Genomic DNA, 72089 nt, shown 5'->3' on the forward strand with positions numbered 1-72089 from the left:
TCAACACATTTAACCTTTGTTTTGTCCTCTGGCATTCCAATGGGACGCCCTCCAAAAACTGTAGGCCGTACCTGCAGTCAGAAGCAGGTAGATTACAGGCCAATACTCCAGACTTCAGCTAGCAAACATGGAAGGCTAACTGGGTGGCCCATGTCTACGCCAGAAGAGGTTGTAGGCCTGCTTTCTTCTTGAGACGAGCCAGAAAGTTTGAGAGGCAGGTAAAAATGTGGCTGAGAATAAAGAAAAAAAGGATACAATACTAAGCACAATTTAGAATTCTAGAGGTATTATCACAAATTAATATTTATAAGACACTGAGTTCTGGATTCAATAAATCTGATAAAACCCAGAAACATACACTTTGAGAATGGCAAAAATGCTTTTTATACCCTCTAGTTTTGAGAAACATCTGATATTTGTTGAAGACAGGGCCTGAAGAGTATAAAGATTTTAGATATTGTTGAAATTACAATTATTCCACAAAGAAGAAAGCGCCATTGTTGTTCACCAGGTCAGATGTCTCTCCTAAGTTATTGAAGCCCTCAGCCATTTCACCACATGGCTACAGTGTGGCTTGGTGCAGTCAGCAGCTGCACAGCTAAGTCTGTCCTATAAAAGGGTTAGAGTCCCACAGTTTACAGAGAGAGGTGGCAGTTCCTCTAAACCAAGCAGCCAGTGTTCTTAGTAAGGAAAGTATTGCAAGTTTACAACATAAACTCCACAGACAGTTTTAATACTGTGTTTTAATGCTGCTCTTTAATCTGCCAGTGATGATGTTTGCCAGGGCTGCTGAGCATGGAAGCTGGAGTCACGGCACTAAAGCTCCTCACTAGTAAAATAGGCACACTTGTGACAAGCTTTCAAATAAGTAGTGTATGTGTGTACATGTGTGTGTGTGTGTGCGTGTGTCTGTGAGTGTGTGTATGTATACGTGTGCATGTGTGTGCACGTGTGCATGTGTTTGTGAGTGAGTGTGTATGTGTGTGTGCATGTGTGCACACACGCAGGCAGGCATGTGTATTTGTGGATATTCAAGGCTGTGAGTGTATACATAAGTCAGCGGAAGCCTGCAGACAACCTTGGGTGTTGCAACTTGGGAGATGTTAAGTGTTACAGCTCTGAGGGGAGAGGCTTCCCCAATGGAAGCTTGCAGCTATAAGAGGAAGTGTTACAGATCTGAAGGGAAAGGTTTCCCCAATGGAGGATTGCAGCTCTCAGGAGGGAGGTTTCCCCAGTGGAAGTGTTATAGCTCTAAAGGGAAGAGTACCCTGGCAAAGTACCTTTGAGAGCCAAAAAGTACTACAAAGCCATAATGCACAAGAAACTTCACACAAGAGATTTATTGAGAAAGATATGTGAGTGTGGTTTCTCTGCTCAGCAGGGAACTGAGCAGGAGACAGGCTTACACAAGGTTTCTTGGAGGAGGAGTTTTCAAAGGTGGAGATTTCCAGGGTTGGGATTTCCAGCCAAGCTCAGGGATCGGTGGGTTTTCATGCTCAGGATGGGTGGGGTTTAGTATGATTTCAAACCTGGAACTGGGCTTTGACCTTTTGCTTTACATTCCACTCTGGATTTCTGTTTTGATACAGGGTGTTATATACAGTGAGAGAGACCTTTGCGGTGGGTGGATCCAAACCATGTCATGTGACAAATACACCATACAGGGAGAGCTTGAGTGTGGAGTTTATTGAGAAGGGGGTAGAGGAGAGGGAAAGGAGAGAGCAAGATGGGGGTGGGGGGAGAGGAGAGAGACAGAAGCAGAGGGAGAGAGACAGGAAAGAGAGAGACAGAAAGTTGCCTCTTCAGAGAAAAGGGCAGAAAGGAAGAGAGTGGGAGTAGACAGAGTTTTTCTCTTAAAGAGACCATTTGCATCCACATACAGACTAAGACTCAATTGACCAGGATACTGCCTGGGTGCATCCTACCAGATGACAAGACAGGCCAGTATGCAGCTTAAATTCAACTGCACATATATGTAAATGCACTTATTGTTAAAAAAATATTTTGAAAGTTTTAATGAACTCTATTCATTGCATCTTCTTCTAGACAAGAAAAGCCTCAAATATTTAAAATTGGTATGTACTTTTAAGTGATGATAAAAATATGCTTAGGTATGTACAACATTCTGTATATGTGATTCAATTCTGCTTTAAAACTATATTCTACATAGTGATAAAAATTTAAGGTTATACAGATCTATTTCACAATAACAAAAGCTAACTTAGAGATTTCCTGTAAGTTGTTCTTCACCATTGTCAGTTTTTATTGTTAAGCTTCTGTTACAATTGTTTTTTTTTACGCCTTGTCCTTTACAACTATAAATCCAACCTGCTAAGTCAAGAGGGAGGATTCTGGGTAAAACATTACTCCATAACCTCTCAACTTGGATTCAGCTCTCCAGACAGATCCTATACCATAGTCATAACTCATATATACCCAATAGACAGCCCTCAAAAGCTCAGAATGGGGAATATGACACTTAAATGTTTAATTAAAAAGGTTTTCCATAACGGAGAGACAGGTTGACTCCTGGCAGCAGCCCCTACTTCCTCCAAAGAAGATAGATGGGCACAAAAGAGCCTCTACCTGAAACCCGCTTCATCAACTGAAAGCGTTAGCCACTGAGCTAGCCTGCCTTTCACCTCAACTGCTGCAAACCTCTTCAGACCATGGGCAACAGGACACTGAGGAAATGACTGCCTCACATTGCCCAGGGCAAGGTAGTCTGGTATTCCTACAAACTCCCAATCCACAGAATCTTCTAAAGCTTGTCAGGTCCTGTGCTGCCTGTCAGAAAATGGATGTTGCACTAAGACCTGCCTTTAACCATCATGAAGGACCCCAGGGTGACTGTCTAGGTAGCCTGCTAAGTAAGTCTCTGTCATTTTTAATCAATAACAGAGCTAAAATTTATCCTTTTCTCAAGCTCTCTGATGCGGTTTGGCAACTGATAGCTCTGCCAGTTTAACAGCAGGAACCAAGGCTAAATCTAGACACAGTTCACCTTGTTACCAAGCTGAGATAAAAAATAAACTCATGAGACAGATTTATCCTGAATGTTAAGGTGGTGTCATAATAATAGGAAAGGAACAGGTACTTTAAGGGTCACATGTAGAACTGCAAAGCTCAAGATGTGAGGATCTAAGATGCTTTAAGGCCTGAGAAGGTGCTTTATGGTGTGTGAATGCACGTTAGGAAGGTCTGAGGGTAAAAACTTAAGCGGTGACAAAGGCAAGTGATTTGAGACGTTTGAAAGAATAAAACATGTTCCAGATCTCGCTCTTCCATGATGTTACTGTTATATTAGGACTCTCAGGGTCCATAGTCTCAACATGAATCTATAAAATTCTAATAAGCTATTAATCTAGCTCAGGCAGAGTACTACCACTATCATAACTCCGAGATCAAGATTTCAAATTCTCTCTGGTCGTTTCCCAACTATAGCCCTAAAAGGTATTTCTTTTTTGTTGTACAAAAATAAGTGTCTCCGTCATTTCTGACATGAGTATACTGTTGCTTCTACAAAACAAATTTCAGTACAGATTATAAACAGTGGAAATGTGAATGTGACTAAGACTTATGTTTTCACGAACTCAAAGAATTCTCATGAGTTCCAGGGAGCCGACTTGGAGGATTCACCTTGAACAGGCCAGATGCACCCCTCTCTCAATTACCAGGCCCTAAGAGTCTAAACCTCCCCACCTTCCCTCTGTCCTGACACCTTTCCTCTCAAGCACAAGGACCTAAAGAAAAAAAATGTTTTCCTAAACTCAACCTTGTCCTCTGCTCTGCCAATACTTCACCCAGTCCAAGAGACATTGGACAGTTTTACAGAGCTTGGACAGCAATAAAACAACCGGCTACCCTAGCCAGCACCCCAGTTTTCTCAGTCCTCCCCGCCCCAATATTTCAATGCTCACAAATTAGTAGAAAACAGTCCTGAGAACCCAGTGCCCCATTCATGTCCCATCTGCTATCCCCATTAACCTCCCCATCTTTTTACAATTAGAAAAAGATGGGAATCTCAGGCTTAAGCTGACCCCTGTCACCTGGAAGGTTGAACCCAGGCAATATTCTAGCCAGCGCAGGGTCCTAGTCTGCACACGTGTGCAAAAGGTCCCCTTAAGCTCCTTCCATTCCCGATCTCTCTCTTTCCCACTGCTCTTCTGAAGAGGTAAGCAGATCTTTGCCCCCTCCTCCCTCCCTCCCCATCTCCCTCTCTCTCTCCCTCTCCTCCTTCCTTCCCTTCTCAATAAACTCCACACTCAAACTCTGTATGGCATATTTGTCACCCGCTGCGATTTGGCCCCATTTGCTCTCTCATGGGATCCTCACCAGCCATGGTACCCACAAAGGTCCCAATTCGGGCAGAAATTATAACACAGGGCTTCTCTGTGTAGCCCTGACTGTCCTGGAACTCACTCTGTAAATCAGGCTGACTTTGAACTCATAGAGCTCTGTCTGCCTCTGCCTTCTCAAGTGCTGTTACTAAGGACATTTGATTCCACCCTGGGCTCCAGTGTTGATCTTTGAAGTAGGGTCTCTGACTGGCCTGGGGCTAGCCAGGGAACTATGGGAATCTGTCTGGCTTCCCCGTCTCCAGAGTGGGATTACAAACACTGTCTCACCTGGCTTTTTCACAAGAGTTCTGGAAATTGAACCCATCCTTCCCTGTTGAGGAGCAAGCATTTCACTGACTAAGAAATCTCACCAGCCCAGAAACAGCAACTTGAACATGACTATATCACATTAAAAATTGACTAATATTGGAGGAAAATTAAACTGGAAGGATGCCTTTCCTCAAGAAATTGATGCTGATGGTTAATATTTATTTAAAAGCCAGACCTTAAAATCGCATCCCTTTGGTGCTCTTAATTCTTGAATAGGTCAAAATGTGAAGAATCTGTGGGCACGTAAAATACATTGAGAATCTAAAATTTATGTCTTAAAATTATCTCTTATAATGTCTCTTGTTCAGCTTCTTGTGTTTTCCCTAAGGAAAATGATGTGCTTTGATAATGGTATTGAAGACATAATGAGCACCTTAAGCAGTTAGAAAATTCAAACAGTACATAAGGCTTAAAGTAAGAGAGTAAAAAATTCACCTCTTAAATGAAATATAGTTATATAATACATATATATGTATACATTCATCACCAAAAGTATAAGATCAATTTAATGCAAAGGAACATACCTTCCTTTTTAAGTTTCTATTCTTACTGTATAGAAGTTTGAGATATATAGACTTTGGGTCTGGTAAATTTAGCGTGTGATATTTTTATTTATTTGCAGGAACTTTTTAATATAAATTTTATAAAATAAAAAACCTCTTTCCATCCAATATTATACTTGCCTTTCATTTAACTAATTTTTTAAAAAAATTTCAAATATCTGCATTGTCAATATATTTTTTTAAAATGATAAACTCTTTTATTATTATTTTGTTCATTCTATGTCAGTGGGGATTTGTGCCAATTGGTGTTCACTGCTATAATAAAATACCCGAGACAAACCAACTTAAAGGAGGAAAAGCTTATTTGGGGCTTACTGTTCCTGTGGCTTTTGTTTACTAGAGCCATGGTCGGCTGACTCTTGCTTTTGGGTCTATTGCTGGGCAGAACTCCATGGCTGGGAGTGTGCCCTAGGACAAAAGTTCTTAAGTGAAGGCAGCTGGGAAGCAAAGAGAGAGAGAAAGAAGCTGGAGTCTAACTTACCCTTCAAAGGCCTTACTCCATTAACCCAACTTCCTTCCACTTCATTCACCTTCTAGAGGTTTCACAGTTTTTCACCACAAACTTCAGGTCACACCGTTAACATTTGAGCCTTTGAGGGAAGCTTAATACCTAAACCTAGCAATATCACTCAATGCCAGGCCATGTTTGATGGAGGAAGGTCATTGGCTAATAAAGGCACTGCCCTGGCCCATTTTATTGGTTAGAGGATAGGTGGGAGGAGTAAACAGAACAGGATGCTGGGAGGAAGTGAAGTGAGCCCAGAGTCGCAACAGCTCTGCTCTCAGGAGCAGATGCCTGAGAGAGACGCCATGCCCTGCTCCCGGGATGAAGCTCCGACCCAGGATGGATATAAGCTAGAATCTTCCCGGTAAGCGCACCTTGGGGTGCTATACACAGATGATTAGAAATGGGCTAAATTAATATGTGAGAATTAGCCTAGAAGAGAATGGGCCAAGCAGTGATTAAAAGGATACAGTGTCCGTGTAATTATTTCGGGGCATAAGCTAGCCGAGCAGGCGGCCGGGGTGCTGGGGGAACGCGGCCCGGCCGCCCCTTATTACTACACATGTTAGCATGTCAATTGTTCTTTATAACCCCATGGAGCCCAAATAAGTATGAATTCTATCAATATTTGTACAATCGTTTCCCATTTGAGGTTATCGACAGTATTCAGTGTTATTAATAATGCTCTCCCAAACCGAACGTTGCTGTGGGATGATTCTTCGATGGGATGTGAATATGTGTTGCTCTCAGAGAGGAGAAGGGCGGAGTCAGAGAGAGATGCTATCCAGCCTCCCTGTGAGCAAGATGTACTAGAGGACAGGTAAAGCCAGGAAGCCACGTAGCAAAATGTAGATTAGTAAAAATGGTTAATTTAAATTGTAAGAACTAGTGAGTAATAAGCCTGAGGTATAGGCCAAATATTTTGTAATCAATATTAAGTCTCTAAGTGATTATTAAGAAACAGCTGTGGGATGGGACGCGATGGAGAAACATCCATTTACAGAAAATGCTGAAACATATATTCTTACCATTTTCCTTTACCCTTAGAAATAAAATTTCTGAGTCAGTTCTTCATATGCACTGAAAGGTCCGACAGACAGACCAAGACCTTGAGAAGGTTGCAGCCATCTTGACTCCCATTCACACTGCCTGTAGAGCTGTGCTTTCTAACTTAGAGTCATGGAAATACAGTCCATTCTTATTTTAATTCTCCCAAATTATTAACAATTTTCAGATATATTCTTCAATGTTCAATCAATGTCTGCGTTATTCATCAGATCTTTCATCCTTTATGCTAGCTGACATTTTATTCCATCTACATTAAGTGTAAACATTTTTCATGGGCAAACTTTCCTGACTATTTATAAGATGCCATAGCTGAGACTGTACTTCACCTTCCTTCCTAGAAAACATTTTCACTGGGCATGGAGTTCTGATTTGACACTTAGAGTGTTTAAAATATAATGCTTTCCCAGCTTCATCTGGGCTTCTTAGTTTTGATAAATGAGACATATTTTTGCTATTATTATTTCATGTGACCAATATAAATTTCTTGAGATATTTTCTTGTTGCTTAGCATCCAGTAGAGATTCGAATTCACTAGATACTAAATAGCTTCTACCCTCTCTTCCTCACTCTCTACCCTCTCTCATAGAAGCATCCACCCATCTCTGTAGAAATACATGAAGACATATTTACATTCATAACAGAAGTTGCCTAAGACATTTTTCTGAAAGTCTGTATTTATGCGGTATAATTGTGAATAATTTTAATGCAATTATCTATTCGTACACTACAAGGGGGATGGCCTATTTATTTTCTCCTAGTGTACAGCACTTTAAAAACATTAGCCCTTCTTGGGGTTTGCTTTTGTTCCGAGTAAACTTGTCCATTCATGTGATCATGATTTCCTCTGCTTTGCTCAGTCAGGGATAAGATTGTCTGCTCATGGATGTTTTCCACCAGCAATGGGAATGCAGAAGCATCCGATGCAACATTCTGCGATTTACTGTCGTGATTTCATACAGTTCCGCCTAGGTTTTCATATGTGTTTACTGCATAATTGGCTTATTTTGCCTGTGAAGTATTTCAACTGTGTAATGCCCTTTCTCTTTTCTCCCACCGTTTCTTTGAACACATGATCTCATCTGCTGTGTTTCCCAGCAACTTCTCACAAAGCTCTACCCACTTGTGACACTTTCTATTCCTGCCCCATTTCTGGAATGCATTGTTCTCTTCCAAACATCTGCTCCTAACATCTGCGGATTTGGCAAATTGGAGTAGTGGTACAGGGTGCTATACAAATGTGTTGTTTATTATCGTTCATTCTCCCTGGCTTTTAAGGAGTTATAAAGTAGTGGAAACATGCTAACACAGTTTATTCTTAAAGGACAACCACAAACTGCAAAGCACATACTCCAAGCAAAATTTTTATGATAAAGGCAAATACTAATGTGAGCATTAATAGAGGCTCATACATTCACTTAACATTTTAAATAAAGGAAATCCATCCATTTCATTCATATATTGGTATGCAGGATTTCTTAGACAACATAAACAGTCAAACTTTCTTTTTGGAGAGCTAGGTTAACAGGTTCAGGGTCATCTGGTTGGACCCTATCCCACTTCTTAATCTTCCTCTATAAGGTCTTCTAATTTAATGGGTTTTCTGTTGTTATTACAAAATGCATGAGGTTGGGTGAGTACTTACACACAAAAAAATGTTTACTTAGCTAACATTTTGAGAGGCTGAAAGTGATCTATAGATCATGTGGCCATATCTGTTTGCCTTCTAGTGAGGACCGCTTAGGCTGTGTGACAACAAAAATAGGCATGCTCAGGAGAAGCCAAGCACAGGAATGAACTGGAGTGCGAGGGAACTAAGTTCTCACTAATCCTTTCCAAGGATGTCCACCCCAAGGACTGAATTTTTTTTCCAGGAGACTGTGCCTTTGAAACATTCTATCGCCTCAACATTGTACACTGGTGTTGTGCAATATTAGCTGAAGAGTGTTACATTCGTTTACCCTGTGGAACATTTGTTTAATGATGCAAAGATATGTTGACTTCTTTTATGTCGCATTTATTTAACTCTGTGAAGCTGTATTACTTTGCCTGTCTGAAACACCTGATTGGTATAATTAGAGCGCTGAACGGCCAACAGTGAGGCAGAAGAAAGGATAGGCGGGGTTGGCAGGCAGAGAGAATAAATGGGAGGAGAAATCTGGGAGGAAAAAAGAAATCAAGGAAGAAGAAAAGACTCCAGAGGCCAGCCACCCAGCTATACAGCAAATCACAGAGAAATCAATTTTTAAAAAAAAAAAACTACAGAAATAGAGAAAGATAAAGTCCAGAGGCAAAAAATAGATGGGATAATTTAAGAAAAGCTGGCCAGAAATAAGCCAAGCTATGGCCAGACATTCATAAGTAAGAGTAAAACTCCTTGTGTGATTTATTTGGGAGCTGGGTGGCAGGTTCCCTAAGAACAAAGAACAAAGAGTGAAAGAGTAGACAGTGAAAAACAACCAGTAACACAAAAACCAAGCGTCCAGCACAGGCAGCTTGGTGATTACACACTCGAACCACAACCAGTCCTTACCACTTTCCTCCGGAAGATACTTTACCTTACTGAGGGATGTTTTGTGGTTCTAGAGTAAAGGTAACATTGGGTCTAAGTGCCCCAGTGTAAGACCAGCACACTGCTCCCCACACTGTCCGTGGTGCCCTGTGTTTCAGGGAACTCCTCACGTTCTTGTTCAGACCGACTGCTCTTTCTGTCTTTGATCTTGGAGGCAATTCCAGAGCTCTGTTCTAGTCCAGCTGTTCTATCTATTACTCTTGTGGTTCCTATGACTCTGTGAAAAGTTGTCGCTAATCTTCTTCCATTTCTACAGCTGCCCAACAATTCTAAGGACATGGATTCACCTGTTTCCCAGCTCCGTCCTTTGATATTTTCACATCTGTTTGTCTCCTTAGTGTGTGTTTAAGAGAAAGGCGATGGGAGTACATGGATGCATGTCAGATTCCTTTTATTGGGGATTACACTTAAAATCAACACAACAAAGACACAAATCACCGTGCTAGAGAGAGGGCCCTGTGGATGAGAACACTGGCTATTTTCCAGAAGACCTGGGGTTCAGTTCCACCCACATGGCAGCTCACAACTATTTAACTCCAGTGCTGAGGAATCTGATGCCCTCTTCGAGGCTCTGTGGGCAGTGGGCACAAACATGGTGCACAGACATACATGCTGGCAAAACACCCCCCCACACACACACAAAATAATAAAAAAGAAACACCCAAATCACGTATTATTAAAGATGATTTTATTGAGTTACAAGATAGAGCCTATAAAAATAGGCTGAGTAAAAATTTTACTGTTCATCGGAAACTAGAATCTTCACATATTAGAACGTATTTTAAGTGGCTAAACTGTTAACTACTTATGTATTATTTAAAATCTTCACTATTAAGGCAAGTATTTAGTTATGCACTGAACCCTCAAATTTAAAAAAAAAACAATCAGCTAAAGTTCATACCAGATAAAGCAAATTTAAGTCTTATTAAACTCAAGGAATGTTTGCCAGTGAAGGAAACACAACTTCCCCATCTCTTCAGAGGAAATCACCACATTTCCTATAGTCTCAGAGTCATGTGCTAATACTATGCCCTGTTTGGTTTTACTTCCTAAATGTACCCAGGAAACACTGTACTTTGAACCGTGATCCCCTCTTGGGCCCATTCTATGCAGTAAGCCACTTTCTGGAGATGCTGGGCAGCAGCTGTGAGCAGCATCTCACCTTAGCCGCATGACCATGGATGGGCTGAATATCGCATCCCTCCTGACTCACGGTGCTGAGAAGGATGGGCCTTGAAAGCGTAGGTATAGCAAATGCATTCTTTACGTACAATCTTTCCAGTTATGGTGTACTTATGGAAGGAACCCTCCCCGACTGTCAATCAAAGAGCTCAATTGTCCTCCTTCTTCTTTCCCAGGAAGGCATCAAAGTCCCATAAAAAAACGGTTTCAAAGTTTAAGCTCCTCTAACATTATCTGATTATAAATTTCTTCCGTCAATGGAACGTAAGCTTTATTCAAGTTATCCATAAAGTAAAGTGGGTCAGAAATCTTCAGCGGATGAAATCCTTCTTCCACCAATTGTATCTTCTGAAGCTTGAATGTCCCTGTTGTTGCCATTTTCTCCTAGGAAACAATTACAGATCTGAGTGGAACAAGTTATTAGTATGGTATGCACGGTAGCTGCTACGTATGAGTACAGTGTTTAACAATGTAGGCCATATCTCCTTATCATAGTTTATATCTTTACATTTAGTATTAATTTAACATTAGAAATAGAAAACTTTAATTCATCTGTAAACTTTATTGAAATACTAGCTTACTGAATGCATAGTAATTATTAGGATAATCAATAAACAAAGTATGTTTGAAAGACATAGACATACCCTAACTCATGACAATACCAAAACAATATTATAAATATACAATGTTGTCATAAGAGAGTTATAAAAGACAAAATTTATGACACACGTATTCTCTAGTAGTTCTAGAGAGTAGGTTCTAGTAGTTTGTGTCTCTGGAGTAGAACGAAACGACGGAGTTAGTTTTATTTAGCCATACTGAGTGCTATCACATTTAGAAGTTCTGTTATGAGCAAAACTACCCTGTTAAGAATGTGAATTAAATTTTTCACAAAGAAGTTGCTTTATGGGAAGTAGATATCTTAATTAAGGGAGTTATTTTAGGGTTGGCAAGAGACTTGACTCTAGAGGGGTTCCCAGGTGTCCAAGGGGATGTCCCCAACTAGTTCTGTGGGCAACAGAGGAGAGGGTGCCTGAACAGGCCTTATCCTATAGCCACACTAATGAATATCTTGCATATCGCCATAGAACCTTCATCTGGTGATGGATGGAGATAGAGACAGAGACCCACATTGGAGCACTGGACTGAGCTCCCAAGGTCCAAATGAGGAGCAGAAGGAGGAAGTCAGGACCACTGACTGAGATGGTGGTGCTGATCTAATGGGAGCTCACCAAGGCCAGCTGGACTGGGACTGATGGAGCATGTAATCAAACCGGACTCTCTGAACATGGATGACAATGAGGGATGACTGAGAAGCCAAGGACAATGGCACTGGGTTTTGATTCTACTGCATGGACTGGCTTTGTGGGAGCCTAGTTTTTTGGATGCTCACCTTCCTAGACTTGGATGAAGTGGGGAGGATCTAGATTTCCCACAGGGCAGGGAACCCTGACTGCTCTTTGGAAAGCGTGAGGGAAGGGGAGTGGGGGGAGGGAGAGAGAAAAGGGAGGAGGTGGAAATTTTTAATAAAAAAGGAAAAAAATTAAAAAAAACAAGTTGCTTTATTCATATGGTCAAAAGTAAGTTTTAGTTCTGTATTTTCTCAGATTACTTATTGCTATAATTAATTTGTTATATATATTTTCTGAGACAGGGTCTCACTATATAGCCTTCCTTGTCTTGAACTCACTATGTAAACCAGATTGACCTCAAACTCAAAGAGATCCACTTGCGTCTGTAGAGTGCTAGGATTAACGTGGGTGCCACCAAGCCCTGCTGCATAAATATTTTGACATCTGTGTATGAAGCTTTAAATGATATGCTTTCTGTTAATTGTAGCAAATTAAATAATAATCATTACTGTAATAGTGAATGTTCTATTTGGAAAATTAACGATATTAAAAGATTTTCTAAATGCTTGTGATGCTGAACTAGTCTAGAATAGTTCAATAATAAAATGTGGCTTCTGCTTCTGTGAGTAAATTTTAAGCTATGCTAGGAATAAAGGCTAAAATATTGCTTTCTAAATCTGTGTTCTGTTTTGTGAAGATATATTTCTTGTGGGACAACAGGGGGGATAAAGGGAAGAGTGGGAGCAGCTATAAAAGGCAAAGGTAGCAATATTGGCTGCTTCCCTCCCTTGGAAGCTTCTATTGCATCTTCTAGTACCATAAAAATTAATCCTCAGTACATGCAGTAGGATCAAAACCCAGTGCCATTGTTCTTGACTTCTCAGCAGTCCTCATTGTCTGCTATGTTCAGCGAGTCCGGTTTTATCCCATGCTTATTCAGACCCAGTCCATCTGGCCTTGGTGAGTTCCTGATAGATCATTTTTATTGTCTCAGTATGTGGGTGCACCCCTCGCGGTCCTGAGTTCCTTGCTCGTGCTCTCTCTCCTTCTGCTCCTGATTTGGACCTTGGGGTTGTAGTCCGGTGCTTCAATGTGAGACTGTGTCACTGTCTCCTTTCATCGCGTGATGAAGGTTAATATCCAGGAGGATGACTATGTGTTTTTCTTTGGGTGGGAGCCTAGGCTGTTTGGATGTTCACCTTACTAGACCTGGAAGGAGGTGGGAGGGCCTTGGACTTCCCACGGGGCAGGGAACCCTCACTGCTCTTTGGGCTGATGAGGGAGGGGGATTTGATTGGGGGAGGGGAAGGGAAATGGGAGGTGGTGGCGGGGAGGAGGCAGAAATCTTTAATAAACAAATAAATTAATAGAAAAAAATTAGTCCTCAGAGAGGAGCCTTTCAGGCCACATGAAGCTCAGATCCTCTGGCCACTGTCTTAATTCATAAGGACTTATATCTTAGTGGTAACCAAAGATTCTCTAACTGGACTTAGGAACTTCTCAATAACGAGAAGATCATGCCTTGTATTAGTAATGTATCCAGCTACCCGAGAGAATACACCTAGCTAGTGGGGTCATGGATCTTGGAGGAGACCCTACAACCTCCATATTACTAAACCAGTGTAATTCCTAGCTGTATTCTAAATATTTAGTTATACCCACAGATAACAAACATTTTGTTTGAAGACTATCACAGAAAACTACAACTTCAACGGACATACCTATAACACAACTCCTGCACATGAGGCTCAGAGAATAGTTTCAAAAGAAGGGACAGAAGATTGAACGAGCCAGAAGAACAGAATTTCCGCTGTGAGATTACATTTCCTAGAAAGGCCAGGAAAGTTAAACTTATGACATCGCAACAACATGGCTGCCTAAGCAAGACTTGAACGTGGATGACACCAGCAGACATGCTAACACAGAGGAAGAAATCTCACAGGGTCTTCAACCTAGACTAGGAACTAGAGACAGCTAAAGAATGCTGGGAGTGAGATGAAATAATCTTCCTCAAGGAAGAACCCCCAAATTGATTAACCCAACACCAAATAGTAAGCCCTGAAAGAATGTATATATAAGTAAAACATTATATGGACTGAGCAGGCTGTATTTATTATATTTAGAATTATATATTAGGGATTTATATATATATAACATATATAAAGAGGGTATATAGAAGGTATACAAAAGATGATGTATAGGAAACACATGCACATGACATGTAAGTACACAAGTAAATATGGGAAAATTGATAGTAAACTTGGATTGGTAGTGCCACATGTGCCTGTGTTAATGTGAGTAAAATATATACAAGATATATATATATATATATATATACAAGATATATATATATACAAGATATATATATATACAAGATATATATATATACATACATGTTAACACTTAAAACTAAATGCTAGTCCTCAACTTCATCAATTCAAGTTCCAACTAATATATGTCACTTCTTTTTCATATTTATTTGCCTTTATAATTTCAGAGAATTTTTCTGAAAATTATCTAATATATATATATATATATATATTAGGCAAATGAAATATAAATAACTTCAGATGATGTGCACCGTGGATAAGAAGTGTTTTGGCTATGAGTATTGATTTTCAAATGCTATAAAAACGAATGTAATTTCTGTTCCACTTATTACTTGATAGTAACATAACACATATATTCTGTAAAAGTCTGTGTGTTATAATGCTAAAATGGAAAACTACTAAGTTTGGGAAATTGCATTTGAGCCGCAGTATTAACTGAGTAACTGAACAGGTAAAGTTATCAGTAGCTGAGTAAGTTATTTTCAAGCCACTCCTTACTAGCAATCCAACAAAACGAGAGCCTTTATCCCAACATAGATGAGCTCAGGATTTCCCACAATGCAAGAGGGAGAGGACCTCACCTAAGGACTGTACAAAGAGGGTGGGAGGAAGATATGTGCAAGGTACAGTTTTGGTTTGCCACCCTCACTGAGAGCATCACTTGGTCCAGAGGTCCTTGCTGAAGAGGAGAAAACTCCACAGGAAGGACAAAGACAAACCCAACACTTCACCTTGCTTCCTTCTCACACAACTCCAAGTACAGCATCAAAGAGCATCAGCAATGTATCTTTCTGCTTTTTATTCTTAAAATTTACTAATATAAATAAAATTCACACATTATCTAAAGGAGACAGCAGCATTTTGCTACTGACTCACCTCTTGGCTCTGGTTCTTATATTTAACAATAAAGTTTGAAGCTGTAAAATTACCTGAATTCTTAAAAACCGTGGGCAGGCATAAGCCGGTAGAGATGTTACAACTTGGTCGTACATTTTCTCTAAGTCTAAAGACTTGTTTGGTTTAAGAATAATAGAAGCCATCCCTGCTTTTCCTTCGTAACCTGGGGGAAGGTTTGGAATAAAATCAGTGTATTACCAGACAAATTTTCAAGATCAGTCTTGTCACACACTCCTTGCTACTGAGACACTTGGTCTATTCCAGAGGTAACAATGCGGCAACTGAGTCTGTGTCTTTCCCTGATATATGATGTAATCACTAGAAATAACTGAACAATAGGGAAGACCACACTTTGTCCTTGGTTGTACTTCAGAAATGAAACTAGTAAGATGGTCAACAAAATAAATTAGGTATAATTTGTATCCCATCGCGACAAATATTAAGAATGAAAATATTTATTTAGAGGTAACTATAGACCAGCAAAAACATACATTTTAATCACTAATGAAAAAAAGAAATAAAGGGACTATTTGAAGAAAAAAAAAAAACAACCCAGAAATGGGTATTTTGACTAAGGCCGCCTTGCTTACCACCTGCTGTGTCATCTGCAGGCCTCAGAGGACTGATGCATTTCTCCCATCCTTGGCGACAGCTTCTGAACCTGTCCCTTCTTCCTCTGCTGCATCCCTGGCCTCCCCGCCACCCACAGCATTAGCAGGAAACACTGTCACTTGCATTAAAGGACACACTTTTATCACACGTAGTATTATTTAACATTTAAACTAGAACGTGTTCCGGTCTAGTGGGATGCACCAACACTTGTCATAACAAGAAAACTGAGACAATAGGAAAGATCACTTTCAATGATTTCCAAGCAGTAAGACCCTGGCCACGTTTTCTAGCTCCTGCCTAAAAAAATACAGAACGTGAAAGTTCGTATGTACCTCTTCTCTAATGTGTCCATCAGGTTTCTTAACTTATCCAAGGACATTGTTTGCCAAGGCAAGATGAGAACTTGTAAACTATTAATTTTAAGATGTAGAATTTTAAATATTGAGTAAGAAAGTAATAGAACCTAAAGTGGACATGCGCTTTTTTTCTACAAATCTCAAAGTTGTCAACATCCACATACCCGGCACAGACACACCATATACATTTGCTTCCTGTATGAAGTCCAGCCTCCCGATCACGTCAGCAACCTCTGTGGTCGCAACATTTTCTCCTTTCCACCTAGAAGACAGACGGATCCGAGTGAGTGTAGGTATTTGAAGAGCCGACTCCCGCTTGCAGTTTTTGTGACTTGAGTTTGGCTCTGTGAAGCACCTAGTGGCCAAAAATAACTAGTTGCCAAGCGAAAGCTATGCATGTCTTCTAAAGCATTTTGTTCAAGGTTCAATAACAGCAGCAGCTGTGGTTTGGTTAAAATAACTTAGAGTTTTATTGGTATAAATTGTTCAGTGTTAAATATTTTTAATAGAGTCATAAAATAAATCATGATAAGGAGGGTATATTAGTACAAAATCACTACTTTGTACAACAGTAAAAATTAAGTTTAAAACTTTATCTTTAGTAGTAGGAATTGAAAGAAATACTACATCTACCTCAGTATCTTAACCCACTTTAATCTCTAGGTATTGACTCCTTCAATTCTGTTATTTTAATGAACACAATTTTATAAGATGAGAATTTGACATACTACTAATTTATTCCGTTTGTCTATTCATCAAGCCCTTGTTAGATACTTACTCTATGCTCTTGACTAGTCTATTGAATAACATTGAATAACAAAGTAAAATAAACTTTTAGGTAGGCTAAGACAAGTTTTAGAAATTAGAAAATAAAATGTTAACTGAGCGAGCAGTCTCAGTTTCAAAATACTTTCATTACATCATAAATAATCTCAGGACTAGTGAGACAGTTCAATGAATGGAGACCCTTGTCATCTAACCAGAGTTCAGTCCCATGAACAGACAAGGTGGGAGAAGAGAAACAACTCCCCAAAGCAACATGCATGTGTGTCATGTACTCTTCCTCCCCAACACTAAATAGAGATATAAGAGATAAGAAATGAATGAATGAATGAATTTATGGCTCTTCTGTTTAATCCTCACTCGCAACTTCACACAGTACTTGTTTTTAACGCTAATACTAGCTTCTCACGTCGCTTCTGCTTTTGTGTCCTACTGATTGGGTACAGACTACTAATTAGTTTTTAAAAACACTTAGAGAGTTTGACATCAGGGCTCATAGTTCATTCTAGAAATGAATCGTGAGTGAATCTTTGAGCAGAGGAATCATCATGGAAATGAAAGGACCCTGTGTGTCTGAAATCACAGCAGCAGCGTCTCTGCTTTCTACAGAAGATGGGTTCACAGGCACAGGACCAGCTGGGCATCCAGCGCCATTCCTACCTGAAAGTGTCTCCAATACGGTCCCAGAAATAAAGGAAGTTCTCGTGATCTTGGACCATGAGGTCTCCTGTATTGAAGTAAACATCTCCCTTCTTAAAAACATCAAAAAGCAGCTTGCTTTTCGTGTGCCTGTAAGAGCCAGCGTAGCCAAAGAAAGGATTCTTCGTATTGACGCGAGAGATGAGAAGTCCAGGTTCTCCTGCAAGAGAAAGGGCCATTTTTGCAGCCATCTGATCTGACAAGTATCTTAGCAGACAGTGCATATGTACCTAGTTATAGCAGACGGGCCCAGCTCCTGTAGGCTCTTATTCCCTTGGTGTTTGTTTCCATCCCACTTAATGGCATTTATTCTTGATGCCTACGTCTAGAATGTTCTTTCACAGACAGCTTTGAAAAAATTAATGGCAGGAATTGTATGCAAAGGAAATGTGAATTTATTTTTTTTAATTAGTTGACAGACTAAAGGTAATGTCTCTTGGAACTGCCCAGATTTTTAATGCAGGTAATACTAAGAACAAGTCACTCAATAGTTCTAATAAGCTGTTAATAGCAGTACATATTAGGGACCATGCCTGCTCTGCAAATATAATTGCATTTAATTTGATTAGCAATTGTTTGAAACAATTAGCAATTCTTATTAACAATTAGCATTAACAATTCTTACTTCACAGAAAGGCAAACAAACAAAAAACGAATGTCCAGAGGAATGAAGCCAACTGTCAAAATCAGAAAAAGAAATGGATGTAGAACTCACAATGAAGCTTTTGCAATTTTGGATGAAAGAATCTGTAATGGAGGCTGACCCAGTTAACAAAGTAGCCGAGTGTTTGGTCCTTTAGGATGTTTTTCTGGAAACACTTGACAGGGAAATGGAGGGCATTAGAGATTCCAATCTCATGACACTTATGAGTGCCACTCACGCTTAGACACTTATCTGAAATCATTATTCTAGTCAAGCCCATTTAATTAAGGTTGTGCTTGACGCTCTGCAAGACAGGATTGCATTTAGAGTAAAGGAAAGCGGCTTTCACAGCAGCTGCCTCCTAGGCCACTGTTTACCTCCTGGATTAGCTGCAGAGGTGGGATGAGTATTCACTGGGTTCTCAGCAAGGGCTGCACCTTACCTCTCTGGACAAAGATGCAGGCTCTGCTCCCGCAGAGCCCCACTGATTCTTTCTCATCCTTTCCATGCCCCACTAGCACCACCCCTATGACATCATCGCCACAGTCCTCTGGCACACTTTATCCTAGCATCACTGTTCATAGAGCACAGCCCATCTATCCGCCCCATTCTCATCACAAATGCAGAAAGGGAGGCAGACAGAGTAATCTGCCCAATGTCATACAACCATAGAAGTCATACACGTAGAAGTTGGGGTATGCATTTTAGGACTAGGTCCACATTCCTCCAAAGCCTCATATATATATTGTGTAGTCTGTCAAGCTACATTTAATATTCCAGAATTAAAAAAAATACTCCTATCTTCCTCTCAATTTGCATAATGAAGGCACAAGGCTGCAATAGAAAGTAAAATGCAATCGCTCGTCATGAGGGTTCTAAAGTGGAGCTGGCAGTAGTTTTAGAAATGCTGAAATTACATAAACATGATCCCAAGGTTCAAGTTTGAGTTTCAGATCTCATGGTGGTTATGAGCAAACATGTTAAAAAAGACCTCAAGTTCTCTACATTTTCCAAAGTTGATCGTTTTCTCTTGAACAGTGCCTGGAGTTGAATTAAAAATTTTGAAAATGTTTATTTTAATTTTAGTGTGTGTGCGTATGTGTGTGTGTGTGTCTGTCTGGGTGTGTGTGTCTGGGTATGTATACTAGTGAATTGAGTGCAGATGCCCTCACAATCCAGAGACTCAGATTTCCAGGAACTAGAGTTACAGACAGTTGTGAGCTGCCTGACATGGGTTCTGAGAATTGAACTCAGGTCCATGTAAGAACAACACCTCTGTCTGTGTTATCTCTTCAGCCACCAAGACACTGATCTGATATGCAGAGGCTTGGAAGATTATTTTTTAAATAAATAATACTTTCTTTTGCAATATCTCCAGTGCCAGTAAGAGAACAACAAGAACAGCAAAGCGGGTTTACAACTTGCTTTATCACACTGAAGTCCAGATCTAGGAAGTTAACTCTCGTGTAGTGAGAGGCAGCATGAGGCCTCATAATGGTATTCAGGTTATATTTACGCGGATAGTATCTCTAGCCAATGCTAAGTGTACATCTAAATAGTCTATTTTCAATATTGATATAGAAGTAATCGAGATCTTTGTTTTCATCCAAATTTTTAAACTGAAACTTCTATATAGTCTACCTTGGGAGAGGAGTAAAATGGAGAAGTGAAGAAGGCAAGAAGCCATGAAGATTTATTCACAATATTTAATTGTCAACACGAGGCTCGTGAAATAATGTCACCTCTGATTTACATAAGAAGGAAGTTAGTCTAGGATCAGCTGATCTGACCAGAGTTTCATGTTTTCTAAGTGTCAAAACTCAAATTTAGATCAAAGGTGGCCTGACTTCTCCTTGTATCTAAGACAACAAATTAATTTAATATTATTGGTAACATGTGATGTAGACATTTGCCATGATTACTGCTGGGGAATACTGATCACACTGTGAACCCCGAGTTTGCATTTGCATTGACTAAATACAGTTAACCTTGGATCAGGAGGCTGAGTTAGCAACTAGTTGACAGAAATCATAGAGTATCAGAAGGCATCTGGGAGACTGAGAGACCCAGGAAGTAGTAGGGAGGGATCTGGAGTGTTACGGCTTGTTCTAGTTTGGTGGAGTCAAAGACAGCAAGGAGAGAGGGTTAGCTAGTTGATACTCCTCCACCTCTCTGAGCTGGCAGGTTTTCACCCCAGCCTTTGAATCTCAAGTCTTATTTATAAATAGAATGATAGAGATTTAGTTAAAGCTGCCTTTAGTGGCAGTGACAGGGCCTATGCCTGTGGGAACAGAATTCCCGCCAGGCTGCAGTCTGAGCAGCTGGGCTGCCACTAGAGATGCAGGTCCATAACTGCAAAGTGGCAATTGCTGGCTGAAATGCCAAAATTAAAACAACAGATTACAAACTAGATAGGTACATGAAGATCAATAAAAGCCAAAGAGATGCCGCTTAACCAGTTAACAATTGGTCACTTAACCTAAAAAGGGCTCATTTAACAGCAGTTAAACCAGTCCACCTGCATTCCAATCCAGGGTATATCGCGTTCGGTACTGTGGTTCTGCCTTTCCTGCACTCAGCACCAGTTACGTGTGGATTCAGGCTCTTTGATTAAAAGGGCATCTTCGTAACCCGTCTTACCTTCTCGCACACGGTGGCACCAGCCTCGTTCGTTCCTCATTGGTTCATCTCTTTGAAAGTCATACTTTATCAACTCAAAAGCAAAAAAGAGCTGCGAACCCAAAACAAAGCAAAAACACATGAATGTTTTTCTATTTGTGCAACCACAGGAACCTCCAGTAGACTCTATGCTCAACTGAAACAAGGAAATTTAACTGACATATATATATATATGAGATTTGAGAACCGAACTGGAAAGCAATGCAGGCCTCCCTCCTTGGCATTCATCTTGCTTCCTTTCTGCCTCGTTTCACCTTAGCATTGCCGGGTATTGCCCACGAGGGAATGAAAGCAAGCGACAGAAGGGACCCCGTCCTGGTTTCCTCATTCCTCTAACCACAGGCAGGAGGACCTGTTTCTGAGTCTTCAAAAACATCTTCTCTAAAGGGAAGTTTTAAACAGAACTAAGATACAAGCTCTGAATTATCGGGATTTTTGTTGGTGGTGTTTTCCTCAAGGCCTACAGAAAAGTAACCAACTGCCTAAATACTATAATAACACGTGTTTGGCTCTCCTCTCTGCCTTTCGAGTTAATTCCTCTAGACTAACATATAGGAGTCTGCCTATTTTTGTGGCATGAGAAGATGTGTCTGGTAGAAGGTCCTACTCATTTAAAAACCAGGCGAACAGGGTGTCCATTTCCTTCATCTTCAGACAGTCCCAGCTGCCCCCCCCCATAATGGCTAAGTCACAATGTCTCGCTGATACATCCTTTCTATTAAAACTGACCTGACAGTGAACTAAAAATTGCTCAGTCCAGCTGCCTCATGTTATTGGTCATTTAAACATGTAACCTTATTAAATGGAACTAGCAAACAAATTTAACATGGAGATGAAGAAATGAAGTAAGATAAAATTCCAAGAGCATACATATGAGGAGGGAGAAAAGGAGGTGAAGATTAAAAAATGCACAACAAGAACAAGTAAATTAAAAAAAAAAATAAAAAGAAGCTGGGCGGTGGTGGCGCACGCCTTTAATCCCAGCACTCAGGAGGCAGAGGCAGGTGGATCTCTGTGAGTTCGAGGCCAGGCTGGTCTACAAGAGTTAGTTCCAGGACAGGCTCCAAAGCTACAGAGAAACCCTGTCTTGAAAAAGAAACAACACCACAAAATGGCATCACTAAGATAAATATGATATTAATATCTAAGTATAAATAAACCATATGTGGTGTTTAATCTTAGTAAAAAACAACATGCAATCAGATCCACAATTCACCATCCAAAAGTTTTTATAAATTATAGTTATTTACTGTGAGTGTATGTGTTTGTATATGTGATTGGGTACATGTGTGCCATTGTGGTGTGGTGTGTCTGTGTGTGTGTGTGTGTGTCAGGGGACAACTTTTGGGTTTTTTTTTCTCTCTTCCTTCTGATGGCCAGTATAGACACTTTTATCTAGTGAGTCATCTCTCCACTCCAAGATTCATCATTTAATTCAGTTTAAATGATAACATCCAAGGTCAATTAAGCACTTATTGTAAGCCAAATACAGGGCTAAAATCTGAGAACTCTTAAGAGCTCTCTTTTAAGTGTGGGGACATTGTGTGTGGGGGTGACTAATGTCATCCCATTTGAAGACTAGGGCCAAATCCAAGCGGTTGCCATGAAAATATACCGTTCTTCTTTACATAAACCAATGTACATTTATATCATGCTGGCAGTTGTTGCTTTGATAACATGGTATTGTTACACTTGCCTAACAGCTGGTGGAAAGATTCCAGACATTCACTCTAGTCTACATGCAACAGGAGAAAAGAGAGCCCTTCCCATCCCTCATCCTTTTCTCCCTTATTTTATATTGTGAAACACTTTGCCCACCACTTCCGATATCAGTTTTGCTGTTATTTCTTTCCAATTAATTTGGTAACAGTGTACACTGGTGAGAATCATTTCAGAATGAGTTATACTCTAAGTGCGTCTGTTATAAAATGAATAGGAATTGGTGGCAGATCTTTGGAAAGTAGGCAGGATCAAAGCGTCAGTGTTCAGCTAGAAGTAGCTCTCTTTTCTATCTTTGAGAGTACAGAAATGCCTGTGCTATAGTAATGCAAATAAAAGTAGTCACCACACTTTAAAGTCTCACATCAAATCATAGGCATGTGCGTACATGTGCAGATCACAGCTGCGTGAGGTCCTGCTCACAACAATATTGCTGTGTTTCTCTTCAAATGATTGCATGATTACATGATTGTATAATGGCTCTGGGAGTCCCTGCTATACCTACATGCCTTCCTAAATATAGACGCACAAATGTCTATATTGTTAAGGAACCCAAAAGTCATTTTCTCAATTAATACATGAGGAACCTTTTATCCAGAGAAAAGTGCCCAGGTTATGAAGTCAAACAGCAGCAGAGCTGGCAATGGAACTTGGTTTTCTCTCTCTGTGTCTGAGAAGTTTGCCTTGAAAATGATGTCTGGTCCCTCCTTCAACTTCTTATTCATTGTCTCCAGGACCTTGCAATGTTGTTCTTGTCACAAATGCATTCATTTGTTTCAGATGTTTAGGTTAACCAGATAGTAGCAATGGGGTGTTTAAGTGGTGTCGCTAAGCCATGCCAACAACAGTGTGGCTGGACTTTGGGTCACACAGCTGCTGTATCCCAAGGGCAGGAGGAAATGGGGTCAGTCTTGTGGACTAGAGAGCTGTTCTGAGTCTAGAAGAGAAGACAGTCTCTGGGTTCCGTCCATGAGCGGTTCCCTTGGTTAGATTTACACTGTCCTTTAGTTGTGATAAACTGTCACCTGGAGTGTATCAGCTCCCAGCCAGCTGATTTCTTGTCACCCAAAGGTGGTCCTGGAGGCTCGTGGAATTGCTGGTGATGTCAGAAATGCAGGAAGTCTTATGGCGAATGAGCTCTGACTTTGCCTTTGGCCAACTTTGCTCATGGTGGAGAGATGATTACATTTAAGATGATTAAACAGCTTGTAAAAACGTTAGGAAACAGACTTTTTAACAACCCCACATTTTATCTTTATTAGTATATCCTTGGGTTTACTGCTGTGGAAGAAAGACCACCTAAACTTCCTCCCTGCTCTCTCCTGTATATGCTCGTAATACATACATTTTATATTTTCAGATTTTGTTTTCATTCCATACAGAGGCCTAAAGTGGATCTGTTTAATTTTCTGTGTTTAAACTGCGTTAATACTGGCCATCAAACTTTTTAAATTGAAGGTGCCATCTTCTAAGTTTTGTTTTATTTTCAGACTTACCAGATATTTCCATTCAATTCATTTTCTCAGAGAAGAACAATATTCTTATAGCACACATATATTTTATTCTCTATTTGTGTGTAAAACTTTTAGAAAATTCCTTTGTTGTTCTTATACTGGGAGAGCAATTTAACTCATACTAAAATCCCTAGATGAAGGTACTTCATTTTTTGGTCTGGCCTTTGGCATTCTGTTTGTGTATTTGAGAGCTTCCTATGCCACGTTGTCAACCAAGCTATGTTTTGTACATCCCGTCCTGTTTTGTTTTTAATGCCTCAGCATCACCTGGTTCTTTGCATTTCGTTCATTCACTTCACTAGTGTGTCTTTTCCTGTCTGTTATTCTGCATCATACTTCATTTCCTGGAACACAGTACCCTCTTTGGCTAAAGATTCAATCTTCACGAGTATTTTCATCTAGTACAGTTAAGAGAATTAATGTTAGTATGGTTATACTTATTTTTAGTATAACTATACTAATTATTAATAATATAGTTGAAAGAATTATTTTTCTCTGTGACCAGTCCTTTTCTGCAAGAACAGTTAAGCACGTGCCAGAACTGTCTACATTTAAGAGTTATCTTTTAACCTGTGTGCACAAATCTTTAATACTGTTCACTTTCTCTCCAACAATGTTTACAATCTGTTTTGTTTTTAAACTTTTAATGTGATATTAATTTCTATTACATGTTTATTTTTCTTCATTTATTTCTTTGAGATGAACTTGTTTCATTTCTAATTTCTTTGTTGATCTATGTTGCCCCTGAGACCTCTTACCAGAGCTTTGATTTTTTTTAAAATATTTATTTATTTATTATGTATACAATATTCTGACTGTGTGTATGCCAGAAGAGGGCACCAGATCTCATTACAGATGGCTGTCAGCCACCATGTGGTTGCTGGCAATTGAACTCAGGACCTCTGGAAGAGCAGGCAATGCCCTTAACCGCTGAGCCATCTCTCCAGCCCAGAGCTCTGATTTTTTAAAGAGAAAACTGTTATGATCTTTTCCTGAATTGATGGGAAAAATATTTGTGTAGGCATTCTTGATCTCTTTGAAGCACTTATTATTTTGATATGATTTGTCATCAGCTCCTTTTGGTCTATACTTATAGCTTCCAAAAAAAAAAAAAAAGACATCTTGAAATTTGCAGGCAAATGGATGGAGCTAGAAAACATTTTGAGTGAGGTAACCCAGACCCAGAAAGACAATTGTCATATGTGCTCACTCATAATTGCTTTTTAAACATAAAGCAAAGAATAGCAGTCTATAAATCACAACCCCAGAGAACCTAGACAACAATGAGGATTCTAAGAGAGACATACATGGATCTAATCTACATGGGAAGTAGAAAAAGACAAGATCTCCTGAGTCAATTGGGAGCCTGGGGAACATGGGAGAGGGTTGAAGGGGGGAAGAAGGGAGGGGTGCTGAGAAAAATGTATAACTCAATAAAATCAATAAAAAAAGAAAAAATTCAAGCCCACTAAAGCTATTGTACTGAGTTATTTTTAGGCTGCATATATAGGGTATATGTGAAGCAGGTAAACTTATATATGCAGACTAGTGTTCCATTCCCCAAATCAAATATTGTGTATATGTAAGAATTCTAAAATCTCAACAACTGTGAAATATGAAATTCTATCACTGAAAGGCATTTTAAATAAAATATACTAGATACACAACAATAACAACAAAATTATTTCTCCAGATTAGCATTGGAAAAAGTGATAGCTGCTCATAACCTTGAGTTTGTTTCACACATATATTATTTACAAACTTTTATTTTGTTTACATTGGGCAAATTTAATGGATGTCATCTCTTCAAAGAGCATGGATTACAGTTATATACATATTGGGGCTACAGAAATTTCTCCTTCACTCTTAACATTATCTCTCTAGTTGGAAGCTGATTCCCCTCAAAACAGTAAGCTCACAAGGTTTTGTTTTTCTTTGTACGTTTGTTTGTTTTGAGAGGACTTTCTATAGGACTCTGACCATCCTGAAACTCCCTATGTAGAGCAGGCTGCCCTCAAAATCACAGAGATCTGCCTGCCTCTGTGCCCAAATGCTCAGATTAAAGGCAAGTGCCACCATTCCTGGCAAGGTTTGAAGCTTTAAGAGACATACTTAAAAACTCTCCTTGCCTACTTATGTAACAATCATTGATGCTTTTATTACTTGTACTATAAGCAGACAGCATGTAGCTGAAATGGTAAAAAGACAGGGTAAAACCCATATAGTCCAGAATAACTTAAAAAATACTATGAACAACTGGACTAAAATGAATTGAAAAATCAGTATTTCTCAGAAACAAATGGAGACAATGTGATGTCTTGTATTACTGACATCACAGAGGTTTCTCAGGAGGACACTAGAAAGAAGCTGAGCCAGCAACGTAAAATACTAGTTATCTTCATTACATGCTTGGGGTTTTCATATGATCGCAATTTTTTCTTAATTTCCTAAGTGGTCTGGTAATTTCTTTTAATGTTTCCCAAGTGCTTGAAAAGAAAGGGTATTGTACATCTAATAGATACAGGCCCCACAAATACCACTTAGTTTAAGCAGCTTGTTTATTGAATTATTCAAACATCCTATATCATTGCAATTTTGTTTATTTCTCCTTGATGTGTTTTTAAAAACAAATTTTAAGGTTGTTTAAACAAAAATTTCACCTTTCTTAATAATTTTTAAAATTATCTTTATTTCTGTGAATCTGCATGTGTACGTGTTTGGGAGTAATTGTCCTGGGTGTGCAGGTGTCCGAAGCGGCCAGGAGAGGGCATCAGATCCCACGCAGCTGGAGTTAGCACCACCAGGAGCTGCCTGAAACGGTGCTCACGTTCTGTGTCCTTGCTTTAATTTTCATTCTTTAAAAAATATATTATTGCTGTGTACTAGCAGGGAGCTTTTATAACTCAACATGGTATAAATGATCAGAGGTAAGAAGTAGTGGGAGAAAAAGACTCAAGGGGAAAGAGAGAGACTCATCCAGGACTTGCGCTTTACTCTTAAACATTGAACTTGAAAACTCAGCGAAAGTAAACCGTCATCCTCCTGCTGCGGAGGGAGGGCAAGGCAGGTGACTGGAGTCTGCAGAACCCACGGCATTGTGGCTCACCCACAGCCACCTCTGCAGACACTTGCCTCAGCTTCAAAACTGTGATTTAAAAAAAAATGTTCACAAGGTAGAAGTTTAAGCTCCAGACAAGAGTTTGTAGAACGCAACGTATTTCCTATAGAGAAAGCACTGTTTACCTTGTAAAAGAAGTTTGTCCTCCCGACTGACCCAATCTTCCCCGTGTGGTTCATGAAGCAGATGTTTCCTTCTGTAGCGCCATAGAATTCGCACATTTTAATATCTCCGAATCTGTCCAAAAACTGTCTCCACACATCACTGCTCATACCGTTTCCAACTGCCAAACGCACCTGATGGTCCCTTTCCCCATCTCTCTGTCAGAAGAAAAGATTTCACTGGTAAATAACTCATTTCTCGCTCTCTCTGTTATTCCTGCTATTTTTAAGGTAACTGTCCTAAAAGTAAACAGGGCATGCACAATAGGAGAAGAGACGCAAACACAGTAAGCAAGTCAGAGTTTTGTTGGAGAAACGTGTCCAGTAGTTAACAAATAACTCTGGGTTACATCTGGTTCCTTTTCATATGTGGGAGGGGGTGTTCTTCCCAAATTACAAATTATGAAGACCCTTTTTGGGAGGGTAGACACTTAGAAGAAAGTATATTTCAGGATGTGAAAAACTTTTAAAGGATTATGAAATATTTAAAGTTTATTTCCTAGGCCTATCTTTTATTACCTGTATAATGTTGATATTGACTCCCACTCTGATTTTGTTTATTTATAAATCTATATATATACATATATATGCATACACACTCATATATGTAAATATATATTAAAGGCTATAGACCCACATAGGAGATAACAGTAAATTAAACCCTTAGAACCAATGAAATAGTTAACTTAAAATGAGACAATGGGATGTAACTCATAGTTTAGAATGCACAATCTTCACATGCTTTTTTTGTATTTCGAATTAAAGAAGAAATGAATTTTGTTCCATGTTCAAGAAAAATGTCAATTAATGTGGCTAATGCACATTTAAGTTCAAGTAAGGCCTTATTATCATTGTAATCCCAGTAAATTGATGATTTGCTCAGAACTACCTCTTGGTAACATATGATCCACTGACCACAGGATGTTTCAGCCTCTTCTCTAAGCACCACCAAAGGGTTTTAACTAAAATGTTCTAACCTATGAATGCTCAAGAATAAATAGAAAGGGACGAGATGTGATTGGGAGCCTAAAAGGTAAACAGGTAAAAAGACATGACTAAGAATTAGTGAGGTAGATGCACAAGCCTATATGGGGGAGCCAATCAGTGCTCCCCAGTGTCAAGTAATCCCGTGAATGAGGGAACTATAAAGCTTGCCTGGCTGTCTTCCCTTGTTTGCTCCTTATTGTCTAGATGCGAGGGAAGTTACTCTCTGAATTCCAAATATAGAGAAAACAGTTGGGGTTGAGACATTAGTAAAACAGAAGCATTTAATGGCAGTTCCTTTCAGATTAGGGAAGTACCCCGCCCTAACTGTGATTCTCTGACATTTATTCTGAACAAGAGCAGTACACTCCTGAGTTATCAGATATATGACTTAAGAGAAAAACACATCAATTTTTAGAAGTGCCTCAATAAAATGGCTTGATCTCTTCCCAGGCATCTTAGAATCTAAACCTTTGGCTCCCAAGTACCATACATCTGTAGTTAGATTTTGACGCCATTCTGAAATATTATTAAAGCATCGATTTTTATAGGATGAAGCCTGTGAAAGGATGTCTAAGATGTATGGGCTGCCATGAAAACTGTCCAAGAGAAAAATGTCTGTATCTGCAGAACAGTAAGAAAATAAAACAAAAACCATTAAATTTAACAGCAGTTTCTAAAATGGATGGGAGACTATTGAGCTATGTACTCAAGGTCAAAAAAAAATTTAAAATAATAAATATAAGGATGGTGCTTGAACATCTTCTGATAAAGTGAGAAGAAACAAAAGGGAAAGGGAGACAGAGAGAGGAGAGAGAGCAATAGAGACAGAGAGATACACACACACAGACATAGAGAGAGATCATTCTTAAAGAGACTGTGGAATTTTTTGTCTATTTTATATTCTCTGAACATATTGTTTAAAACTTTAAAAACAAAACATATCTTCAGAAAACTAAACACTAAACATGCGCTAGATCTGGAGAGATAAGTCCGTGGTTTAGAGCATTTGCTGCTCTTGTTGGGCATCTGAGTTCAGTTGCAGAGGAACTGAGTTCAGGTCCCAGCACCTGTAACTTCAGCTCCAGGGTTCTGAGAATACCTACACACGTGCAGCATACTCACACATAAACACACACATTCGTTTAGATAAAAAATGTTTACGAAGATATGTAAAACTAAACATTCATCTTTAGTAGAGTGGTACTAGATAGACCACAAAGGATGCTTCCAACATAAAAAGGTAGAGTATCACAGGTAGAGCAATGACTGAAGAGCAGAAAGGAGGGAAATGGTATAGAAAATGGGGTATGGTTATATATGACTGAATTAAGATATACTCTTGAGTGTCATTAATGCTTATGTGCACAGTCAAATTAGATAACTAGATCATTCAAGGGATAGGCTGAATTAAAGTTTTATAAAGTTACCTGATGGAGGAAGGTCATTGGTTAAAAAATAAAGAAACTGCTTGGCCTCATAGGTTAAAACATAGGTGGGAGGAGTAAACAGAACAGAATGCTGGGAGGAAGAGGAAGTGAGCTCAGAGGCCATGCTCCCCTCTCCTGGGCAGACGCCATGAAGCAAGCCGCCAGGTCAGACATGCTGAATCTTTCCCAGTAAGTGCACCTAACGATGCTACGCAGATTATTAGAAATGGGTCAGGCAAAATATGAGAATTAGCCCGTAAGAGGCTAGAGCTAGTGGGCCAAGCAGTGTTTAAATGAATACAATTTGTGTGTTGTTATTTCTGGTGTAAAGCTAGCCATGCGGGAGCTGGGCGGGACGAAAAGCAGGCCAGCAGCTCCCCACAACAGTTACCACCCTGTCAGTTACATGGGAAAATGCTGTCTTATGAGAGCATGTGACAGATTAAGGATCGATGCTATACTGTTTAAAGTAATTAAATTACTCAAGGGCCTAAAGGAAAAATGTTTACATTTTAAATTAAGTGTGGGCATGGGTACATGCACTCATGTGCTTTTAAATGATTTTCTCTTAAGATTTCAGAAAAGGCTAACAGAATCTTTTACAAATTTACTGCCAAATATTTATATAGTTACACACACACATAGAAAGAATGAGAGATAGAGATAGTTAGATGATGGATGAATAGATAGATGATAGGTAGATAGATGGATAGATAGATGATAGATAATAGATAGATAGATACATACATAAGTCATTATCTAAACCACATAAAATACTTGCTTACTCTTCAGCCATATAAAGGTTACCCAGATTTCTGACAGAGTGAGATCTTCTCTCACAGATATCCCATGGGCTTAGTTCTCAGCAGGCATGATCATTTGGGTTTCAGTACAAAGAACCAGACTGGTGTGATGACATCCATGAAGGAGCCACACCAACGTTGAAGCTTTCATTTTCTTTAAAAACCTCTTCTACTGTCTCGTGCACCAGGAACTAAAGGGAAGTTACCTACTACAGATCACTAATTCCGAAACAGTCTTTTTCTTCCAGAACATGGACTCCATCCAGCTCTGAAAAACCCTACTGCAACTGGCTCGAAGACCCTCTTCAGTTGCCTAGAAAACCTGAAACTCCATAGTTTCTCTTTAAATGCAGAGAACTCTATGTAACTTTACGTTTTAAGGAAATGAGAATGTTTGTTGTACATGTAGAGGCAGAAGTACCGGACACAAAACCAATTAACTACTGCCTACAGCTCCGCATGGCAAACTGTTTCCTGCAGGAAGCAGCGTTTCACCCTGGAATGATCATCTAAAGCACAAACAGTAGACAGTAGGAAAGTTGGTCCTTCCACTCTGATTCTAAAGGAGACCTCTTAGTTCTACAGCCTACTGATCATCATGCATGCATGCATATGTCTAGCACACACCAATGCATCTTTAAGCACGATCACGCGTTCTGACAGTGGGCTTTCCTTGCAAGCACTGCAATAACACACTGAACTAGTACAGGCAGGAAGTTAGGTCGGTTTACAGTATGGGGGCAAAACTGAGAATCCCATAGACCATGGTTTGAAACCTCATGTACATATTTTTATTTAAAAAATAATGCTAAGGAGGGATAATGAAACCACATGTTCTTTAGATAAATCCAGATTTGCTAATTTAAAAAAAATAGATAGCTTCTAACCAAAGGAGGAGGTAGGGTAGATAAGAAATCTCCCCAAGATCACCAATAAAAGCATCTTGTAGATCAGGCTATCCAAGTCCACATTCTTTTCTGTGTTCATCTGTCTCGTGCAATCCCACATAATTAAAAAGTTGTATTTGTCCCTGCCTCATCTCATCAGCATTGGAAATAATTAATGGAAGTAGTCTTCATATTTTAACCAGTAAAAACAGAGGAGACGGCCCACCATCCTGGGCTGAGTGAGGGATCTCAGGCCAGGAGGTATAGCTCAGTTACGGCTCCACTGTCTGTCCTCATGAAGGGTAGTATGCTTCACAATTTCTCTGGCTGATGTTGATTTGATTAAAGAAAAAAAAAATTACATCTTTGCTGTCAAGAGTGTTTAGGAAGTCAGAAAGCTTTTATTCCTTTTTTTCTTTCTTTTTAAAAAATATTTGGAAAGATAAATGAGACCAGAACAAAGGCAAGGACAGAGAAAGCAAATAAGCCACAAAGATACACTCTAGGCTTTGACAAATTTCTACACTGACCTATTTCTCATGCAGTGACAGCTGATCAAAAGGATGTCAGATCCACTGCTTTGGGGGTTGGGAGATGAATACCAATAAAGTTTCCTTTTAATGCTAAAAACATTAACAGGACTATACCCAATATAATCATTTATTCAAAAAAATAGTAAAGTGCAATTTGCTCTTTTAAAAGTACAGAGTTTTGAAGCATTGCCAATTTTAAGCTTGGAGTTATTTTTCTGTAAGCATCATATGCATCTAATTTCATAATAAATTTCATAATAAAATTGAATTAGCCTGGACTTGCAGTACGCTAGCACATGGATCTGTCCTGTCCTGCTACAGAACAAAGCACACAATTGACACGTTACTGGGTAGTCTGTCTCTTATTTTCCAGAACTTTCGTATTTATTTCATCTTGTATTTTGTAAGCACCTCTGGGTCTTTGATAAATTATGTTCTGGAAGACTGTGGAGTGAAAGCAAAGAAACCAAAATTGCCTCCTGCCCTGCTCCCCAGCACGTTTTCCGTCTGAAATCCTCAGCACCTCCTGGACTGGTTTCTCCTACCTGAGGCTGTTTGCACAGATAACGGCAAAGTTCTCCGATGTACTGAAACACAGTCACGTTGTACTTCTTGCAATCATTCCAAAACTGGCTTGCAGAGAATTTCTTCTTTAACACACACGTAGCACCTGTGGGAAGAGGTCAAAACAGGCAGTAACTACCATGAAACTCAAATGATTCGGTTGTCTTAACAGATTCGCTCCCTTCCAGGGTTTTGATAATTCATCTTCAGTGACTGCTAGCAAGTTGATTTGGAAACATTACTTTTACAGCCCAGTAATCTCTTAGTGCAGTCCTGTGGTAGCTATGAGTTCTGACTGCAAATGTGCATTTTGCAGTTTGTGGAATGGAACCACCTTCAAAATTAGTAAGAAGTTTATGCATACTTCCACAAGTATAGAAGTCCATGTATGCCAGTGTAGAAGTCCGTGTATACTACCACAAGCTCTGGGAGAGCCTTCCATCCTTCGTCTCAGAGATGAGTGATATTGACTCATTTTATCTTTGCACAAAAACATGCAATTTGTTCTGAAGACTTTATATCTGTCATACCCCAAAGCAGAGATTTAAGGAGCTATGCTAAAATTCCACTGACAAAAGTTCGCCAATGGATAAAGTGTCGAGTTTTAATAACATATTTTTAACATGATATCCTGTTTTTAATTGGAATCTAATTCACAATTAAACACATACAACCCAGTGGCTTTTCTTAGGGTCACAAAGGTGCCATCAGTGTCATCATCTTAGTCTAGGGCCTTTGTTTTTATTACCCCAAAGGAATTTAACCGCCTTAGCAGCAATTTCCAGCTTCCCTTACCCTTGACAATCTTTTATGTACATCTACCTTAAATTTGCTTGTTATTGACTAATATGGCATATTGTGCCTGGTCCTTTCATTTACTATAAAATGTGATTTGGGTCTGTTTATCTTGTAACATGCATCCGTATTTCATCCTCTTTATGGTTGAATATATCCATGGATATGCAACATTCTATTTGTTAATTCATTAGTAATACTTATTGGGGTTACTCGTTCTTTTGGCCATCAACACTAATGGTAACACGCACAAGCATGGTCAAGTGTGTTTGCATATTTTCAGTTCTTTTGGACATGTATCCATGAATAGAATCACTTGATCATATGACTACCCCATGTTTTACTGGCTCTGAGATCTTACACATACACACAGACTCTCACAGTGATGGAATCTTACTTCCAACTCTGCCCTTGGCTGTTCAAGAAGATGTTCTTGGGGCAGTTAGTAAACCAGCTTAAGGCATTTCTATAGCTCAGTCCACACAATTTTGGTGTCCTTGGTGCTCTGGCTAGCAGTGGATTCCACCATGGGAGGTCGGGTACTGGGATTCAATAATAGACATAGATCAAATCTCTCTCTCTCTTCCACAAAGATAGGCTCATTCTCTCTCTCTCTCTCTCTCTCTCTCTCTCTCTCTGTCTGTCTCTCTCTCTCTCTCTCTCTTCTCCTCCCTCTCTCCCTCTTCCCCTCTCTTTTTTCTCCTTCCCTCTAATAAGCTACTTAAAGTTGCTTACGGGGCAACATGGTGGCAGTTCCTTCCCCTGTGGCTTGCTCAGCATGCCCTTCCTTTTTACTGTATTAAAATTGAGCGCTCTGCTCTGTTATCCAGTTTACTTAATTCCCAACAAGGTGATCTTTATGTGTGTGCACGAATGATCATCTTGTGGTGTCTGTGGAGAGGTGACTATGACCCTACACTCACATCTAACAATCCAGTTGTGATAGGAATGTAAGATTCTTTGTCCAGATTCTTACAGATGTTTTTAATGATGGAAGCTCTTTTCCTGTGAATCTTGACCGCACTCTGAGTAAGCTGCAACTGAGTACCAGGCATGCACAATCGGTAATGAATGAGCTCTAGTATTTCATAGCTAGTGAATGCAGCATCCTGCTGCATGTCTTCAAATGGAACCTCCTGAGTCATACACTTTATCTCAAATGTTCTTGGGTGTTTTAGGACAGACTGGGAAGAAAAGAAACTGGCCTTTCCAATTCCTTCCCCTCACTTACCTGTGTAATACAAATTTGTTCTTCTTGCCTGGAAGAGGTAGAGTTTATTTTCCCACTGTTCCAGTCTAGATGCTCGTCTGAGCTTTGGCTTGTGTTGCTCAGCAGAATGCTGCTGAAGTGACCCTTGAGTTTTGGGAGCTTGCTCTGAACAACTATGTGACTGACATGTTTACTCCCTGTGACTGACTGCCTGATGATCCTGGAGCTGGTCTGCTAGAGAATGAGCAACCACAAGAAAAAGGGAGTCTATACAGGGCTGAAATCACAAGAGCAAATGCCCAAGATTTGACTTTTGTAGTTTAGCAGTGTGCTATGTTACAAAAATGTCTCCTTGTCTCAGATATTACAATGTATTTATGCAATATGTAGTTCCTTGGACTTCTATGAATATTTGTAAGTTCCAATAAGCACAAGCTCAGACTAAATATTTTGGTGAGCCATCAAAAAGAAAAAGCAAACTTACCTAACTCAACACACCCACCAATTCCAAGGAGAGCCCCTGAGCTATGGTAAAGAGGGAGGGTTATATAAATAATGTCGTCAGCTGTGCAGCCGAAAGCCCACAGCCCAAAGGATCCCTTCAACACCTGCAACTGACTAATCACAGCTGCTTTGGGCAGACCTGGAAGAGAAGAAAAGAAAGAAAAATTAACCCCCACACATTCTCTGAGGGACTCTGAGTTCTTGGAAGGATTCCTGTCCACATTAAAGATCATGCAAATTGATGGCAGTGAGGTACAGTGTCATAATTGAGAAAGGTGAAATGTAGGCAGAGAGCCAAAATCATCTTCAGACAGCTTACATGCTTTAGGAAATGGCTATTTGTGTTTACTTTCGTATGTGAGCTAATTTTCTCATAACCATTGGGCAAGCTTTTTGGAACAAGCTTTGCAGGAGTCTAGCCTCCACCAACCTATAGCTAAGAATGCTTTAAAGTAATATCAAAAATATATTGAAAGAATTTTCCCACCTTGCTGTAGCCAGCTTATCTAATGTCCACACTGTATTCTAAGAATAAATTGATTTATAATTTCCTTTGTTCCATAGCTACAGAAGTCCATGAAACCCCTTCAGTGGCAGAACATGCTTCCAGAGTAACTTGAACCTACTAGGCAGGTCACGGTCACTGTTATTTGTCAAGTGTGTATGTGTGTGTGTGTCTGTCTGTCTGTGTGCAAATATATATGTCCCATTACACATAGATTTATGAAGAAAGATTATCCTGATACTAACAACACAAAGAATTAAGACAAAAAGGCCTCAAACTTTTCTAGATGCCCTCCAGTAAATGTGCAATGTGAATTGCTGCTATCATGAGGTTCTGCAGTCTTTAATTTCTGTAAAAAAAAGTCAAAACCACACAAAATCAGAGTGCAGTGTCTGCCAGAAACTAATGAAAGAAATGCTAACATCTACAAATACATGCCCCCAAATGAGAGGAATTATAATATGCATCTAAATTGCACATAAAGTAGAAGCTTTCCAGAGGACAACTTCTCCAGGTAGGACTCGCCCTGTAGACCGCTTACTTTGTAGGGATTAGCCATGTCTTGTATATGATCCTTTTGTAATGTTTAACCATGTCGTCTCATATGATACTTCAAAAATACAAGGTTCATGAAATATGTTGCAATGGTTCCACACATTTCATGAGCCAAACACGTTCCTTCTCTGTCTAGTCTTCCTTCACACATAATTAGTTTCTTATGAAAATATACAGTTGTAAGTAATATATAAAATATTTGTATTTTGCATAGTGCCTTAGTACTGGCATCTATGGGTAAATATTTTCCTTACTGTTTTGGGATTTGTTATTGTTATAGAAAGTAATAATGTCAGTGTAAGAAATTCATCCATTAAAATGATCTGATTGGTTAACCCATATGACATTGTAAGATCATGGTTGGCCATTAGCACTTCTATGTCTTTCCAGCTATATGTCTCTATCATGGAACACAACTTGTATTCCTGATGATAACAATCACCACTCCAATTAGTTCATTAGATCTGATTTCATCCTATTCTTCTTAGAATTTAAAGGGTTTTAGTTTTTCCAAATGATTTCCTGCACAGGCGGCCATTTTGAATCTCTCTCACTGAGGCTTGAGTTGGGTGGGGCTTGGTGGTCAAGGGCTCACCCGGTCAGCATAAAAGAGCATGTGGCACTGAATTCCATCCCCTGAGCAACAGAAACTAACAGATCAATCTCATTAATAGACTTGTTTGCATTATAAAATGCTAAGGGGATAAGGCCAAATGGGGGGTTTCCTGGATGCAGGCAGAGAGGCAAAGTCAAGGGTGGCAGGGGACCACAGAAGACATCGAAGGAAGGGTCACAGACCACAGAGACGTCAAGTGCGCTCCAGAAAGTCTCAAGCCTGCCTCGTTCGGTACCAGCTCTGAAAATCCTGACAGACTTTGTGCTCTATTTCCCTAATGGGATTAGACTTGCCCTCATATGTGAAGTTGGGATAATATTCACCACTATCATAAAATCATGGTCTTTCTTAAAAAGAATCCTTTGTAACTGCTCCCAAAAGCTTGGACTTTTAGACCCTCTACCGAGAATCCCTCCAGGCTTCCTCCTCAAAACTACATATTAGTAGGTGACATGAGACTAGTTCTAGTCACGATTCTAAAGAACAGCTTTCCCTTCCTCATCCAGAGGAGCAAATATTCTGGCTTTTTCTGCAAAAGAGATGTTCTACGCCTTCATCACCACACTGTCCATCCCATGTAGTGTCCCTGCCCACAGTAAACCAGCTCTCAAATTAAGCACCTGTCACGGAGAGGCTGGTCCAGAACCAGCAACACTACATCCCAAGCTCCTGTCACCTATCAGGGGACTTTAATGTACTTCTTGAGCTTGCTGTTTTCTGAAGTATCTTGGCAAGGGAGAAAGACTGAAGAAATAACTGAGGCTCTAGTTAGTAGGGAACCAAGAAAACACTGAAGGAATTCCCAAGGTGATGGCGAAGAACAAATACACAAAAACAGCACAGCAGCTGGACAGGACTGAAGGGGAAGGAAGGGTGTCTGGAACAGGGGTGTCTAAATATTGACTTGACAGAATGCATGGGGCTCCTTCAGTATCTACAACTGCATTTTCATTGTGGAGTAGGTGGCATCGCAAACTAGTTCAATATTATTGTTATCTCAGAATCCATGCTATTGGAAGCCCAGTTATCTCTTTCTGGTTCTGAGAACTTTCTATGACCAGGAGACTGTGCTCCAGGAACACGTCCCTCACGTCACTAACCCACACCCATAGGTTTGACCATGATAAACGCAATGATCAACACCAGGGGCATGTGAAAACCCTTCTTCATTGGTGTTTTTTTTTTTTTAAACTATCCCATACATGATCCCTACAGAGTAATCAAAGGGATAATGCCCCTGGGCTTCAATAAGTTTTTATCCACTGGCCCCTCTCCCATGTAGCACTTGAGGTAGGGTTCCTTACTGCCCCTTGACTTCCCACTGGCATCCCTAATCTCTCTAAACCTTCGTATAATCCATTCCTTCTCTTTGTTATCTTTTGCTTTCATCCTTCATCTTGTCTCACCTGCTACACACAAGCAACACTCCCTTCAACTAACAGTTCCCTGAAGCTATTCATTTCCACTTACATGTAAGAGAGGTCCATGTAAACTGCATTCCATATGGCTCAGTCAGCAAGTGTCCACTGTTATGACACTGATCTAAGTACGGTAGAAAGAGGAAGTGGGTGGAGGGCCAGGGTGCAGGGGAACCAAGAACCATTTGTAGATGTTTGTAGATGGGTGCTAAGTGTCTGCTAAGTTACCTGTTCTCACTAGACATAGAGAAGCACGTTTGTTCAAAGAAAGATTATGTCCATACTTTCTGCCTTTGAAGCAAAATTAAAAAATAAATACAGTGTTTTTCTCTCACAGATCCACAACTTTTTCCCAATTCTAGGCTATATAATTGCAATATAATAAATGTAAAATTAGTAGTGCTTTCTCTCTCAGCCAGTTGTGCAACAGCACAAAATGTCTCAGCTTTGACCCCAAAGATGAAATAAATGCGTGTCACAATCTGCTCCAGTCTGCCCTCATTGGAGTGGACAGGTAAGAGACTGTCTTTAAGTCACCCCTGACTTGCCACAAGAACACAGTCACAAAGTCAGCAAACTGGCTAAACACTTTCTGCTGGAATAAAAAGAAACCCCCTTTTCTAAAGTTATTCTCTTTCAAATACCAATATCCAACTAAAATTGTGCTAACAAACATACATACAAGCATTTTAAGTTTATTCATTCTAATCATATTTTAAAATATAGTCTGCTTCCTAAAGAACTAAAAGGGAGAAGATGCACCAAATTACTGTCTGGTCAGTTTTCTTAATTCATGTGTACTAGCATTTTTGCTTAGGGCATGGCACACACATAGGAATGGCAATATTGAAGCATGGAAACAAAATTCCAACTGTCAGTCTGATCACAGAGCCTCCCTGGTTTGTCGTTCACAGTTCTCAGGGCTTCCTAAAAGGTAAAGAATTCTCGTGCATTCTCAAGCAGTTTCATTATCTTCTTTTGGTTAGCACCATTCAACCGTTCCCCCCAGTAAGGAAAGCTGAGTTACTTAAGCCCGTTTTGTTTCTTTCTTGGGACTCACTAAGCTTTCCAGACTTCCAGGGAGTCACAAGACTCAGTTATTCTGGGAAAGTTAGGAGAGCTGTCACCTGCACCACAAGTCAGGAATAGAAAGAACTGCTTAAGAGTCCACTATCAAGTTTTTAAACACAGAAGGGGCGTGGAAAAAGAGACCTGAAAAGGAAAGGAACATGACCACTCCTAGGTAGGATGGAGGAGAAAACTTACTACAGATGAAAGGGAGAGTGCACGCAGAGACTGGACCATCTGGGAGAGTCCAGAGTGGACTTGATGACGCGGAACTGTGACCTCTTCACATGGGGAAGGGAAAGTGGGAGAGGGGGACAAGCTGCAGCAGCTAAGAGGGCAAATGTACAAAAGTGTAGGTAACCTAAATGCCTGTCTTTAGAGGAAAGAGCCTCTCGGGTAATGGCAGCTCAGGTTCTGGGCTGGAGAGTGTAGTGGGCAGGGTATGCTAGCCACACCCTGGAACTGGCAGAAACCGAGAGATGCTGAAGAACCCAGCAGCCAAAAACCCAGCAGCCAGGTCCGCTTTGATGCGTTAAATAGGCACCTCACTTAGCCTTTTGGCCAGGGTTTGAAAGTGAAAGGAAGGTAACTAGCAACTACCTAAATGATTCTCTTCATTATTAGGTACCAGAATCTGAGGTCCAGAAAAAGAGCAAAAATAGTGTCTAAGAAATTGGCTAAGCTCTGGGACTGGGTTGACGTCTTCAGAAATTCCAGCATCCTTGGATTTCACTCCCTAAGGAAATCTCAAACGAGAGTAAGGCCAATGAGCACCAGCATCTGCCAAAATCGAAACAAGCTACCTTTTAAAGCCAAAGCAATTAACTTCCCCACCTGCATTTGAAAGTTCCAAGACCTGAGAACCATAGGTCTTTCAGGCATGATTCCTCAGATATTAATTTGTTACAAATGACTGGAAAATTGTTTTTGAGACAGGCTCTCACTATCTCTCTATGTTTCACTGTTTGGCCTAGACTCATTCTGTAGACTGGGCCGGCCTTGAAGTAATAATAGAGTACCGCCTGCCTCTGCCTCACAAGTGCTGGGATCATGAATTAAAAAAAAAATGAAAACAAGACTCCTAGATTAGTGGCAGAAGGGGAAGGTTTATTGTAGCTATGAGGGAGAGCGTAGGCAGAGGCATCTGGAAGAGTCCAGACTGGACCAGGCCATGAGAGGAGAAAGAGGGGTAGGGAAAGAAAGGAGGAAGACAAGAGAGAGGGAGGCAAGAGAGGAGCTAAGGACCAAGAGACCTAGCCCAAATGGCTGGGTTCTTGTGGAAGCTGGAGGAAGGGAAGGGGGCAGTGTATGCCAGCCAGGATGACTCTGTAACAGGTACTGAGAGAAGCTGGGAGAACCTGGGGATCAAGTCCACTCTGATATGTAAATAGACACCTCAGTTAGACATCAGTCCCGAGTTTGAGATCTTACACATCCGATCTAAGATTTTATTATTTTTAATTATTGGTATGTGCATGTCTGTGCAGTCCCAGCACTGATGACACAGATGCACACACACATACATACAGACACATACACACACACAGACAGACACATACACAGACAGACACACACACACACACACACACACACACACAGAGCGAATACCTGTTGTTCCAGAGGTAAAAATATACAGGCACGTAGACTTGAGGCTTGAGGCGACATGATGGCTTGTGGGCACTGGCTCATCAGAGGCCAAGTTCATCTTTTCTGTAAGTGAAACTACACCTTGTGGAACAGAATCCTTCATTCCCCAAACACGAATGTGCTTGGGGAGGCTGGGAAGGATTTCTTCTATGCTTCCAAGCAAATCTGAAAAGCAAGCGGTTAGAAATAGGTTAAAAAAAAAAAAAAAACAAACAAACCCGGGATCTCAAATTTCATATTGGGTTTCTTTCACGTGTTGGGACAGAGATAAAATGGAAATGAAGTATCCCCTCTGCTTGATTGAGCTACAGCAAGGCTACTTTGTGCTTGTATTTTTTGGTTTGGGAAGCTTTGTCACCCCAAATGCCCCAAGTTTGTCCTTGAATTTGCAATTGCCCACCTCAGTTTGCAAAGTCCAGGGATTGTAAGCACGAGCCACCTTTCCAAGCCCTGTTTCTCTCTTTCAACTGGATTCTGGTTCTATTTCAACAGGACTAAATGAAAAAACAATTTTGCCACATCTGATTGAACAACACAAAGTGGAATCATAATAAATGTTGGTGGTTTTGATACCTTCCTGCTAAAAGACTACACTTCAGCTTCCATGCCAGGCTCAGCAGGCCCTGAAGAAAGCGGTTAGGGAGTGGTAATAGTTTCTGCAGCTGTAAGACACCAGATCTCATCTTCTGTAGGCTTTTTGGTCATCCACACATTTGTCCCCTCAACTGAGGTCAGACCAAGCCTCTCTTTCTTCCTGCCGTCTATCTCTTTACAGCTATCTTAAATAATCTTATGTATTCTATTACTACAATTGTTATAGTTTCCCAATTTCTAAATAAACTACTTCCTAGAGTCTTTTCAAATTTAGTATTAGGATACTGAAGTAGACATTTTGTTCTAAATACAACTTGGTCGTTAGTTATTCCAGGAGAACACCTGGGTGTTAAATTGCTCCTCTTTGATGAAACACACTTGAGGAAATCCCTTGGCCACTCGGGAGTCCTAGGATCATTTTGGTTTCCAGGCCATTTTGAAGCCAAAAGCTAATAAATTCAGAGAGAGGCCTGTTCTCTAGGCAATGTGATAAGTAAAGTTGCAAACCCCTGAAGCAGAGGAGGAAAGAAAAAATGCCTTTCAGAAACATCCTTTATGCAGGGAAGGATGTGACAGGGCAAGCTGGGAGTGCAGTGACAGCCCAGCCTCCAGCAGCAGCTTGGGGCTCAACACCAAGGAGAGAAACAAAGTGAGGCAGAAAAAAAGGAGCAGTTAACGTTGAGAGCTTGAGTACTCACAACTGAAAACCTTTGGGGCGCAGTTAGTTCAAGGGTCTGAGGGTTGAGGGATGAAAAAACAGCCAGGGTTTAGGAAACTCAGTGTTCCCAGGATTAATAATACAAAAAGGCAATGACTGAAGTAAGGGGAGACTAAATTATTTGAAACTCTCATTTGGCCACGAATGTAGGATAAAATGCCATACTGTAAAGAAGGTGGGGGAGAAGGGAGATAAGGCAGTGGTGAGCCCCTCAGGAGGAAGCGTTAGATATTAAGGTACCCAGCACGCAACCGTATAGAAAAGAAACAAAATCTATCCTTCCTGAAAACTCTTTTTCTAGAATAGAGAAAGAGCTGTGTACATCACATTCTTTTTGCTGGAATTTTGCCTTAGTTTAACACGGGTCTCTGAGAGTAGGGTACAAGTTTTATATTTATTACAGTTGTTAGCTTTGTCCCATATTTCTAGGATGTTTCTTTTGCCAGGTGTGAGGGACTTCTGCTTATTTTATTGCTTATTTTAAATTGACATTGACACTAACATTTTAGGTGGAGCTGCACAACGACACCCACTAGCCAAGGACTACTGGCAGCCACCAGAGCCAAAGTAAAGGCAAAGAATGTCTTTTATACTTCTCTGTGAGCATGACCCTGAAACCTCCCTGGCTTTAGCAGCCTTCAGAACTAGGCCAGATACAATTCCTTAGTTTAAACTGCCAGTGCAGGCTATTTTATCACAGCGTCTCCAGGAGGCTAATAAACCAAGTTCTGAAAATGATGCCCAGTGTAACTGGTAATCAAAATGAAATGAAGCAATTCCCAAACCACGTAAGCATCATAAAAGAAATCAGTGAATTGGCTCAGAGGTTAAAAATGTGCACTGCTTTCGCAAAGGACCTGAATTCAGGGTCCAGCACCTACATTAGGCACTCACAATGGCCTGTCATACAGCTCCTGTGGCCAGATGATCCTCTGGCATCTTTGTGCACCTGTGTTCAAGTGCAAATACCCCCACAAGGATACACACAAATAGACATACTTTAAAAAAATGGTGATTAGTAATAATACTTTTTAGTGTACAGTAGACCCTGGTCAGAATGCTCTAGAATATATGAAATTTGGCCTGCACTTAAAAAAGCAACTATGTGTTATTTAATTCTTAAAATTAAACTGAAAACATGCTAAGGGGACCCTGGGTCGGCCTAAAGGGCAGGAACTCCAGGGAATGGAGGTAGGGTAGGAAGCTTTTTTCTAGAACTAACAGGCTTCCTGCTGAGGTAAGTAAACTCAGAAGCAGGTTCCAATGGAAAAGCAAATTCATTACTCCCTTGCTGTTTTAAGGGACTTAAAGCATTATTTTTTGCTTTTCTTTTAAGTGTCAATGATAATTTAATAAAGATTTCTCCTTTCAATGAGTAAAAAAAAAAAAAGAAGTAAGCAGAGTTTCGTTTGTTTGTTTTTGTTTTGTTTTTCAAGACAGGGTTTCTCTATGTAGCTTTGGAGTCCATCCTGGTACTCACTCTCATTCTGTAGACCAGGATGGCCTCAAACTCATTGAGATCCGCCGATCTTTGTCTACTGAGTGCTGGAATTAAAGGTGTATGCCACCACCAGCCGGCGCAGAGAGTTCTTAAAAGATAAAACGCAAAAGACTAAGAAACACTTAATGAAATGTTCAACATCTTTAGCCATCTGGGTAATACAAATTAAAACTCTTTTGAGATTTCATCTTAACCCAAGATCAAGATCAATAAAACAAATGGCCAAGATTAATAAAACCAATGGCAGCTCATACTGATGAGGATGTTGGATAAGGGGAACACTCATTTATTGCTGGTGAGAGTGCAAACTCGTACAGCCACTGTGGAAATCAGGGTCATAGTTCCTCCAGAATCTGAGAATATATCTGCCTCAATACCCAGCTATACCATGTTCGTGCACATCCCCGAAGGACTCTGTGTCCTATTACAGAGGCTCTTACTTAACCAAGCTCATTGCCGACTGTTCCTAATAGCCAAAAATCAGAAACAGCCTAGGTGCCCATCAACTGATGAATGGATCCTGAAAACACGGTGCGTTTGCAGAATGGAATACTATTCCGCTGTTAGGAAAACTGATTACTGAAATTTTCATTTAAAAGGCTGGAACTAGGACAGAAGTATCCTGAGTGAAGTAACCTAGGCCCCAAATGACAAATATTCTATGTTTTCTCTTTTATGTACATGTTAGCTTTTAAGCTTTCAAAATATATGCTTTCACCCAAATAACCATAGAGATTAGGTACCTAATATGGGACCAGAGGGGGAGGAAAGGATCTCCCAAGGAAGAGGAAATAAAATAAGTGTAATGGAGAGACAAGGGGAAACTAGAATAGGAAGATTAAATAGGAAAGGGGACGGGGTGCAGGGTAAACAAAGGAATATGGGGAGGGACAACTAACACTAAAGGCCATTTGAAATATTTATGGAAACCGACTACTGTAGAAGCTTCCTAAGATGTTTCAGTCCTAGTGACTAACACTCACGGTACTAAAAGTGGAGAAAGGTACAGTCATGTCATCCAGCTACAAACCCTGTGTGTGACCAGCAACAGTGACCTGGCTGCAGGATATATTGGTGCAATAGTGGCATAGAGGGGAGCAGGTGGAAAGATCATAACAGCCAGAGGTGATGGGTGACTCCAAGCAAAAAGTGTCTTCCAGGCCCAACAGGACCGATGCACATATGAACTTACAGCTACTGTGACAGCTGCTGGCCCTGCACAGGTTCAGGTCAGAAGGGGTCCCAGCACTGAGACTTTAGGTAGACATGGGGTCGAATGCCTAACCAGGAAGCTATCTCCAGTTGCTGTCTGCTGGAAGACGGAAGGTCAATTTTTTCCAAAGGAGTCTCATTGGGTGTGTCAACCATATTTTAGGGCAGGCCCATGACCAGGAGTCACTGGGCAGCACAAGCAAACTTAATAATAAAGATTTTTGTAGACTTATTTTATTTTACTTTGATTTTTTTTGTCCTTTGCTTGTTTGGTTTGATTTTCATTTTTGTGTGTAGTTCGTGTGTGTGTGTGTGTGTGTGTGTATTTCTTGGTTTTGTTTTGGTTTCTTTGTTGTAGTTGTTGTTTGAGAGAAGACAAAAAAACATAAAGATGGGTGAGTAGGGAGGCCAGAAGGATCTGAGGGGCTGGGGAAAACCATGATCAAAACAGATTGTATGAAAAATATTTTTTTCAATAAAATTAATTAATACCAATGAATGAGTCAAATGGCACTAGACAACTCATAAATAGAACTTATAAGAAACTGAAAGCAAACACATAAATAATGAAGCATTACACTGCCAGGGAGCTAGGGGTTAGGTCTTTAAATGTCCTATTAATCTTTACTTCTACCACAAATACAAATTAAGCAAAATATAAGAATCCAGGAGAATGTTCAGTTCTGGTGAGTGTATGCAGATATGCAATATTCTGACTTTCAGTTTTGGTGAGTGTATGCAGGCATGCGATATTCTGATTCTCAGTTCTGGTGAATGTATGCAGGTATGCAGTAGCTAGTTTTCCTACTATGTTTAATAGTCTGTATTGCAGAAGGAGACTCAATGCATTTTGGTTTGTTTGTTTGTTTTTCAAGTGTTTTTTTGAAAACATGCAAAAATTTCAGGCAAGTTATTAGGTGGAATCTCAAGTGTAAAAATGAGTCAGGGATGATCCTGTGTGTGAGCACTCAGGCCCTTAGTACAAAACAATTCTTCTTCTTACATCATCGTTGCACCTCTTAGTCACTTTTCTGAGACGACAAAAGCAGTAACAAGAATTTCACATGTCTGTCTAACATGCCATGCCAATTGTGCTTTGCATTTTGTTTTGTTTCAATAACTCTTTACTTCATCCTGCTCGACATTTAACGGACCTGTAGTTCTAAATATGAGGGAAAGGAATCAATTGATTATAGATTTCAATAGATTGGTAAATATTTTACTTTTAAATTTTTATATGACTCAAGGTATAGGTCTATGGTAGCATGCTTGTCTGATATTTGTAGGATCCTTGGTTTGATTTCCAGCACCAAAAACATTAATAAACCCAAGATGAAACTCAACTGCAAATAGGCAACCTGATCTCTCTATAGTGCAGAACAATGTTCACAAAAAAAGTCAGGGTGAAATTATCTATTTTATCACATACTTGGAGCCAACACTCTCCTGTGTAGGGCAGCTCAATAACCTTGTTATAGGGGCATGGCTAGGCTCTGGCTTTTCAGAAATGATGCTTAAGGAAGCCGTGTGATAAAGGACTATTCAGACATAATGGTACCAGTGCTTCATGATAGGTGCAGAAACACAGTCCTGAATAAATAGTGCTCCAGCTACTCTTATCAGCACTGTTTATTACAAATCACAGAACGCTTAGGAAGTGTGTGCTATTTCTGTGTATTTATGTTCATTATTATCATGCAGTATTATCTCTTATGCTGTTTATGCGTATTTTATGAACACTGTTTATTACAAATTATAGCACACTTAGGAACTGTGTGGTATTCCCTTTCCTGGAAATGAACCACAAAATGAACCACAAGGGTAAAATAGCTTGCCAAAGCTACTGGGCTTGTTTTAATCCGGGCACACTACTAAACTTCTAAATATATACCAGCACTCCTGATTAGCATCCATTCTACATTTCTATACATTATATTTCTATACATTATAAATATTCTCAGAATCAGCAGTCTTCTCTTGACTTGTTTTAAGTAATTTCCCCTTTTCCATTGAAAGAGGTGATATGTCTGAGCCATTCTGTTTCATTGATTCTCTGTCTAAGCCTTTTTGTGTTTTTATTCTTATTTTTTAATTACACTATACCTTCGGTTTATTTGTGTGTTTGCTTATTTGTTTTTCAAGACAGCGTTTCTCCATGTAACCCTGGCTGTCCTGGGACTTGACATGCTCTGTAGACAATGCCAGACTCCAACTCACTGAGATCCGCCTGCCTCCTGAGTGCTGGAATTAAAGGTGTGCACATGACCGCCTGGCTACACTATTACTTTTAAATTAACAAAATCAATTATTTTCTTCTGTAACAAGGTAACTTTCTTGACCCTGCTAAATCAAAGACGAGAGAAATACAATACAACCATTCTTATAAATACAAGAAAAAATTAGCACTATCCTAAAAATGAACGTGGATCCCATGTGAGGGTATCACAGGACTCAAGTTGTAGGTAACAAAGTTCCCAGGAGCCTTTGCTTTCTGTACCTCTGTACACATAACAGTCAATAAAATTTAGAAGGACTTTATTTTTTCTCTCTTCCTATTGAGCGTTAAGAAACGGTTGCTTTTATGGTTAAATGGCATTTGCCAGATTGCAAAGTCTCCATTGTTAACCTGAACATTTGCTCTGCATGGTTTATGAGGGCAACTGCTCATCATAACAGGGCCAGGCTGGACAGGGTAGCATGTTTGCTGCCAACATGAGCAGTTCCTTCTCCTGAAGAGAAATCTGAAGTCTTTTAAAATGAGTTCATACACAAAGTGTTTTCACACTTAAAGGAGAGAAGATTGGGGTAACAGAAGATTGTTTTAAAAGTTTGTAGTGATTTAATATGAGGTGCATTCAGAAAGTAAAATGTACACACTCCAGGAAACATATAGACCCAAGGTCGACCCAAAGCACTTCTCTTTTAGGAGTAGTGTTTTCTCTTCCCTAATAAAAGCTTTCTTTAGCAACAGATTCTGTCAGCTGTGTGGAGAATTTCCAGGCTGTCACCTTACTGTCGGAGATTTGTCCTGACTTTTAATTTTAATTCTGTGACTGTCAGAGAACACGATCCTGATCCAGACCCCTAGACTGTAACACAGCTAAGAGACTGCTTTGCAAGTCTGCATGAGTCTTCAGGCTTTGTTGGAGGGTCTAGTATCATACACAGTTTTCTAATTAGCATGTATTAAAAGCCTGATGTGTTGACATTGTTTTCTTATAACATAGCCAGAACACATACTTTTTCATAACTATATTGCCGTGTACCTGAAAGTGCTTATACAACCAGATGGTGATTAGATCAGTATCCCATATCGGAACCTAGGTTTTGAATCACAGTTCTGCAATCTATTAAAATGAGTTACTCAACCTAAGCTACCTGATTTCTTTGCCTAACACCATTGCATCTGCTTCTCAGAGCACCTGGAGACAGGCTTTACAGGAGTTGGCTTTTGTTGAAGGAATTCATTCAGCCAATAACCTTTCTGATAGCAGATCATTAGAGCATGGTCTGAGATAATATAAGCACAGACAGGGAGCCAGGAAGCGGACTCTCCCTTTTTATCTCTCGCTTGGTTGGTGGTCAGAGTTAGGTTCACAGCACCCAGCACCCACCGAGCAGAAGAGGAACGCAGTGGCTTTCTTATTGTGAGTGTTCCCCAATAAATATGTTATCCTCATGTGCTCGTGGACCTCCTCAACTATGCCTCCAGGCTTTGAGAAATGGTAACCGTTGACATCATTGTTATAATAATAATAATAATAATAATAATAATAATAATAATAGAATAATGCTTGATGGTGGTTTAATTGATATTTTTTTCTCTGGCTTCCTCATGAATATGGTTACCAGATAAGTAAGTCAATGTAGAAATTATACCTATCTCCAAGAACATTACTTGACCTGATCCATAAAGCTTGTTTAAAATTGTATATTACTTCTGGGACTCCAGAGAGATCTCTGGAGCTAGTCAAGAGCTTACCTTAGAAGCACAGAGTCTAAGTTTTATACCACCTTCAAATAAATTATGATAGTGCACATTTCTGATACTAGCACAGGTAGACAGGACACAAGCAGAAACCTGGTGTTTAGTGGCTGGCCAAGCTAGTCTATTTGATGATTTCCAGCCAATGAGAGATACTCTCTCTCCAAAGGAAAATGAATGGCAGGTGAAAAACTACCCTGAAAGTTGTCCTGTGGCCTCCACGTGCACACATATGCATGTACACTCACACACAGGTCCATATACAAATTTGCACATATACTGTCATACACCCTAATAAACCGGATATAACTGGATATATAGAGAGGTGCAATGTTTTTTAAAACACCACTTCAAGCCAACTGGGTGCTATTCCTGTGGATGTAGGATGTCTTCATGAGCACAGCAGGAATTCTTTCCAACGCTAAGTATCAAGCTACTACCTTACAGACCCTCGGCCGCTTCACAAAAGCCAAATCATTTCATCCTCAGAGCTGCACTGTGAAGTAGACGGCATTATCACCGTCTTACAGCTTAGTAGAGTGACACTCACAGAGATATTCCAGCAGCTGCTAGGTCTGCCTGGCTGCTCTGTGTAAACCACTCGGCTCTCCACATCTGTATACTCTCCCTAGGACCACAAGGATCTCCATTAGGAACAGCTGGTCGGAATCTGTAGATTCTGAAGTTTAAAAACCTAATCATGTATGGTGTTCACCAATGCAGCCTAAAATACCAAGAATACAGTATTTCAGGATAATAACTTTAAGTGCACACAATTTACTAAGATCCAGGCTGTTCTTAAACGAACAACCTATTCGTTAATTAAAAGATAATTATCACAGCCTTGAAATTCATGTAGTGTGTGTTTTGAGACATGTTAAAGTAAGTGATTAATGTGCTTAAGTTTAATTTCTCCAGTTAACTACTTTGCTGGAAAACTCTGCTAAATAGAATGGACTTAAAACTCCATCCAGTAAGACAAAGTAGTAGTCTCTGTGTGTGTGTTTATGTGTGTGAGAATGCATATGTGTGTATGAACGCACATATATATGTGTGTAGATGTATATTGAGTGTGTATGTGTGCGCACGCATGTGTGCATGTGTGTGTGTGACTGCATCTGTGTACATCTATGTGTGTGGATGCATGTATATGTGTGCGAATGCATGTATGTGTGCAGAATGTATGTGTGTGTGTTTTGTGTACGAATATGTGTATGGTCTTGTGTGGAGGTCAGAGGTCAGTCCGATGTATTCCTCCGCTGAGCTACACTTTACTATTTTTGAGGTGGAGTCTCTCATTGGCCTGGAGCTCAGCAAGTAAGCTAGGCTAAACAGCCAGTGAGCAGTAGGGACCCCCCTACATCTTCCTCTCAGCTCTGAGATTACCACACATAGCTTTTTTTTTTTTTTCTAACTTGGGTTCTGTGGATCAAACTTAGGCATTTATGTCTGGATGGTACTTTCCTGGACTTAGCAATGTTCCCGGTCTCCATGGCTTTTATGTCCTGAATAGGAAGTGGGGGATGTTGGGATGTTGGCATTCGAACAGGAAAACAAGGAAACACTGCAATTAGTTATGCGAGAGCAAAGTCAAAGCTAGAACGAGTAAACTGTAACACTAATTGAACATAATTAAGCAACTCTTCATGCTACAGCATGAAGTTTGTGTAACAAATTGAGAAGTACCCAGCACTAAGACTCCTTAGTAATTTGCTCTGGGAAGCTTTTCAGATTGCCCTCGGCGTCACAGCCAAAGAGATCTTTTCAGCGGTGCTGGGGCCCTCTTAGTTTGCTCTTCTGGAGGGAGACAATGCTTTCTAGCATAACTGGGAGCTGAAATTCGCTACATGATATGCAGTGATGGAAGCCGTGGGATAAAATGTCAGACTGTGTCCACAGACAATAAACCTTGCTTATTTTTCTACTGCATTCATAGCCTGTAGTAATTGATAAACACTTTTTACCACACTGTCAACATTCTTCGTGGTTTCTCCTTGTCGCTCTAGGTCACTGGAAACTCGGCACACAAACACGCCTCTGTACAAAGTGAAGTGGAAGACAGGACTGAGAAAACCACCAGACAGTACCAAAGGAACAGATTTTGGCTTCTCCACTCCTATGGCCCTAAACTAGCTGAAACCAGTGCTTGAAGATAAACATCTTCTGACTTGGTTGGGCCACATGATAAGCTGGAAGGACATAGAGAAATAGGAAGAGTGACAGTGTTGAGGGCCAGCCCTTTTCTGTCCCCATTCTAAGTTATTCTGGTCATGTGTGAGTCTGTGAGAAAAGAGAACTGGAAGCGTCTACGTGTTTAGTCATCGATGATGTAGAAATTAGATTATGCTCCCCACTCTTACAGGATTCTGAAATTCTATACCAAAAACCGGGATGTATCAACTAATTTAAAATACTTAAGTATTTTTCCCAAGATCTTTGCTTTGGACACCTTTATGACTTTTTAGCCCTATGCAAGAAGAAATTGTCTAAACCCTTTAGGTTGCATCAAATAAGCAACATGCTTCCTATTTTAGTGGATTGAGCTACTCTACCCTTTTCCCAGCTTCTTCTTTAATTACTCAGTGAGAACATATGTAGCCATAGGTATCTTAACTCACATCAGGGGAAGAAGAAGGTTACTGAGAGAAAACCACAGAGGTGAGTAAAACAAGGGGGAGGACTATTGTCTGCGAGGAGTCTGCCCCTGGCTGAGAGGGAGGCTCAGACTTGCTTGGTCAAACTCTAGCTTGCGGAGTACAAAGGAAGTGTAGGAGTGAAGATAAGAACTTGTGAATTTCACATTTAAAATTTCTGTTATCCAAATGTTCTCTTTCTTGATAAAATCACTAATTGGTAGCTTTCTTATTCATGAAACTTTTTGCCCGGGGCTGATAAAATAACTGACCCAACCCTACGTCTCTTGAGACCTTGCAGGGACCCTTCCCAAACCGGCAAGAAGCAGAGATTTCACAAAAAAAAAAAAAAATCCTTCCATTGTATTGCTATTTACTAACCTACAACGAGGTACATGATTGAAGGGGGCTGGGAGAGGAAGCCACTGGCCATGGGATTGAAGAACGTTTGCCTATGCATAACTTATACACCTTATCACCCACCTCAAAGTATTAGACATGAAATATGGTTACTTAGAAAAGGGGCGGGGAAACAGGTTGGTTCTCTTTGTGCGCAGCAGACCACAGCCCATACTCTACCTCCGCCAACCACCACAGCCACGGGCTCACAGGTGCTGATGCAGTGCAGGAGGGAACTGAGGCGAATGTTGGAGTTGAGGAAGGCCACCACGCAGCCCAGCTTAGCCAGGCCAAACCACACATGAATGAAGTCGGGCTCGTTGCTCATCAACAGAGCCACAACATCCCCCCTTTTCAGTGAGGAGTGGTTCAGGAAGGCATGGGCGACTCTGTTGCTCCTCTTGTCGACATCCTCGTAGGTGTAAACGTCTCCTTCATAAATAATGAAGGCTTTCTGGGGTTGCCTCCTGGCGTGGCTCAGGAACTTATCCAGCACAGTGACCAGCTCCCCTCTCACTTTGTATATCGTCATCTGAATTCCATAGCGAACCACCTTCAGCAGGAACCACAAGTCGTCCCAGAAGTACGGGAACAGAAGTTTCTGCACCAAGTGCAGGAAGAGCAATCCAGCCCCAAATCCTGTGAGCCAAGGCAGAAGCATGACTGCCCTGGCCACCAGCTGACCCAATGGGTCCTATTAGTGTCTTTCTTTTCCAAAGGCTTCACCTCCTTTACCCTGGAGACCCTTGTCCTAAAAGCTCAGGGCTGGAACTTGCAGTTCTGGCTCAGGCTTTCTGTGTATATCCTGTGAAAGAAATCACTCGAAGGCAACGGAAAGCTGCTGATAAGGCTTGGGACACTGGACCCCCGCAGTGCTGTAGAGCAGAACACGTGAGTCTTCTCTAAAAAAAAAAAAAAAAAAAAAAAAAAAAAAGCGACTGCACACACAGCTCTCTCTCTCTCTCTCTCTCTCTCTCTCTCTCTCTCTCTCTCTCTCTCTCTCCTAAAAATGAGTCCCCCACAGCCCAGTGTTACCAATCCTCTTTGCTGCCAGAGCGGGCTGGTTGCAGGAGACTCTGGGCTTCAAGCTGGGAAGGTCTTTGGCTTCTCTTGGTCCTTGCAAGAACTAGGTTATGCTCGTCTGTACCTCCGCAGGTAGATGCTCCCCTTTGATTGCCAGGATCTGGAGGCTGAACTGGAGATGGAATTCTAAAGAAAGGCAGTGGTTTGTTCCGGGCTCCTGACTGTGCTCACGCAGGGGCTCAGCCACGCCTCGCAGTCCCGAGACAGATTCTGCAGCCAGAGTCACTCTTCTCCAGTCACCCTCGCCCCGCCCAGGGCAAGGCTCTCCCTTCCCCGCCCACACAAGTTCGGTCTGCTGGAAGGAGCTGCTGGCCACAGAAGCTAGGGATCTTCCCAGTGTCCTTGGAACTGGAAGAGCCACCCCGCCTACGTCCTGCCTCCCCCCAGCTTTGAGCCAGCATGGCAGTGATTTCCTGGACTCTCAGCGGTCTTGCTGAGCAAATGACCCTCCTCTTCCACGTGGCAGTGTGGTGGCAACATCATGCTTTAAGACCTGCCTCAGGCCGGATGTCCCACAGTCTCATGTAGAGTAACATAGGTACTGGAAAGCACGGTATGGGGGTGTCTGGAGGACCCAGCTATTGGCCTTGGGTTAGGGGTGATGAGGGGCTTCTGGAGAGACTAGTGAGGTGAAAGAATGTTGCCCCAGAGGGTTATTAGTAGATTTAGCAAACTATTGATGGAGTTAAAAGTAAAAGCATCCAATAAACAAAGCAAAACCTGCCGAAAGAGGACTGGAGATGAGTGTACACTTAGGAAGAAGTTGGGCCCCAAAATGATTATTTTCTGAAGAAAAGTAGAATGCTTGAACTCATCTAAGAAAGTTCCCGTGGTCTTTGTTTACAATAGGCGAATTTTAAAGCGCATTTTAAGTTAATGTTGGCCTGTCCGTTGCAACACTGTCTTTAGAGTGCCAATGTCAAAAAATTAATTTAATATTTGAAGTCACCACCGTAACTTTTAAAAGTATGAAATGATGCCTATTTTGGATTTTTGGAAGGGATGAAGTGGGTAACATGAGGGCAGCTGGGAGTTGCAGCAGTTGTACGAAATCTGCGCATGGAATTCTCTAAGAACAATTTCAATAAGGTATTTTAAAACAGTATTATTTTTTCAATTAGGTAGTTTAAACAATTGTCAGAGTTCAGAGGATTTCTCAGGTATGCTTGCAGCTATGGTCATTGGTTCTCAGTCTTCCCAATGCTGGGACCCTTTAATACAGTTTCTCATGTCGTGGTGACCCCCAACCATACCATTATTTTTGTTGATACTTCACAACAATATTTTTGCTACTGTTATGAGTCATAGTACAAATGTTTTTAGAGAGAGAAGTTTGCCAAAGGGGCCACCACCCACAGGTTGAAAACATTGAGCTATATTAAAAGAGTACATATTTTTATGCAAAGAGAATTTTACTAAAGATAAAACAAAGAGGAACATTTAATTATGCATTTAAATGGCTTTTTATGTATTTACATACAAAATACATATTTATAAGTGTGTATATGTGTTCATGTATGTACACTTGCAAGTAGATGTACACACTGGTGTGTAACCTTGGCTATAGAGGCCAGAAGTTGATATTTGGTATCTTCATTTATCATTCTCCATATTATTGTTTATTATTACTCTGGTGATGCTGAGACTAGGGCTCTCGCTGAATCTAGTGGAATGAGCAAGAATGGCTGGTCATCAAGCCTGGGGGAGGCGGGTCTCTAGTTTCTGGTTCCCTAATAATGGAACTGCAACCCTGTGCCACCTGGCCTGATATTTCATATCAATGCAGGGGATTCAAACTCTCTTCCTCATGCTGGTTGGGCAAGTACTTGACTCATCTCACTCGCTCTTGCTCATAAATTCGTTGCTACCAGACATCATCAGCCAGGCTCTTTGCTTTTAAATGCTAATTAAATAATCGTTAGTGCCTCATTATCTCTGTTTTTTTTTCCCTTCCATCAACAGGCTTAGCTAACTTCAGTCACTTTAAGAAACAAAAAGCAAAAAAGAAAGAAAAAAGAAAGAAAGTGAAAGAAGAAAGAACAAAAGAAAATAAAGAAAGAAAAGGAAAACAAAAAAATAGGACAAAATAATAACAAAACCTTGGTAAAAACCAAACACATGCTGTACTTGCCCTGGTTAGTTTGATACCACAGTAAAGGTCCCTGGAGCCACAGACTGCTAGATCCTCCCATGAAGATGAAGAGAATGCTTTATAACTCGATGCACAAGCTCTTATCTTCTCAATTCAGAAACATCTCTTCGGGTAAGAAGAAAGGGCTGTAACAGTGAGCATTTTAGACCTAAAGAGAGTGTCTGAAATGGCATTGTTTGCACTCTTGGCTCAGTGATTCAGTAACATCCTGGAAAACCACTTTGAGGCACAAAGTTAACCCGGAGCAGGCCGTGTCTCAGGTGGTTCTCTCACTGATATGAATAAATCCCTTTTCCCACAGGAAAATGTGTGTGTTTTTTTTAAATTTTCTTGTTGATCTTCTAACACCTAATTTTTAGCAATGGACAATATAAATGGGAATATAGAATGGACAGAGCCATCAGTGTGAGGCAGTGTAACCAGCAATTAGACTCTTAATACGTCAAATTCTAACATATTTAGATCTACAAGGTCATGTTACTAAAGCTTCTACAGGCTCACACCAGCTTCCTATGTGAACGAACTCTCCCCGTGGAAGATGAACTGTGTGAGCATCTTGAAGCACTTGTTAAGAGGCCTGTACATTCCTGTATCAGCACGTGAATCAATTGTCTCATCCATAAGTTTTTTACTACTTTCCATATTTTTTACACTACTTTCCATATTTCCAAAGACAGCTATCAAAGATGAATGTCACTTAAGTAACAATACCAAGTTATTTGTACAAGGGCTGGCAGACAGCAATAGCTACAAGATCAAAGACTTAAGTAAAATAAAGAGAAACCTGAGCAAACAATTCATTTAGACCCCCGTCCTGAGAGTGCCTTTGATCAGGGACAGTGCAGTACTGCCCAGGTTACCCTTGGAATACACATCAATGTTATGATTTTCTCTAAGTGTATTTGAAAATAATAATAATAAAAACAGAGTGACTAAATAAAAATCAGTACAGGAAGAGAAGGGTCTTCCTACTCTGCATATGCTCTTCTCAACCCCCGTCTCAGTTCGGACTTGGCATTCCTCTCTATCCTTTTTCCAGTCCCTTCTGCACACTCAGTTCTGCTGAGGAGGAACTGTAGCAAATGACGAATGCCACACTGAACAAACAGCATCATGGGATGGGCACCAACACTTCCCCCAGGACACTGCCTCGGGAATCTCCACTTTCCTCCCATGCTTTCTGGTACAGTAATGCAGAAGTAATGCAGCCTTGGGGCTCTGGGAGGTTGAGATGAGAAAAAAGAGACTGAGAGAGATTTCATGGGATGCAAGCTGGATGAAAAGCATCACAATGGATACTTGCTGTGGATCAAGAAGCTGGCTACTTAATCCTGCCAGGGCTTGGGGCAAAAGAGAGAAGTGGCGTCATATATATTAAAGATTTGACTGCCTCTAAAAATAAAGGACTGCACCTTCTCAGGTTCTCCTGCAGAAAACATTCCTGCAGAAGTGGGTCTTTGTGGATCATGCGCGGAGAAGGAAATACGATGGACTGAGGCCACAGCAATGCTCTGCCCAGATCTCCTCTTTCTCATCTCTAATGATTGATGACTGACCAATTTTCACAGTTAGGTTTCGGCCATGGCCACATTTCCTGGAGGCCTCCCATGTTGTGTATGACAAGAACACTACAGAAGGCCCGTTGCTGAGGAAGGCAGAGGAAAAAGGGCTATTTGTGTTGGTTAATTAGTCTCACCCAAAAGGCAAGTTAAATGTCTCCCATCTTTGCAACAGCAAGCAGTTTGCCACTTAGAGGAAGGTGCTCATAAAGAGTTTAGCTCCTACCCTTCCACAGAAACAAGGAGACATAGGTCTATCTTCTTTCATGGTGACATTCCAAGGAGAGAAGAATAGAGTTGAAAACACCGACTGCACAGACTCACCCACTCTATTATTCCACTCAGGAACAGTAGCGTTTTATAATTTTTAACGACTATATTTAGACTGTGACACCAACTTGAGTTTTGATGGAAGACGCACTTTCCTGTAATCCAATGTTTATTTATATTAATAAATAATTATTGCCCAGGCTCATGAAACAAACAACATTAAAGTTAAGGAGATCTGTTAGAGAGCTGGGGGCCTGTTATTGTTGCTACATGTCTGAGACACATCAAACACATCTTAAAATATTAAAAAATTTATAGTACCAACTAAACCATCCCATAATAATAGTTCTAAGAGCAACTCCCAAACAAATTAAATCTTTAACTATCACTTCACTACTAATTGAAAAGGAACCTAGAAATTTGTGTGTATCAAAGTCCTAAGAAGATACTCCACACATTTATTTATTCATAGTATTTATTAGATTCAGATGCTTCTATGAAACACTTCCCTTTCTCATTATTGGTAAAATCGACTTTGTGAAAAAGATATTTATGTAAAGTTTCATTACTGACTGAGAACTCACGGGGTTTCATAGCGTTTCTTCTGTACCGTATGTAACACCTCTGAAAATATAGTTTAGTTTTCTTGTGAGAAATGAAAATCAACCCAAGCTTAGAAAAAAATTTTAACTTTGTAGTCCCTGTCACAATCTCTGTTGCCTTTTCCCAAGATTTATTTTTTTAAGAGCACAGACTAAGATTTTCTCTCATTATGCAGACTTTCTATTGAATCATCTGATAATTTCCTTTGCTATATAGAAACTTTTAAATTTAATTTGGCCCACTTAGTTATTTCTGATAGATATCCCCTGTGCTGTTGGAATGTGGTTAGATGATTTGTGCCTAGACATATCTTGATTTCCATGTTTTCTTTTTGTGGTTCCATCATTTCAGCTTTTAAGTTAAAGTCTTTGGTCCACTTGGAATTGATTAAGTAGCATCAGAAACACAAATCTAGTTTCAGCTTTTGTCAATATATCCAGTTTTATCAGCACCATTTGCTGAATAGGCTGGTTTTTATTCTCAGTATAGTTTTTGATATGTCCCTATCAAAAACTGAACGACCTTAGATGTGTTATTTCTTCATATCCTGTTTACTGGCCTACATTAATGTTTGTATTCCAATATAATGCTGCCTTTGCCACTATGGCTTTAAAGCATAATTTGAGGTCAGGTTTCGTGATGCCTCATTACTATTCTTTCTGCTTAGGATTCCTTTGGCTGTCTCAGTTACAGGGTTAGTATCTAGGATAAAAATGACTGCTAAAATCAGATGCCATTAAAAAGCCTGTCAATCAATAAATGAGCCAATTAATTAAACAGAAAGGCCTCAAAAGGAAAGATACAAATTGTCAATAAAGATTTTTAAGTATTCAACTTTCAAAGCCATCACAAAGATGAATTGTTTTGATAGTTCATCTCATACATTATATTGGTTACCATCAAGAAAGATGACACTGAATTCCTATAAAGACGAATAAAAAAATGGAAAAAAATATTTATTGCTGGTAGGATATGGTTAGTGCCGCCATAGGGAAATCAATGTGAATGTTTCTCAAAAAATTAAAAGTAGAGCTACCATGTGACCCAGTTACATCACAAATGGGCATATGTCCAAAGGATGCTGGAGCTACATTCTACCAGAGACACCTGCACATTCATATTTATTGCTGCTCTTTTCATAAGAGCAAAGACATAGTTCGGCTCAGCTCTCCATCAGCAAAGGAATGAGTGGTGAAATCATGGTACATATAGATAATGGGAATTTTTCAACTGTAAAAAAATGACATAATAAAATTTGCCAAAATGGGTCGATCTGGAAAGCATTATATTAAAGTAGGTGACTTCATCTCAAAAAGACAAATCCTACATGTTCCTATTATGTGCACTTTAAGCTTTCGGTCTTCATATGTATGAACATGAGTCGGTATGAGTATAAAGGCATTCACAAGAGGTGGGAAAAAGGCAATAGGATGCATGTAACATAAAAGCTAAAAGGAATCTACTGGGGAGGAAGGATGTAAGGGATTGGGAAAGGAAGAAAAAGCAACAAAAACATTCTGTTTAAAAATTGATAATGAAATATAATGCTTTCTGCTAATTTAAATTAAATAAAGACATAGAATTGCCCCAACTTTCTTCTTTGATGCTGTTATAAAACACTCACCCAAAGCAACTTGGGCAGGGAGGGGTTTATTTAGCTCACAGTCCTTCATCCCGGGCAGACACTCGAGGCACGAACTGAAGCAGAGACCATGGGGGAATGCTACTTACTGCCCTTAATTTCTCTGGAAGTCTCTGTGACTTTTCTTCTATAGAAAAGACTCACATGCTTAGTCAGGGATGACACTTCCCAAAGTGGGCTAAGCCCTGCTCCATCATTTAACAAGTAAGAAAATGACTCCAAAGATAATGCTCATTCATAGGTAAATATGGTGAAAGCAACCCCTCTTCCCATTGAGGCTTCTAACTGAATCTAACTATGACACAGATAAAAAGGTAGGTAGAAAGAAAGAAAGAAAGAAAGAGATGATAGATAGATGATAGAAAGATAGATAGAAGATAGATAGATAGATAGATAGATAGATACGATGATAGAGCTTCAGACATCTTGAAGAGTGCTTTTCTTCCTTTTCTTGACTTCTGGCATTAAAACTTTTGATAAGAATACTTCATAGGTGATGCTATGCACTTTATATATATCATGACAGTGTGCTATTTGGGCATTGTGAGTCAGCTAGCAATCACTATTGGCAATGATAACACCATCTAAGTTTTCAGGTGGTCCTGCCCGATTTTGCTTTTCTCTTTGTGATGTACTGCTTCACAAGCACTCGCGAGCTGGCCTTTGTTTCTCCATCAGTGTCCAGTTTTCTATCAGGCACCCAATTATTTTATCATCAATTGGTAGATGCTTGCCTAAATGAATTCCCTTAACCCTCTAATTCCATCTGCATTGCTAGATAATGTTTTTATAGTGATGACTTTATGATAATTTTGAATATTTTTGGGAAAGATGTTTGATAAATGCTTAATTCATTTTCTATAGTAACCAACTGTTAAGGAATAATGTGCAACAACAAACTTCGTTGTTGAAAAATACAAATATATTTTTGTTTTAAACTGTACATTGCATTTTAAAGATAATGTTTTATTGATTTTTAAAAAAACCTTACATACATTCATGCACTGTCACTTGACCGTAAGCACCCCCACTACTTTCCTCAAGCTACACCAAGGTTCCCCACCAATGAGTTTCTCTCCCATTTCATGTCCTCTCTTTTTTAAAAAAAAAAAAAAGAAGAAAGAAAAAATAACCCAATGAGTCAAATTAGTGCTGTCCACATGTACATAAATGTGAGGTCATTCTCTGAGTCATGCTCACCCTACTAGCTGTCATACCCCAAAGACAAGTGACTCCCCTCTGTCAGCAGCCAGAAACTACCAGGAGCTCCATGCTAGGGGTGGAGCCCCCAGTGCCTCTTCTCAGTACAGGCTGAAATTCTGAATGGCCTGACTGCCATTTGTGTCCAGAAGTCAGTTTTTCCTAGTCGTTCTTCCTAGCTAGCTCTTCCAGTATTTCCGGGGCCGCAGCTCTCTGCAAGGTTTCCAAAGTCTTGGGCGGTTGAAGGTTGATATAGATGAACCTTTTATGCCTGAGCACTCAGTGTTGTTCTTAATTCTGCGGGTTAGACGGTAGAGACGTTACGCGAGGAAGAAGACACAAACATGCGGTGGTCCCACGTGGGTGCACTTTAATGGGGGAGGGGTAACAGGCAGGTAAGGGGCCTGCAGACACGGTAGGAAAGGCGGGGGAAGAGAAGAGAGCGAACTTGTGGCGGCCTTTGCTTTTAACGGGGAATGCAAAGGCTTCTGGGAAATGTGTTCCGCGCTTGCCTGCGCTGGAGTCCAGAGGAATGCTGGGAGTTGTGGTCTTGCAAGAGAACAACACTCAGAGTCATTTATTTTCAATACATCAGCCAGTGATAAATCTCTGCATGAACTGCTACCAACTGTGAAAATAGCTTCTCTGACCAAAGTTGAAAGCAGCATCAATCTAAATTTATAAACCTAAGTATTTAGAATGCAGTTTGAAAACATAACCACTTAGCTAAACACCACCAGTAGGTTCTCCCTAGGGCCCAGAACCTCCCCAGGCATGGGCGTTTGATCAGGTTTACAAAACCAGGCATAAAAATCCCTCCCGTGGAACAGGCCTCAGAACCAATCAGAAAATGATTGGTTACCCTCATAAGCATCATGCCACTATTGCGGTGGGCACATCTTGTCTAGGAGGTGCTATCATGGTGTGCAAGGTGCAGCGCTAAGAGAGACCACTGATATCTTTCCTCCCCCATAGGACTCTGCATACCACTTCCCAGCATCACAAAAGCTAACCAGAAGGCAGAGAGTTTCTCGCTGATTTCAAGATTGAGTTCCTTATCTCATGTGCCCTGAGTGAGTGGTGTCTTCAACAAAATGGTCTCACTGTCTTGTTATGGTGGGCAACCAGGAGCAATAGCCATAGCCAGTATTGTCTCAGGGAGCCTCTGTGATCTCAGAATTTCACAGGGAGACAGCCTGTCCTTGGCACTGAGATTTTCACTGATAACTCAAATTGTTTCTGGGAGGAGCATAGCTCATCCTCTTTGATCTTAAATGGTTTCAAATCTACAATAGTAGATTTCCATATGGCGTTTTCACAATCCTTCATTTGATTATTCCCCTGTTATCCCGCCCCCCCCCCCCCCCCGTCCTTCACCCCACTATGCTTGATCCTGCCTTCTCCAAGGGTCCACCATTTCTATTTTCATTTTATGTATATTGTGTACATTGTATGTATGTATGTACATTTCATACATCTCCAGTAGTGTGCTTCTAGGCTCCTGGATTCTGCATATACTTCAAGCTAAACACACACACAAAGATTCCATATGAGAGAGAGCAGCAACGCTTGTCTTTCTGGACCTGGGTGATGTCACTCAGCATAGTCTTTTTTTTTCTCTTAGCTTCATCCATTTACCTGCAAAATTAATGATTGAACTTGTTTATAGTTGGGTAATATTCCATTTTACACATGTACCACATTTTTCTTACTCGTTCATCAGTTGGTAGACATGTAAGTTGATTCCATTTCCCACCTATTGTGAATAGAGCGGCAATGGACAGGGAAAGCATCTCTTAAATACGTCTTAAAATCCTTCTGGTATATGACCAGGAGTGGTGGCCCTGGGTCGTCAGGCAGTTTATTTTAAAGTTATGTGGAGAAACCCTAAATTATATATACATTTAAAATATCTAAGTTATTTAGTCTGAAAATTTGAAGATAGAGATTCAGAAATTTTGGATGTAATTTTACTCTTTCAACCTGACACCTAACAGTTGTCTATGTTTTTAGTTAATGCTTTCAGTGTTTCTTTCTGCAAATATAAGAAGATTTTGTAACAAAGATTTCATTTTATAGGCTTATTTATGGACTTTCAAGTCTTTTTTTATTTTTATTTTTTGGTTTTTCAATACAAGGTTTCTTTGTAGTTTTGGAGCCTGTCCTGGAACTAGCTCTTGCAGACCAGGCTGGTCTAGAACTCACAGAGATCCAAATTCTTCTGCCTCTCGAGAGCTGAGATTAAAGGCATGAGCCATCACTGTCCAGCTAAGTCTTATTATTTAAGAACTATATTTTGTAAGGTCTTAGGCAATGAGTTATCTGGGACAAGATTGTTGAAGACCTTTAGGGTGAAATTCCCCACTGGAAGTCACATTAAGAGCATCTGTAATTTCTTAAAGTTAAAATCTCAATGTTAAAAGGAGTTTTGACAAAAATGATTTAACCATCTTGGGTAACTTTTAAAGCTTCCAGATTTTATTTCAAAAAATTACTCTGCTTGTGGTCCAGTGAGGGGAAGCTGGAATTAGTGCAGAATGTGAAGTCATGACTGACAGTAAAAACGCTAGCTGAGGGACAGTGCTTCTTGTGAAGTTGTTTCTAGCAAATCTGCCCCAAAGGAGATATTGATGATGCTGTGCAGATGACGAGAGTCACACGATCATATAAACCTAGTTGAGGACGTAGCAGAGTCTAAGGGCACTGCCTCCATGTGACTAGCACGCTGTTGAATAACTCGTCTGTTATGACAAAGTTCTCCATGAGAGGAAAAGCTAACGGATGACGCAACCATCGCTGCTGTCTCATTTTAAACAATTCCCGACGACTTCCTCCACCTCTGTCTACCACAGTGATCCCAGTCAGGAATCAAAGTAAGACACTCATCAGCCAAACTTCGGCATTTGTTAGGAATAAATTATTTTTAATTAAAGAATGTTCATTCTCTACTAAAGTGACCACACAGTAGTCTACAATATAATGAAATCATAAGATTTTTGTTTTTTTTCTATTTTTTTGTAGTTTTTTTAAAATTTTTTTTGAGAAAAGGTTTCTCTGTGTAACAGCTCTGACTGTGCTGGATCTCCTTTGCAGACCAGCTGGCCTCGAACTCCTAGGCATCCACCTGCTTCTGCATCCCAAGTGCTAGAATTAATGGTGTGCACTACCACCTTTCAGCAATCATAAGTTTTATATTTAATGGGAAACCACAAAAAGTTAGTCACTTCACCAAAGTATTATTTATTATATTTATTACAGTGGCCTGAATCCAAATCCATCCTCTCTCCCATGTATATATCTAGTCAAGTTAATTCTATATGTATTATATATCTGCATTATACTACACATATATGCTTATATATAAAAAAAAGTGATTCTGTGTTCTAACAACATTATTAATGCGCTTTCTACTACAGAATAAAAATGTTGGTTGACATGAAATCACATAATTCAAAATCCATATGTTTTATCCTTTTCACAGTACTAAATTTCCTACATGTATTTATGCACCAAATTAGAAAGACACATTTAAAACAAAAACCAAGCTAAACAACCAAATCTTCCAGTATTGAGAGATAGGACAGCAACATGGCATAAAAATCACTTCAAAGAGCAATTGTTCTTTGAACTGCTATAAGAATAAATGTGTCTCCTGATCTGCTGCAGGAGGCATGGGAAAGCGGCTCAACAGACCAGCGGTGCACATGAGCAGTGTTGTATTAGCACCAAATTAAAATCTAGAGTTACGACAGCTGATGTTTGTCATCGGGGCATCCCTGCTGGTTTCCTGAGTTACTGCCGAACTCAGAGAGTCTCCCAAAAGGCTTACTATAAACTTTTTTCAGTGTAGCAATGTACAAAAAATTAAAAAAAAAAAACTGATAGAAAAGACGAGCTTGCTGTTCCTTCACAGCTGTGGGTCCCCGGGAAACAGAGTCAAAACCAGATGGCCAGGAGCTGTTGCAGGAGAGATCCAGAAGAAAAGAGGGACAGAGTACAAACTCGTGCCTGTCAGCAGTTACAGCCTCAGGCTGATAGACTGACCTAGGGAGGGAGAAGCTCAGACAAGACCTGTCATCAGGTCAGGGTCAGATACAGGAAATATTCTTGAAACTGGAGCTATTTTTTTTTTTTAAAATCATCTTGCCACAGAGAACCATGTCTGCCCTATACCTATGTCAGGCGTAATACTGGTGAGCCACTACCATCAAGCATACAGAATTGGAGCTTCATGGCCACCTATGATGCTCACAGGGCATATGGAGCCATTGTTCATCTGGTTTTATTTATTTATTTATTTATTTATTTTTAATTAATTAATTTATTTATTAAAGATTTCTACCTCCTCCCCGCCACCGCCTCCCATTTCCCTCTCCCTCCCCCGACCAAGTCCCCCTCCCTCATCAGCTCGAAGAGCAATCAGGGTTCCCTGACCTGTGGGAAGTCCAAGGACCACCCACCTCCATCCAGGTCTAGTAAGGTGAGCATCCAAACTGCCTAGGCTCCCCCCAAAAAAACCCATTGCCATTGTTCTTGAGTTCTCAGTAGTCCTCATTGTCCGCTATGTTCATCAAGTCCGGTTTTATCCCATGCTTTTTCAGACCCAGGCCAGCTGGCCTTAGTGGGTTCCCGATAGAACATCCCCATTGTCTCAGTGTGTGGGTGCACCCCTCGTGGTCCTGAGTTCCTTGCTTGTGCTCTCTCTCCTTCTGCTCCTGATTTGGACCTTGAGATTTCAGTCCAGTGCTCCAATGTGGGTCTCTGTCTCTGTCTCCTTTCATAGCCTGATGAAGGTTAATATTCAGGAGGATGCCTATATGTTTGTCTTTGGATTCACCTTCTTATTTAGCTTCTCTAGGATTGCGAATTATAGGCTCAATGTCCTTTATTTATGGCTAGAAACCAAATATGAGTGAGTACATCCCATGTTCCTCTTTTTGGGTCTGGCTTACCTCACTCAGGATAGTGTTTTCTATGTCCATCCATTTGTATGCAAAATTCAAGAAGTCCTTGTCTTTTACTGCTGAGTAGTACTCTAATATGTATATATTCTATACTTTCTTCATCCATTCTTCCATTGAAAAGCATCTAGATTGTTTCCAGGTTCTGGTTATTACAAACAATGCTGCCATGAACATAGTAGAGCATATACTTTTGTTGTATGATAGGGCCTCTCTTGGGTATATTCCCAAGAGTGGTATTGCTGGGTCCAGGGGTAGGATGATCCCAAATTTCCTGAGAAACTGCCACACTGCTTTCCAGAGTGGTTGCACAAGTTTGCATTCCCACCAGCAATGGATGAGTGTACCCCTTTCTCCACAACCTCTCCAGCAAAGGCTATCCTTGGTGTTTTGTATTTTTGGCTAAGAGTTTTATATGCTTGCTCCTGACTACCCAGTGCTGTGAGTTTGGTTTCAGTGGACCTACGTGTCCACATTCACACTCAAAATGAGCAAGATGATGCAATCAAACCCTGCTAGGGATCATTTTCAGCTCTGTGTTGCTCTTCCTTTCTGGCTTCCAAGGTCATATGACATAAGACCCCAAAAAGCTCAAGTGATATTCCTTTCTTGGTGGATTTTTTTTTAAAAAAATTCAAGCAAAGCCAGATAGTGGTGGCACACGCTTGTAATCCCAGCATTTAAGAGGCAGACGCAGGTGGATCTCAGTGAGTTTGAGACTAGCCTGGTCTACAGAGTGAGTTTCAGGATACCCAAGGCTACTAGGAGAAATCCTGTCTCGAAAAACAAATAAACAAACAAACAAACAAAAACCCCCAAAATTCAAGTAAATGCATAGTACTATGTAGTACCCAGAATGTAGATAATAGCTACCCCACAGTCCACTACAGACTGTGGCATGTCTCTAGTGCTATACCGTTTAGCATATCACAAGCTTCTTTGAGATACATTTTCTCCAGACATTGAATTACCACACATATTTCTTCCTACCAGCTGTGACTCTTCCTGCAGCAGGTCGTGACCATGGTATATAGAAGCTGCATGACACCTAAAAGGGAAGTTACATTGGAGCTATAAACCATGGCCAATAATCATCCAGCCTTCATGTCCATATATCCCAAGGATCCTGGCCAGAAATGAGATATAACTCTCGTCTCTCGGTAATCTGCCTGGGCCTTGTACTCAATATTAAACAGTTCCACTGGCTTATACTCAGGGTCCAAGCTAACCCACCAGGAAAATCCCAGCCTGTAATGTCTTTAGATTTAGTTTCAGCATTATTTCCTATGGTTATCCCATAAAACCCTGTCCCATTGTGTCTTTTCCCTCCTGAGACCCAGTACTAAGAGTAGAGGGCCAGAATTTGTGACCTGATAACCCTGTTCTCACCTATGACAATGGTCAGCTGTGGCATGCAGAGGAAGCCCTAAGTGACTGAACCCCTGAGTGAATGTGTCTTGTGTGACATGGGCACAGCCATGTCAAGCACCCACAGGAGTCCACAGGAGTGGCAAAGCCTAGACAGAAGCAGGGAAGCTGCCATGAGACCAGAAGAGCAGACTGCTATTAACTACGCTTTTAAATATCAGCAACATAAACAGATCAGCAATGGCTGCGCAGAGAGTGAATAGCCTGGAGCAAAACAAACAACAGAGAACTCGGTCAAGCTCTATTTCTTCACATAGGGTTGGAAAGGTGTGGCTGAGACCTGATTGAAATTTTTTACAAAGCACAAGAAAGGGATTGAGCAGCCTTCAGAGAGACTTCCTTAAGACTTCCTACTTACTTGGTGATGTATTTGGGGATCAGAAGAAGGTTCAGTGGATTCAGGAAGTAGATTCAAAAGGTCTGAAAATGCAAATGACTTGGTGAGTTTCACTGCTCTATTTTTGATTGTCTTTAAAACACCAAGCTCATTATAGCTACATATGCTACTACTTGTTTTGGGAGCTTTTCTTGTTTGGCAATCCTAAATGATTTTTTTTTTTCGAGACAGGAATTCTCCATAACTTTTGGTTCCTGTACTGAAACCAGCTCTTGTAGACCAGGCTGACCTCTAACTCAGAGAGATCCGCCTGCCTCTGCCTCCTGAGTGCTGGGAGTAAAGGCATGCGCCACCACCACCCAGCTTGATTGTTTTATTTATTTATTTATTTAGGATTTGCCTCCTCCCCGCAACCGCTTCCCATTTCCCTCCCCCTCCCCCATCAAGTCCCCCTCACTCATCTGCTTGAAGAGCAATCAGGGTTCCCTGACCTGTGGAAAGCCCAAGGACCGCCCACCTCTATCCAGGTCTCATAAGCCTAGGCAGTTTGATTGTTTTTTATATGTTCTCACAACCTGTTTGACTTTCATGAAGATTTAAACTATGGAAGATTTTGCAGAAAATTCATGCTTGATAACAACAACTGAGATAAAGATAAAGACTCTTCTGGTATAGCAGGGCACCCCTGCAACCCTGGTACTTGAGAAGCTAAGACAAGAAGGTCATGAGTTCGAGGTCAGCATAGGCTCCATAGCAAGTCAAAGGCCAGCTTGTGCTATAAAGTGAGACTGTATCTTGGAAGGGGGTGGGTGGTTTCTTTTAATAAACATACAGACAGAGAAAGATTTAAGGGATTCAGAACCCTAGTAGAACAGGCCTCAAGATCACTTCCAAGTTGGTTTCTTAATTCTCTTCTTAATGAGACTGAGAGCCCGCAATTAGGAGCCCTGATTGGATCTAATTTGTTCTTTCCTTCCTGGGTTTTCTTTCAAGAGGAACTCCAGCTGTTTGCCTTTCTGATTAGAAAATGCTTTAGCTGCATTTTGTATGTTTTAAAATTTTATCTTTTGAAGTTCATTATAATTCAAAATATTTAAAGCCCCTTGTTGATTGTATCTTTGACCCCTGACTTATTTATAAATGTGTTGTTAGTTCCTACAAATGTGAAGAGTTATCCTCTTATTAATATCTAACTTAATTCTACTGTGGCCAAAATACACACACTTTATAATTGGAATTTTTAGAAAACTTATCAAGGTTCTTTTGTGACCCAAACAATGTTCCACAAATGTTCCAAAGGCATTTGAACACATGAGTCTTCTTTTCTGGGTGGGTGGGAGTTATAGAAACCTCAGTCAGGTTAATATGCCTGAGAGGGTCATTAAAGCCAGTTTAATTGTCCTACAAAAATATTGCATAATAATATGTTATACTCTATATATTTTATTGAGGGAGAGATGCTGGTATCTTTAACTACAGCTACATAGTTCCATCACTTTCTGCTTCATGTGCTTTAACACTTTAGGTTCCTAAGTATTAACAACTGCTAATATCCCCTTGATGAATAGATACTCTTACCATTAAAAAAATAACCTTCATATGGTTTCCTATTATGTCTGTTACCTTGTCTGATAGTAGCATAGATAGTAGCAATATGTTTCTGTTTATGTTCAGTGTGCCCTTTGCTTTCTTGAACACATGGAGCACAATTGTATGTCTTTGCTAGCTTTGGTATCGCCTTCATGGATAGTGTCTATAATAATCTCAGTTGACCGATTTACTGTCTCAAATGGTGCATACTGCTCTTTTCATAAATTTGTGAAGTTCTTAAGACGTGTCAGACACAGGTTTAATTGATACACTTATTCCATCTTAAGTAGAAGCAGCAGCTTCCAGTGGATGACCTCCTTCTGATAATGAAGTAGATGCAGCTGTATCTTTCTGTGCCAAGCCACATAGACTACTCTCAGGTTGTACGTCCATGCTGCTTTCCAGCCATGATCAGCTAGGAAAGCTTTGATCTAAAGAAAGATAACACTTGTGTTATAGACGAATTCCAAATTCTGCTTTGAGGGAATCAAGGATTTGACAAGAAGCAAACAGTCAAAAGCTTACTGAGTTTAAATGATATTACCTTCCTGATTACCTATGCTGAGCTCTGTTCCTTTTTGTAATGTGATTGCTTAATGTACGTCATAAATTTTATTATTAATATGCAATATGAATATATATTGCTGAGTTGCACAGGAAACTCAACAGTCTTACTAGAGGAAACAATGCCTGAAATGAGTTTCTTTGAGCTTTTCATTCTATTTTCAGTGAGTAGGAGTGGTGTCGGCACAGGCACGGGACGATCCCTTGGTCCTCTGTGGTGTGGCAGAGGGAGGTGGCCTTGGTAGTCTTTACCTCAGCAGCAGCTCTTGCTGGCATTGACCAAGGTAATGCATACGTAAAGAAGAATGCCTTGAGCCACATAAGCTGTTCGTCCATATTATCTATTCTTGCTTTCTTTTCTACCGGATACTAGGATTTATTCTGGCCAATTTGAAATGAGGGTTGGGACATTTGGTTCAGGACTCACAGATAAAGAGAAGCAGATACAAAGAGGCTGGCCAGGCACAGTTATACAAGTAATTAGTTACCAGAAGCAATTTATGAAGGTTCTTTTTTAAAGTCTTCTTGAAACAGTTTTTAGTTTTCTTTCAAAAAAAAGACAAAAACAAACAAACAAACAAACAAACAAAAAAAGAACTAAACAAGCCTGGATCTCAGAGCTGCAATTTCTTACTAAGAAAGCTCTTGGGAATTTCTGATTAAAGAAAACATTTTTAGCCTCTGTGCTGTGTTTTCTAAACTTTCAAATTTGTTGTTATTGTCTGAGAAAGAGTGTTACAGTTGACGGGGAACCTCTGTTCTCTCTCATCTGGCTCCTAAATTCTGGGATGATAAGCATATGCTACCATGCATGACTTCAGTTATTTTTCTCATGGCTTTGACCAAAGATTAAAACTATCTCCTCTAAACTTAATGAAAATTGTTTTTTTTTTCTTTCTAGTGCTCAACTTCTGGGTGCTAACTTTAATACTTGACTCATGAATAAGAACTGTTCTTTCCAAAGCCTAAGACGTCATTTGTAAAACAATCAACAAACCATGCTATGTCTTCACAGTGTACCTGCATAGTTCAAAAGCAAACTTGGGTAATCTGGCTGTGCTGGACAGATTTATGTCAATTTGACACAAGCTAGAATCGTTTGGGGATAGAGAACCTCAACTGAGAAAGTGCCCCTATCAGATTGGCCTCTGGGCAAATCTGTCTTACATTTTCTTAATTGATGATGACTGAAGAAGGGCCCAGCTCATCATTGGCAGTGCCACCTCTGAGTTAGTGGTCTTGGATACTTTAAGAAAGCAGACTGAGCAAACCATGTGGAGAAAGCCAGTGAACAGCACCCCTCCAGGGCCTCTGCATTAGCTCCTGCTTCTAGGCTCTTAAGTTCCTGCCCTGGATGACAGACTGCATGCTGTAAGATGAAATCAAACCTTTCTCCCACCTTGCTTTAGATCATGGTGTTTATCACAGCAATAAAATCACTAACAAAGACATTGATCCTTGACCTATTCAAGTCTGAAACCAAAGGCAATGCCTAATAATTTTTAATTGATAGTGTGAAATCCCACTATATAAGAACCATATCTGTAATCTATACTGGTTTCTCGTGATCACAATGAAGCTGTGAAAACAAAACACAATGCAAAACAAAACAGACAACTGTCTTAAAGAAGTTTCTCAGGCCTGACAAGCAGTATTCCTTCTCTGGACAAAATTAGGGTCACAGAGTTTAGATTTAATAACCTGGGTTATATCCCCAGAGTGTACATGTTGGAAAGAGATAACTGGCCCCTACAAACTATTCTCTGACTTAGATATTCAATGTCAACACACACACACACTTTTTAAAAGTTTCTAAATTTCTATTTTTATTGATTTCAATTTAATTTGTGATGTGATGTGTGTGTTATTTATGCCTATATTTGGGTATGTGTGTCTGTGTATATATAAAGAAGTTAAAGAAGGGTGTTGGATGCCCATATTCATTGTCTTGAAAAAGGGTCCTTCAAGGAACCTGAGGCCATCTGACAACCAGAAAACTCCAGAGACACTCCTGTGAGCCCACGGTACTGGGTGACAAGTGTGTAACCCAACTTTTCTGTGGTTCCTGGAATTCTAATGAACGTCCTCACAGTTGCACAGGAATGACTAACAACCATGAATTCATCCTCCTTATCCAATCTTATTTATAAATGGAAATTTACAGGGTCAATGTTGGTAAATACCACTTTTTCAAAGATTTTTAAGATCAAGATTGATGTTTTGGCTTTAAAATAAAATTTACCTCAATTATATCTACATTTGTGCTACTTAAACAAAAATTGTTAAAACATTTTGGTCCTTTTTTCTTATTTAATTTGTCTCATGTTTATTTCATCAATTGTTTCACAAGTATTTATTTGTTGGAGACATTTGTCCTAACTTGGCTTCCTATTAAGCACAAGAAGTCACGACATTTACACATGTGTGTTAATTCAGTGCAGATTTGGAAAATTGGTAATATTCTGGGTGAGAGTGAGTTTGTAATATGCCTGTATCGAATTTATGTTTGTTCTGAATTGTCCTGCGCAACACTGAAGCTTGAAATGTAAAAACATAAAATTGCAAAGACAACGTCAAAGAGCAGCTCAGAACTGCATCTTTTGGGTTGAAATCCTCCTTGTTCCCATCCTATTCATCGTGAATGGCGGAAGGGTAATGGCACCCTTTGTGTAGCTCAACCTGGAAAATTAATACTATACATCTATCTTTTGACTGGGAA

General features: G+C 40.2%; 1 protein-coding gene across 1 annotated transcript; it reads right to left on the minus strand.

The window, feature by feature from the left end:
• Nucleotides 1-10080: 10080 nt before the first annotated feature.
• On the minus strand, nucleotides 10081-52642 carry LOC121440661 (long-chain fatty acid transport protein 6-like). The gene is made up of 10 exons (XM_041641454.1): nucleotides 52162-52642; nucleotides 40901-41104; nucleotides 35111-35269; nucleotides 32603-32727; nucleotides 27385-27579; nucleotides 20870-20960; nucleotides 17548-17746; nucleotides 16269-16366; nucleotides 15169-15299; nucleotides 10081-10941 (listed from the first exon to the last, which is right to left on the minus strand). Exons 1-10 carry the CDS (start codon nucleotides 52640-52642, stop codon nucleotides 10765-10767), a joined length of 1860 nt encoding a protein of 619 aa, XP_041497388.1. The 3' UTR covers nucleotides 10081-10764.
• Nucleotides 52643-72089: the final 19447 nt, after the last annotated feature.

This window comes from Microtus oregoni, unplaced genomic scaffold, assembly GCF_018167655.1.
Source record: "Microtus oregoni isolate MIOR12 unplaced genomic scaffold, Mior012 000069F_ref0000032, whole genome shotgun sequence".
NCBI lineage: Eukaryota > Metazoa > Chordata > Mammalia > Rodentia > Cricetidae > Microtus > Microtus oregoni.

Bases quoted from the DNA above. Each gene is read 5' to 3' on its own strand.
- LOC121440661 (XM_041641454.1), bottom strand. From the start codon at position 52,642: ATGCTTCTGCCTTGGCTCACAGGATTTGGGGCTGGATTGCTCTTCCTG. The intron at 41,105-52,161 runs GTAGAGTATGGG...CTTGCTTTTCAG, and splicing joins GGCTGTGGTGGTTGGCGGAG to ATTTGCTTGGAAGCATAGAA. The intron at 10,942-15,168 runs GTAATTTTACAG...ATTGTTTCCTAG, and splicing joins CACGGTTTTTAAGAATTCAG to GAGAAAATGGCAACAACAGG.